At 34.1% G+C, this 72,089-nt stretch overlaps 2 protein-coding genes across 2 annotated transcripts; both read left to right on the top strand.

Annotated features, from left to right (window-relative positions):
* Nucleotides 1–18,479: 18,479 nt before the first annotated feature.
* Nucleotides 18,480–24,307, top strand: LOC18447961 (uncharacterized). Its single transcript, XM_020675962.2, has 3 exons — nucleotides 18,480–18,525; nucleotides 19,392–19,447; nucleotides 23,522–24,307. Exons 1-3 carry the CDS (start codon nucleotides 18,480–18,482, stop codon nucleotides 24,086–24,088), a joined length of 669 nt encoding a protein of 222 aa, XP_020531621.2. The 3' UTR covers nucleotides 24,089–24,307.
* On the top strand, nucleotides 20,466–49,069 carry LOC18447960 (proteasome subunit alpha type-7). The gene is made up of 4 exons (XM_006858043.4): nucleotides 20,466–20,629; nucleotides 27,603–27,806; nucleotides 43,872–44,286; nucleotides 48,647–49,069. The coding sequence occupies exons 2-4, from the start codon at nucleotides 27,634–27,636 to the stop codon at nucleotides 48,803–48,805; spliced, it is 747 nt and encodes a 248-aa protein (XP_006858105.1). The 5' UTR covers nucleotides 20,466–20,629; nucleotides 27,603–27,633; the 3' UTR covers nucleotides 48,806–49,069.
* Nucleotides 49,070–72,089: the final 23,020 nt, after the last annotated feature.

Genomic DNA, 72,089 nt, shown 5'->3' with positions numbered 1-72,089 from the left:
ACAATCTAAAGCAGTGTTTAAAATAACATATCGATGACTTGGATCGGTCACACCCACACCCGTGTTAAATTGGAGGAATTGGTGGATCAAATCTGAAGAATCGGCAGAATTGATAATTTTTGTCCTAAATTTGTTTTAAAAATAATTCAAGAAAAAATTATTCATCCTTTTTTTTTTGCTTTACTCAATGAAGAATTGTTGGAATCAATGAAGAATTGGTCAAACTCGGTAAAGAATTATCGGAATCAGCAATTCCACAAAAGAATCCCCCAATCTACTCTTCTGAATCGATCGAATCCTAGTGTTTTACCGGATTTGAGACGCGCATACATGTTCGAAAAAATAACCGTCATATAGAATATTTGCCAAAAAAAAAAGAGAACCTTCACATGAAGATAGTGGCCTTTCTTCACTGATGAATACCGCCGGCGAGTTTTATAAAGGCCAATATCTTCATGTACTGGCTGGAATTTTGGGCTTCGAATTTAATGCGAGTGCTAAAATCCCAAATAGCCGTTATTATTTAAAAAAACAATGGTTATAAGCTCTTCTTTTTTTTTTTTTACCACTTGTGGTAATAAGCTTTTTAAAATGATTCCTAGTGACTTTTTTTTTTCCCCTTACCATCTCTTAATATTTCTCCCATTTTTCCTCAACATTTTTTTATTTTTCCGCAATAATTTCTCAGCATTTATTCTCTAAAGGAAAAATATTATATGAGGTTGTGACATTAAAAAGTAGAATTAAAGTGCACCTAAAAATCCATCATAAAAAGTTTTGATATTGGAAAACCTTATAATTGATCATCTTGACATTGATATGTAATATGGAAAGAAAAACTATATTTTTAGTCCTAAAAATAGTGTATTTGCAACACTGTCAATTTCTAAGATTGTCAAGTGTTTATAGATTTGTTTAATTTGAATCATTTTTGAAGTTTAAGATTTATAATTAGAGATGAAAATAAAATCTCAAGACATCCTAAAAATTTTTGACACAAAAATTACAGTTATGATAAAATTTGGAGGTACACTTTAATTTGATTGTTTGAAATTTCAACCTTATATAAAACACAATTTTTTCTAAAGTACTGGTTGTCTAGTATAAGATTGTTATCATTATAAGGGGAGTTATTTCATGTAACGGTTGTATAGTAATATAATGCAACAATCTTAAAAAATCATGTTAGGACCATTTGTTTGATCCAAATTATATTCTAAAGAACAATTACAAAAAAAGAAATTTTGAAAAAGCAACTTAGAAACTATTTTTTTATCCCAATTAACATAAATACCATTTTGGTGAGATGCTTAGATCTATGACTTAAATGATCTTTTTCCTTTCCAAATTTTATAGATAACTTTATTTTCATTAGATTAACAATATTAAAAATAATAATAATTTTAATTCATAATAGCCTACATCTTGAAATTCATCAAATTGATGATCTAGATTCATTATTGAAAGGGACTCATTTTGACTATATAGGATGTAAATTAATTAATATTTTTTTAGATTGATTATTAAGAAGAAAAGAGTGTTGTGCACGATTTTGAGTCATATAAATATTATAAACATGATTTTCTAGAAATAACCTTTATTTTGTTATATTCAATTTCTAAAATATGTACCCTCTATTTGTGAGAACATACCTAGATTGTTTATCCTGTTTCGAAGGGACGGGTGCAGGTGTCTTGTGCATGTTGAATTCGAAAACTAAGCAACCAAGTATATGACATGCGTGTGCCTCTATAGCTTACGATGTGTCAATACATTAAAGATACGACTTGGGATTTGAGGCTTCGGACACCTCGTTCTAACTATTATTATTATTGAAGGGTAAGCTTTCTATATTTCTTCTATTACATAAAACTTATATACTTCCCTTTATTCAACCCTTCATTCTGAATGGAGGGTCAAAATTGCTCTAATCACAACATCACGTCTCTACATTATATTTTTAATTTTTTTTTATAAACTTTTTGACATTAAATCTTGGACGTCCAATCATCTATTAAACTCGCACTAGCGAAAAATATTAAAAAAATATTTCCAATAAAATAAAATGATCCAAATACCTTTGAAATATTCAAGAGGTATTTCGGTCATTATATTTTATTAAACAATTATTTTTAATACTTTTTATAAGTGCGTCTCAATGAGAAGATGGTATGTACCAAATTTCATATTCATAAAATTTGTATAAAAAAATAAAAATAAAATACTTTGAGATGTCGGATCTAAGATCAAATAGTGAGTGGCTCTCTTGATCAAAATTGGAGAGCAGGATGGTAGGGGAAGCAGATCTTCTATGCTGTAGGGGAAGTATAGAAACCTTTCCCATTATTGAAATCTCAATATAAGATTACATTAGAATTAGATTTCTCATGTTTTTTTTCTCATGTTTGGTAATAATGTTAGATTTATATGAAATTGTTTTCCTTCATTTGGTAAACTATTTAGGAATCTACCATTCTGAAATCTGGAATGTAAGCTATTTTGAACTTTTAATTGTTATTACAAATATTATGGAGAAGGCACTGATAACTACCTAATGAATAGGGAATGGGGTTGAAGCCATGATGGTAGCACCATTTGAGCCTCAGCTACCGGTCTAGGTTGCATTTGAAAGCTGCCAATTATTTTTAAAAATGGGAAAGAGCATGTATTCTCTCCTCTGATCTACTTGAAAAAAATATATCCTCTAATCTACCAAAAAAAAACTATCTAATGAAATATGATATCTTAAAAATTGCCCATTATAAAATGATTACTAAGAAACTCAATCTCTTTAAAAATCCAATCACTCTCTCTCTCTAAAAATCCAATCTCTCTTTCTCTATCTAAAAACGCATTTTTTTTCTAAAAACCCAATCTCTCTTTCTCTTTTTAAAAACTTATTCTCTCTCTCTAAAAACCCATTCTCTCTACCAAAAAACATAATATCAATTTCTCTCTCTAAAAACTCATTTTTTCTCTAGAAATCCAATGTTTCTTTCTCTCTCTAAAACAAATTCCCTTTCTAAAAACCCAAAATCTTTCTCTCTCAAACCCATTCTCTCTCTCTCTCTAAAAACCCATTCTCTCTTTCTCTCTCTAAAAACCAAGTCTATCTCTAGAAACTCAATCTCTCTTTCTCTTTCTAAAAAAGCCATTCTATTTTTATCTCTAAAAACCCATTCTCTCTCTATAAAATCCTATTATTTCTCTCTCTAAAATCCCATTGTCTCTCTCTCTAGAAACTCAATCTCTGTCTCTCTAGAAACCCATTCTCTTGCTCCATAAATCCAATCTCTTTTTTTTTCTCTAACAACTCAATCTCTCTTTCTCTCTTTAAAAAAAAACCATTCTATGTCTCTAGAAACTCGATCTCTCTCTCTCTCTCTGTGGAACCCAATCTCTTTTTCTCTTTCTAAAAACCCATTATCTCATTATCTCTCTTTCTCTTTCTAAAAACTCATTCTCTTTATCTAGAAGCCCAATCTCTCTCTTTATAAACTTATTCTCTCTAGAAACTTAATCTATCTTTCTCTCTCTAAAAACCCAACCTCTCTCTAAAAAACTCTCTCTTTCTCTCTGAAAACCCATTTACTTACTCTTTCTAGAAACCTAATTTCTCTTTATAGAAATCCATTCTCTTTTTTTCTCTAAAACCTTATTATCTCACTTTAAAACCTATTTTTTCTCTCTAAAATCCAATCTCTCTTTTTTCCTAAAAACACATTCTCTCTCTAGAAATTCAATCTTTTTTTTTCTGTTTAAAAACCCATATTTTCTCTCTATAACTCAACATCTTTCTCTCTCTCAAAACTCAATCTCTCTTTCTCTTCATAAAAACCCCTTCTCACTAAAAAATCAAACTCTCTCTCTCTCTCTCTAAAAACTCACTCGCTAGAAACCCAATCTCTCTTTTTCTCTTAAAATCCATTCTCTCTAAAAAACCAATCTCTCTTTCTCTTTCTAAAAACATATTCTCTCTTTGAAAGTCAATCTATCTTTCTAGAAATCCAATCTTTCTTGCTCTCTCTAAAAACCTATTTCATCTATCTGGAAAACCAGTCTCTCTCTCTAAATATCTATTCTCTCACTAGAAACCCAATATCTCTATCTCTCCCTCTAAAAATACATTCTCCTTAGAAACCCAATCTCTTTTGTTCTCTCCAAAACCTATTCTCTCTATAAATCCAATATCTCTTTCTCTCTCTAGAAACCCAATATCTCTTTCTCTCTGTACTCAATCCCTCTTTCTCTCTTTAGAAACCTAATCTTTCTTTCTCTCGCTAAAAATCTAGCCTTTATTTCACCTTAGAAACCCATGCTCTCTTTCTCTCTAAAAAATCAATCTTTGTTTTCTATCTAAAAACACTTTCTCTCTCTAAAAATACATTCTCTCTAGAAGTCCAATATCTCTTTCTCCCTCTAAAAATTCAATCTCTCTCTTGAGAGAGACCCAATATTTTTTAAATTTTGTCTTAAATTTTTTTAATGGGCCACAGGCTTTAATATTACATATTCGTGCAAGGCGGGCTTTTCAGGTACATTTTTTTGCCAGGCCTTACGTGGCCGAGCCAAAGTATTTTAGGGCTCTGCCGAGCCTTGGGCCAGCCCAGTCCGATGGCAGTCCCCCCACCCCTGATTATATAGAAATTGGTATGATTCTAATTTTTTTAGATTTTTGACACTTTTTATGAAAATTAATTTCCCAAATAAAAATATTTCATCTTTTTGTTACGAATCAAAAAGAAATTATTTATTTTCTAAAAAGTCATTTTCATTCGAACCAAACGTCAGCTATTATGCCTTTTTGGCGCTTGTAATCTTGTCAAATTATGATACATTTATTTGTGTAGTTATAACATAAAAGTGAAGAAAAACAAAATTTGCCTTGAAGTTGTGATGTGAAACGTTGCCTACCAAGATACGCGATATACAATTAATAAAAGGGCCCGGTTTCTATACGTCCAAGCCCGCATATGTAGAAATGCTGGCTTATTAATAAATCTATTACTAATAGGCCATGTAATATCTAACATGGAAATCATGAATATGAAAAAATAAGTAAATTATAAAAACTATAAATAATAATTCTAGTAAGAAAATATTTGGATCATTAGTTTCTATTGTTTGTAATATCTAACATGGAAATCATGAATATGAAAAAATAAGTAAATTTTAAAAACTATAAATAATAATTCTAGTAAGAAAATATGTGAACTATTAGTTTCTATTGTTTTTTATAAAACATCTACTTGCATTCATCTTTAAGATGAATGCTTTACACTTTTTGAATCACTTATGTAGTCACTTAATAAAAAGTTATTGTTAACATTAATAATAAAAAAAAGAGAGAGGAAAGAAGCAAGGGCTCTTTTGTTTGGGTCCTCTCAAGTAAAAAACTAGTCAAGGGATATCTGTTTTCTTGGAAACAAGTCCTTGAGAAAGTTTTTTCTTGCGAGAATATCTCTTGCTCATGTTTGACTCATGGGTAAGAGAACTAGAAAGTGCTTTCCCAGCCTTTCCAGTGTAATTCCGTGGGAAAGCCTCGTCATGCCTAGTAAAGCACTTTATCCGGTTATGGGAAAATCCCTACGGGAGCGAACTCTCTTATAGATATGAAAAAGTGCAATGTGCCGCTGTTGGGAAAATGAATTCATGACCTTTGTCATCTACTATCAAATTACGAGAAGTAAGCTTTATACCTGTATAGGTATGAAACCACTTTCACGGCGATCGATTGCCCTCCAACCAAACAAATATGCATCCTAAAAATGCAAAAATCTCCTTTTTAAACTTTTTGGAACAAATATTCAGGCCATTGATTAAAAAATCGGCGAGTTGCAACGGACTCATCTGAGTCGGCACGGGAATCGGTCCGCACGTGTTGACTCTTTCTCGTGCCGACTCGAGAATCGGTCTGTTCGTGTTGATTCCACGGGCCAGTGATTAAAAAATCGACGAGTCGCAACGGTTTGTCGCCCGAGTCGACACGGGAATCGGTCCGCTCGTGTCAATTCTGCTAGAACACGTTAAATCGCCCTGTGATTCTACACAATAAACTAGCTATATGATGTCATTTCATCACCCACCATAATCCGTTGCATGACGTGTATGGGAGGTTCTACCACAGTAATCCATTGTGTTAAAAAAGGATCTAAGATCCTACGGTCCAGAAAACCTCAACCACATGTCAATGTCAACAAAAGAAAGGCTTTTGTCAAAAAATAAAAGTTAATAGAAATTCTTCTAAAAAAAAAAAAGGTTCTTATAAAGAAAAAAAGGTAATACAATAAGTATTTCTTGTCCCAAAAAAAAAACGTTCTGGCTACAAAAAAAAAAAGGTAATCCGATAAACATTTCTCGTCAAAAAGTTATTGTCAAAAAAAAAAAAAAAGGTTCTTGTTAAAAATAAATAAAAGGTAATACAACAAGTATTTATCGTCAAAAAAATAAAAGATAATACAACAAGTATTTCTTGTAAAAAATAAAAAATAAAAGGTTCTTGTCAGAAAAATAGAAAAAAGAATAAAAATAAAAAGGTAATACAACAAGTATTTTTTATCAAAAAAATAAATTAAAAGATAAAACAACAAGTATCATGCTTTTCAAGCATGCATTTAAACTACGATTATTAAAAGCTTAAATTAGATATGTAAAGGTAACACAATATAGCCTTGGAGCATGTTATTTCTTTTTCTCTCTCTCATCTATGAATACCTATTGTTAGATTATTATTTTTTACATAGGAATAAATGGTCTAATTATATTTTTTATTTTATAACATGGTGGTCTTTAACATATCTTTAGGAATATTAATTTAAAGATAGAGTTCATAAAATGGGGACATTTCGAAAATTAGTACGCATTTTAATAATTTCTACATTGATAACCAAGTCTTTTATTTTGTTTATTAATTTATTTTGCATTATAAATTATATAATATACTATTTTTCTTACAGTTGTCACTAGCATATTTTGAAAGAAGGACCTATGTAATCTTTTGCCGGGGAAATACAATTTTTTTTTTTTAATAATAATCACCTCTTATAATTTTGGCAACAAGATCACTCACAGATGGTCTTATTACAAACAATAGGAATTCAAAAAATAAATGACACATCAATAAAATAAATTTCAACTACTTGATGTCATTCATACAACATAATACTGTGCTTGATAATATAAAAAAAATTAAAAGAAAAAATGCTGGAGATTACCTCATCCGGGCTTTTTATACTCCACACCGAGTCACCACATCCAATGGCGCGGGATCAGCGGTCCAACTTCAATCTCGAAATGGGAAAGCTAATTTCGGCCAAACTAAATAACCACCCTTGAATCTCTACAAAACCCTAACTCAAAAATAATTAAGCTCAAACCCTAATTTTTCCAACCCTTAGATTAGGAGAGATAGATAGTCTCTATGTTGGGGCGTGCCCTCTAAGGTATTTTTAAGAGAGAGAGAGTAGAGAGAGAAAATTAAAGAGTAGAGAGCGAGGGGCGTGGCCCCTAGGGAAGAGAGAGAGAGTTTATAGGAGAGAAAGAGAGATGTGTAGAGATGGGGGGAGAGTACCTCTATTTATAGTGAAATTTAGGTCTAGGATTTCTTTAAGGTTTCTCATAGTTTGCCTCTTTCTTGAGATTAAATATGGATCGTTGATCAATGTGACTTGTGGGGTGAGAGATCTGAGCCATCTATTTCATAGAAAGGCCATCAACATTATGGAAAGTGCATGAACCATTATCCCCCTTTCGTTAAACCATTTTTCCATCAGTATATTTAAATAAATTAAATCCATTAAAGATATAATGCATACCATAAATTGCATATTCCATCTCATATTTCCATAAGAATATTTCAATAATATCAAGTCAAGATATTCCTTCAAGATAAGATATTGTCAATATTTCCTAATCAATATTTGACCATATGCTACAAGATATAGTTACCATATTTAACAAACTTGAAGACAAAGAAACAAGAGAAGGTATCTAAGGGTGGGGCGTGCCACCCATGTATGGTATGTGGGGCTCCACCTAATACCCACATGGTGGGCCCATGTGTACTATGGGCCCCCATGTATTTCTTTTAATAAATATTTTAAAATTAAACAAAATGAATTTTAAAACATTATAACCTTGTAAATTAATAACTTCATTTTTATAAGTCTAAAAATAAGAAATAAAATATCAAATGACTTATAAAAATTCAAATAATAAATCTAAAATAATTTAATAATAAAATGAACACAATTAAATTAATATGATAGGAAGTGGATCCATATGGTTCAGGAATTCAATCAACGATAACGAGGTACTCCACCTTCAATTGTGGACTACATACCGCACTTGTTTTATCGAACAGACCCAGTGTTTCCCATGACCCACAGTCCACGCAGTGGCTCATTAACGGGTCACCAAAATCTGATCGATGAGCCAAAGAATCGTAATCCCAGTATGTGGATTACAGGTTCTCCCCTAAAGACAAGTCAATGTCACCATGACCTGATGCGACCACAGCTCTATGGCGCATAGAGGTATCTCTCGCACATGTATATTCCCGAACGATCTATCTATATACATGCCGCGTGATGGAACATGGATGAGGTTTTGCCCCTATCTCTGTAGGCTTACCATCACACACAAGGGTCACACAGTCCCTCGGCTCACTCATCTAGGCATAGGCTTCGACCTCATTAACGACTAACTCAAAAACCCTTTTCGGTTTATTTTTTATGCCCAGGTACCTTGGGTTTTCCAACGGACTGGCTTAGATAGTTAAGCACAATCCAGTATCCGCAAATATTATTTGCTTAGTATGGTCTTCGAGGGACCACACTTCCACTATAATAAATATTTTTCATTACACACTCATAGGGCCTTTAAAGGCTACATAAACCTAACATATTTTACATTAGATGATTTTATAAGATATTTTGAATTTGTTATTATTGTTATAATAAAATAATTATAAAATATAAACCAACAACTTCAATTTCAATATATAATATTATAGTTAGTTAAATTGTAATAATTTTGATTTTTAATTAAAGGATTAGGGTTCTCCACCAATTCGAGATTGGTTGGCCATGTTTTCATCAATTCAAACAATTCTTTATTGTAGTCCATGCATGATTATATAATTCATCCATGATAATTTCATGATTTTTTTTTTGTGTGATATAAATTTAATGGTTAAAATAAATTCATACAGGGAAAGAACATCTCAATATTCGTATTTTGATAAAAAAAAAATGAAAGTTAATAATGCAGTACCCCGATTTCTTATTGGAATACTAAAAAACATTTATAATGAATTTTAATACTTTTTTAATATTTTTTGTAAAGTTTAATTCGACCGATTCGGCCAATTTCCGATCTGAATCGTTGATTCACCGATTCGGATGGGTTTTTGGGGTGCTCAATCCAGGGCACCAATCCGTTTTTTAAACACCTGATTCACGCCAATGGTCAAATATTAAGTGAATTTTGCCTCACATGACGTGTGCTCTTTATATCACATATGCTGCTTGATGCCATGGTAATAATAAGTTAATAAATAAGGATAAGGCCGAAAGTGGTTGCTCCATTTCTCATTCATTTCCACCTGGCAGAGTGGTGATCTTTTATGACCATATCCATATATGATCAAGGAATGGATTTGGGCTTGAGTGTTTAATAGTAGTTTATAATTATTATATTTTAAGTTCGATTCCTGCGGCTGAACTACCGAAAAACATATAAATCTCGGTCAATCTAATGGAAAACTGAAGTTAGCCCACGAGCTAACGTTATTATGTTAGTCCAATAGCTGAGATTAAACATTGATCAATCTAATGGTCACAATTGCATTTCATGTTTGAATTTTAATTTTTTTTATACAATTTCAATTTACTTGAAAATTTGAGCATATATTTTTTAAAAATAAAAGAATCTATAAATATATCAAAATTTGTTTTTTGGAAGAGCATGGCCTTTTGGGGGGAGAGAGAGAGAGGAGAAGGCAGGGCCAGGGTTTTGGTTAGAGAGAGAGAGAAAGAGGGGGAGCGTACCTAGTTCAACAGTATTGTGCGCAACAGGGTGCAGCAGTCATGACCCTGGCTTTGCTCTGGTTGTGCTTTGATTGGAGGAGGAAGAGCATGGCTTTGATGGGGGGAGAGAGAGAGAGAGAGAGAGAGAGAGAGAGAGAGAGAGGAGAGGCAGGGCCAGGGTTTCTTTACCTTGGGTACAGAGAGAGAATGAGCCTCGTGAGCAACGTGCAAGAGAGAGAGCACATGTATTTAATGTGCAGGTTGGAAATTTATGGTTTTATCACTCACCGTCCATTCCATGACTTGTGCCTCATCACTGTTGGTGTATTGTCCTTAAATACACGATGTTGCTTACCCTATCTTTTTTCTATATATATATATATAATTTCAAGGGGGGTGTCTATAAAAAGTTTATAAAAGTGTTTACTTCGATCTGCGCTAATCTCTGGGATGAGATCTGCTCAAATCTTAGCAAAAACTGAGTTTTAGGAGTTCCCTCAGCCAGAATTTCGAGGGGGGTATCTATAAAAAGTTGTAAAAATAAGATGTAGAATTAAGGTGCACTTAAAAATCTACCGTAAAAGGATGTTTTGATCATCTCTCCATCGAGATGTATGAATATGGAGGGGGGACCAAAAATAGTGCATCTTGTAACACATTATTTGAACCATCCCTTTTCAAGATTTTCATGTGTTTACAGATCTACTTGATTAAAACCATTTTGGAATCTAAAATTTTAGAATTAGAGATAAAATTGGATTCTCGAGCCATCGTGCCGAATTTTTTACACCAAAATTAGATCTTATGATAACATGTGGTGGTGCAACTTAGTTTGGTTGTTTAAGGTTGCAATCTTATGCAAACCACACCTTTTTAATATTTTTCTACAAATCTGATTTATCTAAAGTTTGGGGCATATACACCTAACCATCTCACAGAAAAATAAAATCTAAAAATCAAATGGCAAAAATACCCTTGAAATATTCATAGGGATTATTTTTATTTTTAAATTGAATTATTTTTATATTTTACTTAGGTATGCCTCACTAAGAGACACAAACCCACAAAATTTGAGGTTAATCCGATTTGTAAAGTATCAGATCATCATGGCCGTCTAATGGACTTTAGACAGTGACGAGCAATGAGTGAGACTAGAGAAGTTCACTCGTGAGTGTTTTTTAAGTATTATATATATAGAACTTGTATTACAAATTATAATTGGTATCATTATCAAAAAATGGCAACCTACAAGTCTAGTTGCTCAATACATGCATACTCAAAGACATGGACTATATATATGATGCAGTTCAAAATACTACTCTTGAGTATCTAGATAAAACAGACAAGCTTAAAGCTTACAAGAGAGACCACAGATGGATAAAATAGTCATTGAGTACGTCTTTTTGCCTTTTATTTATTTCTTAAGCCATTTTATTCACTTAGGAGCATAAGTAGTATGTCTTTGGATTCACTATAAGTCTTTTATAATGAATGGTCATGATTAGATTAAATGGATGGCCATGATTAAGTCTTGTTTAGGGTTTTCTTATATGAGGAATGTACTCAAGCATAATGAAGCACTTGTTATCGACTCTATTCAAAACCCTCGAGCAACTAGAACTCCTTTTATCTTTGTGTTTTGCATATTTTTCTAATTTTAGATCTCCCTATCTCAGTCTAAGAAGGGTGAGGACCTTAAACTTTCCCTTAACCCATCTCAAGCCTGAGTTAAAAAAGTGGGTTGCGTGAAGTAGGCAGCCAACATAAAACTTCGTCAGAACTTCTTATGAATTCGAAATATAAGATGTCTCCCTTAATAGAGCAGAAAGGTGGAGCAGGAGTCATGTAGCCAACCCCAATTAGTTGGGAAAAAGCTTTGACGATCATGATAATGATGTTGGATCTTCCCTATCGTCTTCTTTGCTAAACTCTAGCTCCAAGCTACTAGATTGTGCTAACTTGGCAATGGACTAGGTGCGTCCCCCCCCCCCCCCCCCCCCCCCCCTCCCCCTCCCCCTCAGCTGGCTTGGCTCAGAAAAACTAGGGCCCGGACCACAAAATGTGCAAGCACCAGGCTACCAGAGCTAGAGGGCTGGCTAAGGCCAGGACAAGGACCAAGACCAGGGTGGGCCCTATCCGACATGACTTGGGCCTATTTTTTCCCTCATTTTTATTTTATTTTCATTTATCTAGTAGGCCCGAACCGGATAAGACTAAGGCCGGGTCTAGGCAAGGGCCCCTTTGGCCTGGTTTGGGCAAGGCTAAGCCCTAGTTGACTCTATAGACAACTGGACCGGGCTTGGGCTTGTGCTTGGGCTTGGACCAGGGCTAGGTCAGCCCACGCCTGACTTGTTGCTAGCCCTAACTTTAGAATGGATGTCAATATAATAAACAAAATGGAAATTTATCAAAATACCAATAGGAAAGAAACTATCCAACATTTTACCCATGTGCAAATTATTCCAGCTCATAATCATGTGTTTTCTATTGATATTTTGAAATTCAAGAAAAAGAAATAGTTAGAATGTTAAATAGTTTGTCTCTCATGGGTATTTGGATAAATTTCCATAAACAAAAAGATGGGATGTACAAGGCGGAAAATAAATTCTCAAGATGCTCTATCATATTTCAATGTTCAAGATGCCTATGGCGGTATTTGTTGGACTTTGTGAATAGATAACAAATTCCATGGAGACTATGCATGACTGCTATTTGTTGGACTTTGTGAACAGATATAAACAAAAGGAAAATTGCGAACAGATAGAAACAAAAGGAAAATTGAAGGCAGTACCTCAAATACCTCTAAGATCGTAGAATGTACAACAGCTCAAACCATAGCATGGACACTCACTAGAAAGGAATCATGAGCTATCTCAACATCACACCTTACAAACCGGTGGCATTCCTTGATTTGAATTATAAGGCAAGACGAACTAGAGCAAGCGATTGGGTACCTTTTCAAAAAGCTATCACCAGACTGAATTCTGGTGGTAGCTCAACAAGAAACTTAGGCCATCCTAGTATTGGTAGGATATTTTGAAAGCATATGGGAGAGTCTACAATCACATGTTAAGAGTTACTGAATCGACTGACTCCAATGAAGGTAACATCATCATATTGCTCTTATCCAAGGTGACAAGAAATCATTGGGGAAGTTGACAGCCGATGTTATCTCATGGGAAGGGAAGAAACACCGATCTTGTTAGGATGGCTCACTACTATGATGAATAGTTTGATAGATGTATAAGCTTACAAGCAACCTTCGAGCATAGTTGCAGAGAAGTAAAAGAGGGAATCTATAGGCTAGAAATGTTTGAAACGCATTTTCCCTTGTAGTTTCAGTTTTCTATTGATCATGTTGCTCCGAGCTTTGTCTTGATAATGACAATATTTTTGTACATGTCGGTTTTTTATTTTGCAATAGAGTTAAACTATCAATTAAAAATATGCAATAGCACTGCCTTCCCTCTCTATATCATACCCCCACTTTCTCTCAAAATCTCCCCCATCTCCTCTCTCTACATCATATAAAACCCCACTTTCTCTCATAATCTCCCCTTACCTCTCTACATCATATAACCCCACTTTCTCTCACAATCTCACAACTAACAAAGCTTGTGAGAAATTTCCTAACTGCAAATAGTTGTTTTATATCATTCTAAAGAAATTCTTGACCTTTTTTAACTGCCCAAATATTGATATTATTATTAGCTGTCACGTATTTTACATGTTTGCATACACCAATAGGTTCCTTCAGATATTCACTATCACAATTTAGAATAGTGTTGGGATGGTTTACTACTTTGATGAATGTTTTGATAGATCTATACACTTACAAGATAGCTTTGAGCGTAACAAGAGAGAAACAAAAGAGGGAATCTATATGCTAGAATTGTTCACAATGCATTTTCCCTTATAGTGTCGTTTTTTTCATACATTATGTTGTTCCAATCTTGGTTTTGACAATGTCAGTTTTTTATTTTGCAATAAAGTTAAAATTTCAATTAAGAATATGCAAGAGCCCTACCTTCTCTCTAATTATATCATATAAAACCCCACTTTGTTTCCCAATCTCACCCTACCTTCTCTCTCTATATTATATAAAACCTCACTTTCTCCTACAATCTCCCCCTACCTTTTCTCTCTATCTCATATAAAAGCCCTCTATCTCCGACAATCTAAAAAATAACAAAGCTTGTGAGAAATTTACTTACTACACATAGTTGTTTTACGTCATTCTAAACAAATCCTTAACCGTTTTGAACTGGCCACATGCTGATATTGTTACTAGCTATCATGCATTTTACATGTTTACGTTCCTTCAGATATTCACTATCACAATTTAGAGAAGCAAGTTGAAGGCTATTTGCTATTATTTGAAATTCATGGAAATAGGAAATTTACCTCTCCATGATGCATTTTAGCAACATCAAACAATTGAATCAATACATTCATTTATTTCTTTAATGTTGCAGACATCCGGTACACAATATACAGTAGAATCCCATATATCTCATCAAATTCCAAAGAAAAAAAAAAAAAAGTTCCATAATCTGTAAATCCATCAAAGAACTTAATTTGATAGTGGAATCTAATAGTACACCAAAAAAAAAATTTAAACATCCTATATTCATACATGAAAAATATAATTAATTCCTAAAACTCTTATACAAACACCCATGCACTTCAAAAGGTAAAACTTGAGGAAGGAAATTACTCCTAACTGAATACATTAGAAACAATGCAGCACAAAAGAAGAAGATGACGAAGAAGAGAACCATAATAATAAGAAATCAAAATCAAAGCAATGGAATCCAACAATCAAGTAGAAGTCAATTGATGCATAATAAATTCCTATAAAATGGTTGAAAAATCCTCAACAATCAAGTAAAAAGTAAGAGAGAGATGAAAATCATGACAAAGCAGGGAGATTCGAAATATGGTGCAATTCAATAGGCAAAAGAAAGAAATACACGTACATGAGCAAAGCAAAAGAGACAAAACAAGAACGAAAAAGATATCAGATAACCTACCGAGAGTCTTGTAGCTTAGCGGTGGAATTTTTCTCGACGCCAAGGATAATGGTGTTAGTGCCCCTAACACCTACCATAATGTTTCCCTTGCAGACATCTTTTAGGGCACACTCCACCTAAAACAGATGCCCATCCGGGGAGAATACAGTGATTGCATGGTCATATCTAGCCATACTTCCTCTTTCTTTCTCTCTCTGTCACTTTCTAGAGAATCCTTCCTAGCTGTTTATTTATCTCTCTACAGGGGAACAACCGGTGGTGAAAGCAGCAAGAAGAACAAGAGAGAAACTCGAAACGCAGAAGAAGTTGGGAAACAAGTTTTTACTTGCTTTTTTAGGAGAACAGAGTGAACCCTTTTTAATGGATAGGCAACCGGGTCCTGGAAAGAATAAAGCATAGCGTCACGTATTTAGTATCATACGTGAGAACGAGCTGCCGAAATGGAAAGTTTCATGTGATCCTGCATGAGCAGCAGAAAACTTCATGTCAATTTACGAGTCGCAATGGGACTGAACTATCTAATGCTTGTCCTGATACGAGACTAAAAATTTGGACCGGGAGGGTTGGTCCGGCCCCAAAACTTGGACCCAACGAGGTCCGAGTTAGGCCCAAATAATAATATTATTTAAATACTACTTAACATATAATTTTTCAATAATATTTAAATGAATATAATTATATAGTTTAGTTATTATATCTATACTATATTATTAAGCCAGGGTTAAAGGGTGAACACGTGTCGTAAGAATAAAACGGTACCGTATATTTAAAGAGGATGCAAGGTATGTGACATTGAAATGAAGAGATTGTAGAGTTTTGATTTAATTTCTATTATTTGTCCAAAAAAAATAGATGAGGTAGAGACTCTCTTGCTAATGATAATGTCTGTAGTGGACTCAAAAAAGGGAAATATAAATAGGTAAGAGAATTTCTAATTAGATATATCTTTATCTAATTAGAAGTTCTCTCAACATTAAACTTTAAGGATTTTGATGGAAGTATAAAGATATTCAAATTTGAAAGATTTGTACTTGCTTAGCAAGAAAGAAAAGGGCATGAAGAAAATTTCCACATTTACCATTCCATGAATAAAGATATTTGTTTATCGACTATTTATTTATACATATTTTAAGAAAGAAGGGTCATAATGAAAATTTTCCATTATCCCTAAGCATGTCACATGATTGAGAGAGACCAGTGTTTTAGAAAAGAAGATAGAAAAATTATCAGAAATATACTTTAATTTTGTCTAATTGGAAAAAAAAAAACCGACTTTGTTAAACCGCGTCTACATTTTTTTTCCTCTTTTTAGCTTTTCTTGACGAAAATAACCTTCGGTAGTTGTTTTACTGTAATACATATTATGCGGTAATTCAGATACCGTAATAACTTGAAGTAATATTACAGTACTTTAAGTACCAATACTTAAAGTTATTTTTACGGTATTCTTTTAACTTTAAGAAATTGAATTTTTATTATGGCACTCGAAATGCCGTAATACTTTGCACGCTATATACCCTACCCAAAGCCATTTTTGCCTTTACGGTTCTGATTTTACCGTAATAGGCCTCTCAAACTTTAACGGTCTCAACCTCAATATTTGTACCGCTCAATCTCTCACAGGTCTCTATCTCTCTCTCTCTCTCTCTCATTTCTGTCAACTCATCAAATCTTCGAGGTAAGAAATCTTATCCAAATATATAAATGATGTTGTATGTTTATTTTTTGATTCCACATTTGTAAATGGTCGATTATCGATTATCGATTATGAATGATTATCGCTTATCAATTATAAATGATTATCAATTATCAATGATTATATCGATTATCAATGATTGTTTCAATTATCAATGATTATAAATGATTATATCAATGATTATATCGTTTAGCAATCATTATCGATTATGTCGATTATTGATTATATCGATTATTGATTACATCGATAATATCAATTATTGATTATCGATAATATTGATAATATCGATATTGATTAGATTGATTATATCGATTATCTCGATATATTGTTATAACGATATATATTGATTTTCTCGATATATCGGTTATAACGTTATATCGATTATAATTGTTATATCGATAATCGTTATATCGATTTATCTCGATTATATTATTCATTATCGATTGAGTAATGATCCTATGAGACCCTCCAACACCCATGTGTGTAGGACCTCAAATGATCACTATTGAATATGACACAGATTTTTATAAAAGTTATCACCTGGGTGTGGAACTTGATTTTTCTAGAGATCTGTGCCATATTTAATGGTGATCATTTAGGGTCTTATACACATGGGCGTGAGAGGGTCTCATAGGATCATTACTCTTATCGATTATATTGATTATATCGATTATTGATTATTTATTATATCGATTATATTATTGACTATCTTAGTGATTATATTATTGATTATCTCGATTATATTATTGATTGTTATTAATTATCTCGATTATCATTATAATGATAATCTCGATTATAATAATAATTTCGATTATTGATTATCGTTATATTATTGATAATCGATTATATTGATTATCGTTATAACGATAATATCGATTATTGATTATTGATTATATCGATAATATCGATTATATAGATAATATCGATTATCCATGATTATCAATTATTGATTATATCGTTATCGATTATTGATTATAAATAATTATTGATTATATCTATTATAAATGATTATCGATTATCATTTATAAATGGTTGATAATCGATTATAAATGATGTTGTAAATGGTTGATTATCGATTATCGATTATAAATGATGTTGTAAATGATTGATTATCGATTATAAATGGTTGATTATCGATTATAAATGGTGGATTATCGATTATAAATAGTTGATTCAGTGTCTATGTGTCTGTCTCTCGCTCTCTAATATGTAGACAGAGACAAATGCGTTCTTCTTAAAAGAGAGAGACAGAGAAGACAAAAAGAGCTTTGTCAGAGAGAGATAGAGTTGAGAAAATGGGGGTCTATGGCGGTTGGGGAGAGGAAGCGATTAGGGTTGTCGAGAGGAAGCGGCTATAGCTAGGTTTTTCTCCGAAAGGGGTTTTCTTTTCATGCGGGTGGGATGGCCTTTTCATCGGAATGAACTTCCCCTCAAATCTTCTATTTTCAAGTTCTGTAGATTTAGTCAGAAGTTTTTTTTAAGCTTGAGAGGGGAAGTTCCACAGTAAGAGTAACTTTCTATTTTAAAATTACCAATTTTAGCAAACACAAAAGAGTTATAGTAACAGGTAAGTTTCTACTTCTAGGAAGTAACTTCCTGTTATCAAACACGACCCTAATTTACAATTATTCAGGAACTTCCAATTTACAGTTTATGAACTTGTTTTCGGTCATCAAACAGGCCTAGGCCGTGTTTGATAACACAACGTTACTTCATAGAAGCATGAACTTACCTGTTATTGTAGCTCTTTTGTGTTTAGTAAAAACTGGTAAGTTTAAAATAGAAAATTACTGTTGCTGTGGAACTTCCCCTCTCAAGCTTAAAAAAAACTTCCAACTAAATCTACAAAACTTGAAAATGGAAGATTTGAGGGGAAGTTCATCCCGATGAAAATGCCATCCCACCCGTGTGAAAAAGCGCCATTTCGGAGAAAAACCTAACCATAGCCGCTTCCTCTTGACAACCCTAGTCGCTTCCTCTCTCCAACCAAATAGCCCCCCAACTTTCTCAACTCTATCTCTCTTTGACAAACTCTCTTTGTTTTCTCTGTCTCTCTCTCTTAAGAAGAGCACATTTGTCTCTGTGTCTGTCTCTCGCTCTCTCATATGTAGTAGAAGAGGAAGAAAGAAGCAGGTGCCCCCCCCCAGGTATGATCTCTCTCTCTCTCTCTCTCTTTATTTCTCTCTAGAAATTCAATTACAATCGTTTGTATTCACTCTTATTGATTGCAGACTTCATTCTAGAGAGAGAGGAAAAAAGATTACAGAGAGAGAAGACATGTTGGGTCTGGTTTTGATATATATAGTAACAACGACGATCATTTGGCTCTTCTTCAAGTTTGCTAAGGCTGATGGTACCCTACTGTTTCTTTTTTTTTAAATGTTTTTATGTTTCTTTTTTATTCTATATATATATATATATATATATATATATATATATTTTAAACTTTTTATGTTTTTAAGTCCTCTGAGAGTGCAAGATATTCTTGGCGTTTTTGAGATATTTGCGATTTCCAAGTCTTTTGTATAAATAAGAGATTTTTTCTTGTCTAATTCATTTGAATTGAATTTTTTTTTCTTGAAAATAGTGATTTTATATGGTTGAAAAATGAGTTTTCATTGAGGTGATTTGCAGGGAATTTAACACTATTAGAAAAAAGAGCAGCTAAGCGTGAGGAAGTTAAAGATAAGGTGTGCTTTTTTTTTCTTTTCTCTTTTTCCATTTCTCTGTGTGTGTGAGAGAGAGAGAGAGAGAGAGAGAGAGAGAGAGAGAGAGAGAGAGAGAGAGAGAGAGAGAGGACAGTTTTTAATACTTGGATTTTCTTCTATTGATTAGGTTCTCTGGATTACAAGCACAAGTGGTGGTATCGGTGAGTAAAAGAAAAATCTGTTATCAGTTGAGTGAATGTGTTGTTATGATATGGATTTTACTATTAAATTTCTTGAGTATCTTAAATTAAACTCCCAATCGACCGTCCATAAAAATTTGCTATGTTTAATTCATACGATTTGATTGTACTTGTGTTGCTTAATATATATATATATAATTTTTATTTCTTACAAGAATTTATTCCTTTGTACAAATATATGGATTACTTAGTTTTATTCGTCATTTGATTTTTTTTTTTTTTTAATCAAAACCCCTGTGACCCACAAATATAAGACCATTCTATAACCGAAAATGGCTTCGTCCCGGAAACTATGGGCTTTTAGTTCAATAAAGAAATGCTAAAACATGATTAGAATTTTGATTATAATGTTGTAGTGTTGGGTTGGCATTGGTTTATATGATTATCATTAGGTATTTTTGACTTCATAAACAAGGAATTTCTTAAGTTCTAAGGAATTTTTTAAGTTCTAAGGAGGTTATGAAATATATAATCAGAAACTTTTTAACTTCTCAAGGAGGTTATCATAAACCAAAAACTTCTAAAGTAACTTTTATAAAGCGTGTTTGATAATAAGAAGTTACTTTTTGAAAGGTAGTACTTATGTATTATTGATCATCTTACGTGTTTGATAAAAAACGGTAAAGTAAATTAGGAAAAAAAAAGAAAGAAAGATAAGGTAAATAAAAAACTTACCTATCCGAGCATAATATGTAAAGCAAGTGCCGGCCCAGCTTATGATGTAAAAAAAGTACCGACGAAAAGGTCGAAACTTGAAAACGAAGTTTATATCAAAACTTCCCCCGATAAAATTGTGCCCCGTGGTTTCTTTACTTAGCCGCTCACCATCCCTGTCTTCGCAATTAGCCGCTCAGCAAAACAGCAGCTCCACTGCGAACGTTATCTCGCTCTCTCTTCCCAGTAAAGACAGCCTCTCGCCCAGTACTATTCGCGGCCTTGCAGCCTCAACAAGTACCTCCATTCAGTGAGTTCTCTGTTGATTTTGCATTTTTTTTTTCTTTTTGTCTTGCTAATTTCGGATTTCTCTGTTAACAACATTGTTCTGAGGGTGTTTTTGGAGGAAACCATATAAAAGCATTTCTAGGGTTAAATCTACTTATTTTTGTATAATTTCCTATGTTGAATGTTTTATTAAATTGGTTTAATAGTTTTCTATGTTGTAAATCGAGTTCGAAGGTAATGCAAAAGCTTTATTTCGTGATTTTTCTATGTTGTAAATCTAGATTCAGGGTTAACTGATTGTTTTGAGTGCTTGACATCAAGTTCCCTGACAATCTATCCGTATTAGAGTGCTTGTTGGTTGTGTGCATGATAAGATATTAGAGAGCTTGTTGGTTGTCTGCATGATAAGAATATGGATGGACAATCATTTGATAGTTTGAGTTCTTGTTGGAATCTGTATACTTCATTCCAGACTGCTGTAATTTTGATTAGCTTGATTCACTGTGAGATTGCTACATTCGCATCACCCTAGTTCATGCAAACCTTAAAATTTGTTATATTGTTTTTATTATGGAAACAATCCCATAAAAAATTGAAAAAATTGAATTAGAGCTCCAAGAATGCTCAACCCTCAAACTCAATTTGGGACAAATGCAAAAGATTTAAATCTTTTGGAGCTCCAAATCAAATATTATTTAGAGAAGCCACTCCAAAAATAGTTTATTGAAAAAGAGGATTAGAAAAAAAAAAGACTTACTGGGTTCAGATTTTCAGATTACCACGGGTAGTCCGTCAAAAAAGTAGTTTTGATTAGCTTGGGTAATTCATATTTTCCTGTATCTCTCTCCTCTACCTCTTCTCCTACTTGCTTGGTTCAAATCTCCACAAAAAACCATATTCTCTTCTCCTAAACTCATTCTCCAATTCAACTGCAGATTGTTTTGGTAATGGGGTAAAGTTGGATCTCCTTACTCTTCACCAATCTGGACCCTTTATGGACTTTGAACACCACCACTCTGATCCTTCATTCCCAAACATATCAGACTATGAGACCACCATCCCCAACTTCTTCGAGTGCTGTGATACCAAGCACAGGGACTATTGTCCATGCCATGACACCAAGAGAGAGAAGAAATTTGACACCCATATGCTATTTTTCAGAGATTATTCGCATCAAATGAGTGTTAGTGGTTTTAGTTTTGTAGGACTTCTGTCGAGAAACTTTAGTTTCTGGGAATAGTCATAGTCCAATTTGGAAATTGGAAGGTGGTTTCGGTTTCATAATAAATGAGGATTTTGTTTCAGTGCTCTTATTGAACACTGATTTCTGAAGTGATCAACTTTACTGTCATGGCTAATTAAAATGTTGTTTGTCATTTTTTTCTGTATTTCATTTTAACTAATCCATGTCACATCCTTATTTGAGAAATTGCTCGAATGTTGTTTGGATGACAATTCAATTTATCCATTAACCTTTTCAATGCCCTTTAGAAAATTATTGCTGAGTTATTGAGAATATTATGCTCTCTTTTGTTATGCTTTATTTATGGTTCAATAGTACAGGGTGGTTATATTTCTGGTTGAGCATGTACATTTCCAACATTGTCTTTTTTGCATCCTTGGGAACCTTTTGTATGCTAAATGCTAAACAGTTCAGCATGTTGAATTGTGGTCAATGCATTCTCATTTTGATCTTTGAATTGTGGTCAAATGCTAAACAGTTTTGCATTCTCGTTGTTGTAGAACTTGGTTACTAGATTGTACTTTGAGCTTCCAATGATTACTTAAATTCATTGTGGTACTTTGTTCACAATTATCGATTCTCTCCCATAGTTATCTTTTGATTCTCATTAGTCACAATTCATGATTCTCATTAGTCACAATTCATGATTTTCTGAAAACCTGTGAAGTTTAGTTGCTATTGCTTACTAGCTTGCTTGTTTTCAGTCTTGAATGTGTTCTTCACTCAATGGTTTCGTTTGTTCCAAGTATTTATTGAAGTTGCTTTGCTATATTTTTTTTGAAATTGCTTTGATATACAGCTACGATGTGGGTTCATGAACTCTGATATATTTTTTCTATGAAACACAACTATGATGTGGGTTTGAGAATAAAATGCTGAATTTTACTGGAATTGAGAATAATCTTACTTACCTTTTTTTTATTTTTTATTTTTGGGTTTGTTCAGTTTTACTTAGCTCCAATTATGAATGCTGTAGCTATCATGCTCTTTTTGTTACCTTTCTATTTTTAATGAATAGTGCTTATGGGTTCATGAATATAATTGGTTGGGACCAAACCAGAAACTTCTTAACTTCCCAGGAGGTTATCAAACACAGAAGCCAGGAACTTCTTAACTTCCCAGGGAGGTTATCAAACACAGAAACCAGGAGCTTCTTAAGTAACTTCTAATTTACAGTTCTTCAAGAACTTCCAATTTACAGTTCATGAACTTGCTTCCAGTTATCAAATGGGCCCCTAATTTACGGTTATTCAGAAACTTCCAATTTACAGTTCATGAACTTGCTTTCGGTTATCAAACATGCCCTTAGAGATGAAGTGACCGGTTCGGCATATTCATACTTAATAGTTGTAGACTGGTACGCACCTGTCCGAGTTTTTAAAACGGATTCGTCCGAACTTTGGGTATTCCTCGTGGTTTTCCTGGTTTGTATTTCTCCGTATCGCTGTGTGCTCGAACCAGTTGGGCCAAACCCTAGCCCTGCATCGACTGCTGTTTTTTAACTTGTCTAGCCTTCTCCTCCTCCTTTTTAGTGTTCTCAAGCCAACTCTGGCATTCCTCCACTGCATTTGCATGCCATTTCATCCCTTCTCATCACTCTCTAATCCCATCCCTTTTAATTGGAATCATTTGCCCTATCTCCACCATGAGGCTCCAATTGCTCCACTCTAGGGTTTCCTTTGCAACTTTCTCTCGCCATTTTCTAGAGCAGAGGCCAGGCCAAAGCCCAATCATCGGAGATCCCCTCTCTCTACAATAGGGCCTATTTCCAAGCCAAAGCCGAAGAAATACAAGCTTCCCCCTTTCTACGATCCCTTTGGGCCTAGACCTCCTCCCTCCGATAAAGTCATCAGTTTAGCTGATCGAATCGCTAGTTTCTCTCCTGACGAGCTCAGGCAAGTTGGCCCTTATCGTAGGGAGAAGCTTAGGGCACCTAAAATTCAAGAGCTTTCTTATGATGCCATGGTTTCAAGTCCTGCTGCTTCTGGTTCAGCTGCAAAGGTGGAGGAGAAGAAGGTTGAGAAGACTGCACTTGATGTTAAGCTTGGAAAATTTGATGCTTCATCCAAGATAAAGGTGATCAAGGAGGTTAGGGCTTTTACTAATTTAGGCTTAAAGGAGGCCAGGGAAATAGTTGAGAAGGCTCCTGTTCTTCTGAAACAAGGGTGTACGAAGGAGGAGGCAAATGATATGATAGAGAAGATTAAGGCTGTGGGAGAGATGGAAATGATGGAGTGATGGGGTTTTTCTTTTCCCTTGTTTTCCTTTCCGACTGCTGATAGGCATTCAGGTTGGTGAAACTTTTAGCTTTGTATCAAAAAAAAAAAAAAAAAAAAAAAAAAAAATCTCATGATGAAGCTTTTTGAGCTTTTAGTTTGATTCTTAACATTGTCTGTCTCTGTTTCTGAATGTAGTGCACTGGAAATTTTTTTTTTTTTAATTTCCTCCTATTTCACATGCGTTGAGAGTTGTATGGTTTGAATGGTTATCTGTTTAGGAGTTACTGGGGATGGTTTCGGAGTTGACATTGGATTCTTTGGCATTGGTCCGAATGCTCTATGAATATTGCTACTTCCAAAAATTTCGCTACTATACGCATGCTTCTGTGCAATGTGCACCCTTGAATTTTGCTACTATACGCATGCTTGTGTGCAATGTGCACCCTTGAAGCTTCCTTTTCTGCTATCCTCAGGCCTATATTGACAATTCTTGCACACTCAGTCGTGCTTAAGCTTTGCTGCTTGTTGCATGGGATTGCTTATCCTTGTTGCCTTATTCACTTCTCTTAATGTTCACCTATCACTGTTATGTTTGTTGCTCTTTCCCTTAACTCTAGGTTGCTACTTTTTGTCAATGTTGCTTTTCTGTTGGTGTATGCTTGTGACTTGTAATGCTAAGAGATTGAACCTCAGTTTGAATCATGTTTTGATCAACATGTGATTGGCATACTAATAGAAGCTGCAAATTTGTGAGGTGGATGCCCATTGTTATTGTTAGTTTTCATCTCAATCACAATTCACAAAGTAGCGGCATTTTGTGGGTGGGTGGACACCTACTTGGGTTATTAAATGGCCCCCCAAAGGTACTGCTCCAACAATGAATGTGCCATGACCCAAATGCGGTCTTGATAGTGTCAATGCATGGTTTGGGGAGCGTATAGACGAGCCTAAAAGTTTTGACTGAGTTGTCTTTTCGCTTGATTCTAAGTCACTACGGTTGTCTGGTTTGAATAGGAAATGAAGGTCCAATATTAGTTCTTCGTTTCTATGCTTCTTTGCTTGATTCTGCTTTTTTTAATTTTTTGTATGTAATGCTAAAAAATGTCACTTGGTCTTAATTTGGTTCTTTTTTGAAAGAGTATTCCAATTTTCTGAAAAGTTTTTGATGGCATACATAAAAACCCTTATTTCAAAGCCATCGTCTGAAAGTTACACCTATTGGAAATTGTTCATCATCTTAGCTATTCAATAGCTGATTTGATCTGGTTCAGTGTCTTTCCAAATCAGTATGTAACTTCCAGATTTGATCATTACTTCTTCTGTGCTAGTGGCATAGTAGTTGAGCATTTCTATTAGTTCTTGCTGCTTCTATTGCAAGCCCTAATTCTTATCTGGTTACTGAGGTTCCCTTTTTCTTCTTACGTCTTTGAGCAAGGTTCCTCGAATGCATCAAATACATATGCTATAAATAGCAGAATCTACTCGGATGGAATAGTCCGGATTCACTGCAGATCTCATCATTGTTTTTACCTTCTAAATTTAGGATATGGCTTTTCTCCATACTGTTTCTGTTAGGGTAGACTAGAATAAACCAGTACAGTACAGCATAGATGTTGCAATTTTAACCAAATGGGGCTTTGGTTTTTTGAGCACTCTACAATACCAAAAATTAGGGGTATCTATAATTTTCCCAATATTAATCCATTGAGGCATATTCAAAAAGCATTAACCTTATTATAAATAAAAGAGTGATACAAATTTATATATATTGATCAAAACCTAATTTCAAGAATAAGAGAGGGAAAGATTTAAGGAAAAAGGGATTGCGGGAGATAGGAAAGAGTGAGTGAAGCAGAGATTTAGGGGTGAGATTAGCACATATTCCTTTCCTTAACTCACATATTTCCCATTACAACTAGAAATGGGAATAGTAATTTGAGTGAGAGGGATAAATTATCATCAATATAATTATATGTGTATGTTTTTTTATTGGGTTGGTGGCTCAGATCCCTATCTACCAGGCTATTAAATTTTAATAAAAATTCAGGGCGTTCCTTTGAATTATTATAGTAAAAAATTAAGGATTTTTCTTTCATTTATTATGATATTTCTATTATTTGCTAATGTGAATTGTAGATGAAACATCAAGTATAACTCTTGTTTTTTTTTTTAAGTCTCATTTTTGTAAATTCACATGTAAGTATTTACTATTTATTTCTTTTATTTAATTTAACCCATCAAATTATGAATTCAATAGTTATTTTGGATTTTATTTATTTTTGATGGAATTTTTTATGTATAACATAAATTTCGTTTTGATATTAATGGTAAAACTATTATTACATATAACCTGTTTGTTTCTTTTTTTTTGGAACGGACTTTTATCGCTATCATAAATGTGCAGTATGTTTTTCTTATTCTAATTTATTATAGTTATATAATCATCATCATCATCATTTAAGCTTTTTCTCAACTCAGTTGGGGTCGGCTACACGAATCCTGGTCATCATGTAAGCCTTTTCTCAATTAATTGGTAGTATCACTCATCAATAATAATAAACTATTCAAGATAATTATATAAATCAATTAATTATCAATATTTCAAGTAAATATTGCTTATTCTATTATAATAGTATGTGATAAATATATAAATCTAGTGATAAATAATGGAATTTTTATTTTTTATATCAATTAATAATATTTGTCAAAAATAGTTAACAAAATAATAATTAATCATTTTGATTATATTAAAAACAATTAATAATCGAATGATGCCTTCTTGAAAATGTGATTTCAAAATGAAAAATTATTCAATTATAAGTATATCAGATCACGTGCATAACACTAGTATTGCTAGTACAAGTAGGTCACAACCCATTCGGTCTGTCAAATTTTAAAATGGTTGGCCATAAGTGTGTCATTAATTAGACTCAAAGTTTTAAAAAACTGAGAATGGGGTTGGGTTGCGTTGGGTTGGTGGTAGCACCACTTGTGCCCCAGCTAAGATTTAGGCTTCCATTCTCACCTAACGCATTAAAAAATATATAACGATTTCAAAAAACGGGTAGGGGCTCGTCATCCCCACTAAAGTATAAAAAAAAGAAGTTTTAGAAAAAGTATTGGACTTTGTGACATATCTCAAGCCATCCAATTTGACAATGGCTAGTAGTAATTATGACCTTGAAACAAAGATAAATGGTCGTACAATCCCATTTTAAAAATAGAGATGATCTACAAGGAGATCATTTATTTTTATTACAAGGTCACACCTATTCCCACTTATTAGGTGTCAAATTGGGTGGATTGGGGCAAGCTATGAAGTCTAAGAATTTTTTGGGAACTTTGTGCCTGTTCACTGACACTCTTACAATCACCTATTTTGAAATTTAAGGGTTAAGAATGATTGTGACCTTCTTGTACAAAAGATAAATGCCTATTTGTATACTTTTCCTTACAAAATAATATTGGGTATTTTTTTTTTCTTGAAAAAAGAAATTTAAGGGTTAATAATTTTTTTTTTTTAATTTCTCCAGAGAGTGATAGAGAGAGAAAGAAAGAGGAAGTATGGCTAGATATGATCGTGCGATCACTGTATTCTCCCCGGATGGGCATCTGTTTCAGGTGGAGTATGCCCTAGAAGCTGTCCGCAAGGGAAACGCTGTGGTAGGTGTTAGGGGCACCGACAACATTGTCCTTGGCGTCGAGAAAAAGTCCACTGCTAAGCTACAAGACTCTCGGTAGGTTATCTGATCTCTTTTTCGTTCTTGTTTTCTCTCTTTGCTTTGCTCGTATAAGTTTATTTCTTTCTTTTGCCTATTGAATTGCACCATGTTTCGAATCTCCCTGCTTTGTCATGATTTTCATCTCTCTCTTGCTTTTTACTTGATTGTTGGGGATTTTTTCAGTCATTCTATAGGAATTTATTATGCATCAATTGACTTCTACTTGATTGTTGGATTTCATTGATTTGATTTAGATTTCTTATTATTATGGTTTTCTTCTTCATCACCTTCTTCTTTTGTGCATTGTTTCTAATGTATTCACTTGGGAGTAATTTTCTTCCTGAAGTTTTACCTTTTGAAGTGCATGCGTGTTTGTGTAAGAGTTTTAGGAATTCATTATATTTTTTATGCATGAATAAAGGATGTTTAAATATTTTTTGTGGTGTAAGATTAGATTCCACTATCAAATTAAGTTCTTTGATGGATTTGCAGATTATGGAACTTATGTTTTTTTTTTTTCTTTGGAATTTGATGAGATCTATGAGATTCTACTTTATATTGTGTACTGGGTGTCTGCAACATTAAATAAATAAAGGAATGTATTGGTTCACCTGTTTGATGTTGCTAAAATGCAACAAGGAGAGGTAAATTTCTAATTTCCTTGAATTTCAAAGAATAACAAATAGCCTTCAACTTGTTTCTCTAAATTGTGATAGTGAATATCTGAAGGAACGTAAACATGTAAAATGCATGACAACTAGTAAGAATATCAGCATGTGGTCAGTTCAAAACGGTCAAGGATTTGTTTAGACTGACGTAGAACGACTATGTGCAGTAAGTAAATTTCTCAGAAGCTTTGTTATTTGTCAGATTGTCAGAGATAGTGGTTTATATGAGATAGACAGAGAAGGTAGGGGGAGATTGTGGGACAAAGTGGGGTTCTATATGATATAGAGAGAGGAGGTAAGGGGAGATTGGGAAACAAAATGGGGTTTTATATGATATATTTAGAGAGAAGGTAGAGCTCTTGCATATTTTTAATTGATATTTTAACTCTATTGCAAAATAAAAAATTGACATGTACAAAAATGTTGTCATTGTCAAAACCAAGATCGGAACAACATAATGTATGAAAAAATCGAAACTATAATGGGCCATTTGGGTATGTGGAAATCTATTACGTGACAATAGATTATAAAGAAATGTGACATTTACACTGTTCGGGTACACTTTAATAGTAAGGAAATGAAAAGACATTACGCGAGATTACCCGAGATTTAGAAAATCCTTTGCGCGCGGTAAGGAGTGAAAAATCTATTACGAGGTTGATGGATAATCTTTGGAAATCTTTCGCGTGCGTCTCTTTGCCCTATCCCTACTTAAAATAACATTTCTCTCTCTCAAGTATACGTTGTATTGTATAATTATTAAAGTAAGTAGAAAGTGAAAGTAGGGGATATGAAAAGGGGAATCTAAATTGATTTGAACATATGTACGAGGACAATTTTCTACTGCAATCATAATAAAAAATTTCTGCATCCCTCTATCCCCAATTTGGGTTGTTGCCCTCATCTGACTCTCATATGAAAACAAAATTTTTTAATATTTGGTAAGTGAAACTTAGGCGAAATCTAAATTGATTTGAATAGTTGTAGACTTTGATGAGGGACAATTTTCTACTGCAATCATAATAAAATTTTTTCTAGGTCCCTCTATCCCAAATTTGGGTTGTAGCCCACCATCAGCTCTCGTATAAAAAAAAAAAAAAATTTGTAATCGATGAGAAATTACGCAACACAATCATAATAAAAAATTTCACACAACATAATCCTCATAAGAGATTAGTAAAAGCTCAATTGAAATAAGATAACCTCTTTAGTCTCCTCCAATGCTTCAAAATTTTATACTGCAATTACCAAAACTTCTAGTTTACTAATCAAACTTCTTCCCATTTTTTAACTTGTGTCATAAAGATTTTGATTTTGGTATCATAAATTTATTGTTTATTTGAAATTATATATAGAGGCATTTGAAAGGCTTCTATACAAAATAAATAAAAATAAGGTTTATCACAATAAAATCATGTTATTCCAATCATATTATTCCAATGACTTATCATGTTGAAACTAAAGTCTAATCATGTTAGATATTTCTTTCAGATAGCCAGACAATAGCAATGTATTTCTCAAGTTGCATCTAAATACTGCTCAAACAGTGACAATCCATTTGTAGGTAATGTATTACCCACGTAATATATTTCACAGACTATATTTCCAGGTATCCAAACCGCACCTAAGGGAAAATGCGTTGCGAACAATTCTAGCCTATAGATTCCCTCTTTTGTTTCTCTCCTGTTACGCTCAAAGGTTTCTTGTAAGCGTATAGATCTGTCAAAACATTCATCAAAGTAGTGAACCTCGCAACAATATTCTAAATTGTGATAGTGAATATCTGAAGGAACCTATGGGTGTATGCAAACATGTAAAATGCATGACAGCTAATAGCAATATCATCATTTGGGCAGTTAAAAAAGTTCAAGGATTTGTTTAGAATGACGTAAAACAACTATTTGCAGTTAGGAAATTTCTCACAAGCTTTGCTAGTTGTGAGATTGTGAGAGAAAGTGGGGTTTTATATGATATAGAGAGAGAAGGTAGGGGGAGATTGTGAGAGAAAGTGGGGTTTTATATGATGTAAAGAGAGGAGGTAGGGGAGATTGTGAGAGAAAGTGGGGTTTTGTATGATATAGAGAGAGAAGGTAGTGCTATTGCATATTTTTGATTGATAGTTTAACTCTATTGCAAAATAAAAAACTGACATGTACAAAAATGTTGTCATTGTCAAGACAAAGCTCGGAGCAACATGATCAATAAAAACCCTGAAACTATAAGGGCAAATGCGTTTTAAACATTTCTAGCCTATAGATTCTCTCTTTTACTTCTCTCCAGTTATGCTAGAACGTTGCTTGTAAGCTTATACATCTGTCAAACTATTCCTCAAAGTAGTGAGCCATCCCAACAAGATCGGTGTTTCTTCCCTTGCCATGAGATAACATTGGCTGTCAACCTCCCCAATGATTTCTTGTCACCTTGGATAAGAGCAATATGATGATGTTACTTTCATTGGAGTCAGTCGATTCAGTAATCCTTAGCATGTGATTGTAGACTCTCCCATATGGTTTCAAAATACTCTACCAATACTAGGATGGCCTGGGTTTCTTGTTGAGCGACCATCAAAATTAAGTCTGGTGATAGCTTTTTGAGAGGGTACCCAATCGCTTGTTCTAGTTTGTCTTGTTCTTATAATTCAAATCAGGGAGTGCCACTGGTTTGTAAGGTATGATGTTGAGATACCTCATGATTCCTTTCTGGTGAGTGTCCATGTTATGCGTTGAGCTGTTGTACATTCTACGATCTTAGAGGTGTTGAGGTACTACTTTCAATTTTCCTTTTGTTTCTATCTGTTCACAAAGTCCAACAAATAGCAGCCATGCATAGTCTCCATGGAATTTGTTATCTTAAAGGAAAGGGTTGGAAAACCCATTCTTTGAATAGGGCATCTACAGTATCCAGTGTTATCCAAGAGAGCGCAAAGAGTTCCAAAAATTGTGCCTTAACCTCCCTTACAGTATCATAAAGTAGGAGGAGGTGATCAACCATTTCTTTGTGGGTTTGGCACATGATACATGTTCTAGGGATTTGTAAACCCCTATGTTGCATATGATCTATGGTAAGCTGCATGTCAAGAATGGCAAGCGGAGCAAAGGCTTAGGCACGAGGTGGCGCCTTTAAAAGCCCATGACACAATGTTTTGCTGTATGTTTGGATCCCAAATACTGTTAAAACTCCTTTACTGTGAGGGTACCAAATGATGTGATTTTTAGTAGTTTTGGGCCGCATGGTCTTTGAGATTCCTTGGAAGCCCCTTCATACATATTAGTAATATAGGATTTGGGTTCTTCTTCGATGGCAAAAAGTTTTGGAGAAGAGTTTGCTAGAAGGACCTACCCAATCAGAAAAAGATCTTTCGAACATCTAATATACGTTCCTTTTCTGACATAGGATCTCATTAAGGGTATATTTGGGTTGTGTGAAAGCAGAAGCGTGTGTTTGGTTTGTGTGAAAGCAGTCACCATGTAACTGTTTTCAGATGAAGCCTACATTACACATGTTTGGTTTGCACAAAATACCCAAAAACACATCACATATGAAAAGTTTTAGCACAGAGTAGCATGTTCCATATGAATACAACTCCTCGCCACAATAGTTGTGGCAACTTTTTGTGAAACCAATTCGTAGCAGACCCAATTTTTGACATTAATATCCCCTCAAATATTTGACAGGTCTGCCTGAACATGACCCTCGCCTCTCTCTCTCACCTTCACATAAGTAGTGCTAGCAATGGGCTGGCTTGGGCCTGGGTTCGTATAGGGCTGGCCCCCACTTGGCCGAAGGGACCTTGGCCTAGGCTCAGCCCGGCCCAGCTCTCGGGTCACTTTTTTTGGCTCAGATCCTTGTTTTTAAATGCCAGGACAACTAGGCTGGGCCGGGCCTTACATGCAAACAATGTCTCTCTCTCTCTCTGATCTCTAAACCCTTGCTCAACGCTCCCCTAGAACTAGTAATGAACCAGTAGGCTTGAGCCAGACCGACCTTGAAAAGTTAGGGCTAGGAGCACAAAATTTGGCCCGAGGGTGGGCTGATTTGGACCTAGGCCATGGCCATGATAGGCCGGTGAAGTTCGGTCCATCCATGCCCCTTGTCCTTATTCGATTCTTTTGGTTTTTCTTTTGTTATAGTTACCTAGGGCTAGGTCGGGCTTGTATGACTTAGGCTGGCCCTATGGAGGCTAGGGTCGGGCCTGACCAGTTGCCAGCCATACACTCTCCCATGTATCTCTCTTCTCTTCTCTCTCGCAGTCAAACGTACGAAATTGATTACACAAAGTTTTCCGCACATGTTGACCAAATGTGGGATACAATAGGCTTGAGAAACTCCTTCGTGTGAACTGTTTGCATATGTAAATAGTTTTCCATTAGCAATCTGTTTCACGCGAAGAAAACACCCAAGTTCGAAAATTTGTCTAGAGTGGGGAGAATTCCTTTACATGGACCTAAAACCTTGCTCCAACAGTGTTCAATGCCTAAGCCTTGTTGTACTTCTCCAACCTTCAAGCCTTCTAAGACCGACTGAGGGCCGTGCAACGAAATGGTATTTATGCTTGTTTGATCTTCTCTAAAGAATCTACCCCTGTCATGCAATTCATTTTGTCTTGGACCGCCATAGGCATCTTGAACATTGAAATATGATAGAGCATCTGGAGAATTTATTTTCCGCCTTGTACATCCCATCTTTTTGTTTAGGGAAAATTTTCCAAATACCCATGAGAGACAAACCATTTAACATTCTACCTATTTCTTTTTCTTTAATTTCAAAATATCCATAGAAAAACACATGATTATGAGCTGGAATAGTTTGCAAATGGGTAAAATGTTCGATAGTTTCTTTCCTATTGGTATTTTGATAAATTTCCCTTTTGTTTATTATATTGACATCCATTCTAAAGTTAGGGCTTGCAACAGGCCAGGCGTGCGCTGACCTAGCCCTGGCCCAAGCCCGAGCACAAGCCCGGTCCAGTTGTTTATAGAGTCAGCTAGGGCTTAGCTTAGCCCAAACTGGGCCAAAGGGGTCCTTGCCCAGATCCGGCCTTGGACTTATCCGGTTCGAGCCTACTAGAGAGTCGAATGAAAATAAAATAAAAATAAGGGAAAAAATAGGGCCAAGTCATGTTGGATGAGGCCCACCCTGGTCCTGGTCCTGGCCCTGGCCAGCCCTCTGGCTCTGGTGGCTTGGCGCTTGGGCCACATTTTGTAGTCTAGGCCCTAGTTTTTTTTTGAGCCAAGCCAAATTGGGGGGGGGGGGGGGCACACCTAGTCCATTGCCAACCTAGCGCAAACCTAGTAGCTTGGAGCTAGGGTTTAGCAAAGAAGACGATAGGGAAGATCCAACATCATCATCATCATTGTCAAAGCTTTTTCCCAACTAATTGGGGTCGGCTACATGACTCCTGCTCCACCTTTCTGCCCTATTAAAAGAGACATCTTATATTCCGAATTCATGAGAAGTTCTGACGAAGTATTATGTTGGCTGCCTACTTAACACAACCCACCCCCTTTACCCGGGCTTGGGATGGGTTAAGGGAAAGTTTAAGGTCCTCACCCTTCTTAGACCAAGATAGGGAAGATCCAAAATTAGAAAGAGATGCAAAACACAAAGATAAAAGGAGCACTAGTTGCTCGAGGGTTTTGAATAAAGTCGATAACAAGATGCTTCATTATGCTTGAGTACATCCCTCACATAAGAAAACCCTAAACAAGACTTAATCATAGCCATCCATTTAATCTAATCAAGGGCATTCGTTATAAAAGGCTTTAAGTGAATCCAAAGACGTACTACTTATGTGGCTTAAGAAATAAATAAAAGACAAAAGGATAAACTCAGTGACTATTTTACCCATATATGATCTCTCTTGTAAACTTTAAGCTTGTCTGTTTTATCTAGATACTCAAGAGTAGTATTTTGAACTGCATCACAACCCTATATATGGTCCCTATTTTGGGTATGCATGTATTGAGCAACTAGCCTTGTAGGTTGCCATTTTTTGATAATGATTCCAATTATAATTTGTAATACAAGTTCTATACATATATATATATATATATATATATATATATATATATAAAATACTTAAAAACACTCATGAGTGAACTTCTCTAGTCTCACTCATTGCTCATCACTGTCTAAAGTCCATTAGACGGTCATGATGATCTGATAGGTTACGAATCGGGTTAACCTTAAATTTTTGTGTGTCTTAGTGAGGCATACCTAAGTAAAATATAATAAATAATTCAATTTAAAAATAAAACTGATCCCTATGAATATTTCAGGGGTATTTTTGCCATTTGATTTTAATAGTTTATTTTTGTGTGAGATGGTTAGATGTATATGCCCCAAATTTTAGATAAATCGGATTTGTAGAAAAATATTAAAAAGGTGTGGTTTGCATAAGGTTGCAACCTTAAACAGCCAAACTAAGGTGCCCCACCAAATTTTATCATAAGATCTAATTTTGGTGTAAAAATTCGTACGATGGCTCGAGAATCCAATTTTATCTCTAATTCTAAAATTTTAGATTCCAAAAATGGTTTTAATCAAGTAGATCTATAAACACATGAAAATCTTGAAAAGGGATGGTTCAAATATTGTGTTACAAGATGCATTATTTTTGGGAATCGAAGTCTTCTAACCCCTTCCCCCCCCAAATTGTGTGAAATGGTTAGATGTATATGCCCCAAATTTTAGATAAATCGGATTTGTAGAAAAATATTAAAAGGTGTGGTTTGCATAAGGTTGCAACCTTAAACAACTAAACTAAGGTGCACCACCAAATTTTATCATAAGATCTAATTTTGGTGTAAAAATTTGAACGATGGCTCGAGAATCCATTTTTATCTCTAATTCTAAAATTTTAGATTCCAAAAATGGTTTTAATCAAGTGGATCTATAAACACATGAAAATCTTGAAAAGGGATGGTTCAAATAATGTGTTACAAGTTGCATTATTTTTGGGAATCGAAGTCTTCCACCCCCACCCCCCTGCCCCCCCCCCCTTCCATGTTCATGCATCTCAATGGAGAGATGATCAAAACAGCCTTTTACGATAGATTTTTAAGTGCACCTTATTTCTACATCTTATGGTTGCAACCTTTTTGTAGACACCCCCCTCGCAATTATGGCTAAGGGAACTCTTAAAACTCAGTTTTTGCTAAGATTTGAGCAGATCTTATCCCAGAGATCTACGCAGATCGGAGTAAACACTTGTATAAACTTTTTCCATATTAAAATTCAAATACTAGTGGATGGTCATGGTTGTCTAGACTTTGGTTGGTGATAAGTCATGAGTACAAATTCACTCATAAGTGTTTGTAAGTGCTATCCATATATATATATATATATATATATATATATATATATATATATATATATATATATATATATATATATATATATGTGTGTGTGTGTGTGTGTGTGTGTGCGTGTGTGTGTGTGTGTGATATGTTAGGGTGCTTACACTTCAGAGCATTTTGTAATTGTACTCAACAAATTTTCGACACTTATATACCCTTATTTTATAATACAATATTATTTTAGTAAGGGTATTTTTTAAGTAAGGGTATTTTTTTTAAAATACATTAATGTTTTTTAGTAAGAGTGATGTCACACTCGATGTGGTTGACATGACGTCGCACCCCTCCTAATGACAAAAAATACCTTTATGAGTTACAGAGAGAGAGAGAGATAGAGAGAGTAGATTTGGGTTTTTGAGCTAGAGAAAGAGAGTAGTTTTATGAGTTAGAGAGACAGAGTAAATTTCGGGTTTATGAGGTTTCACGGTGTGGGTTGTTGGGTCACATGGTGGGGTTTGTACGGGGTGAGAGAACCGCACTTTCATACAAAAAAAACTCAAGTCCGACTTGAATTTTTTTTTACAGTAACTTTTACCTTGAGACTGCAGAAATTTTTATTTCAATAAAAAAATATAGTAAAATCTTGTGGTTGTCTAAACGATACAAATCTATTTCACATGATTTTTGGATTGCAATCCAAAAATATTGCAATTTTGGGTACATCCAAACTAGCACTTGAATTTTATAATTAAAATTGAAAATATATTTTAAGTCTATCACAAAGATTCCAGTATTGAAACGACATTTCTCGATACTATTTGAAGGTGCGCTTTATTTTGATTGTTTAGAGCTCGGCTCTATACAATAGGGCTTAGGAATCTTGTAAGAGTTGGCATGATTGCTGCACATGGAGCATTTGGTTGTTCATTGTTGATTTTTTTTTTCTTGTGTGTTGGGTTGGGGGGGGGGTGTTGGTTGGGGGGTGTGGCAGTATTGGAGTCTGGAAAATGGGCGTTATTCCCTTGACAAAAGGCAGCTGAAAGTCTTGGCGCTCTTTGCAAGGGCTGCCTCTAATCTACATTGGATTGGTAGGGCTTAATGAATGTACTGGAAATGGCATCACCGTTGGAGATAGTTACTGTTCTTATAATAGGGGAGGTTACAGTTTTGTCACTTTCTTGGTTAAGGTTTTCTATGTCAGTATGTTGCCCTTGACATCGTTCTTTTGTTGAATGAGGTAAATTTCATTGCTGACCTCCTTGAGGGCTTTTTCCTATAATTGCTCGTAGGGTTCTTGTCTTGAGACACATTGAGAGGCCAGCTAGCTTGCGCAAAGCTGTTGAATGTGCAGTGGGTATTGGGATTGCAACTTGATTTGTGGCTTTGATTTCCTCTCAGAAATATTATCTGATAAAGGTGTGGGAAAGGTAGAATCTACACTGAACTATATAGAAAATGGTAGCAAAGCTGTCCCATTGTGATTGCTCTTGATAATTACAATCTTGCTCTAACTGCTTAAACTATTTTCTGGAGTTCTCTTATTGAGCATTTCTATATGATAAGCAGAAAGGAAATCTGGTATCATTTATTCCTCGTCTCCTTGATGGCTTCCATTTTATTGGCATTGTTTGTGACTTATGTATGCATGTCAGCTTGTATAGAGGCCTAGCCATTTTTAAAAATGTAAATGCATGGAATGCATTGTTCGAAAAAGTTGACCGCCCAGTGCTTAGGCGGTCTAGAAGGCCTGGGTGCATTGCCCAGTCCTAGGCGGCCAAACTATGCGCCCAGTCCTAGGCGGCCAAACTATGCACCCACGCGTTGGAGGCCAAACTTGGAGGCAGTCCCTGGGCGGCCGCCTAGGCGGTACATAACCTGCCTAGGTGGGAATTTGGTTTTGGATTTCATTTTGGATTTTTTAATCCTATCAGATGATGTTTTTGATTGTTTTAGCACCAGAAAACATCTCAGAGGTGGGAATTTGGAGTTTAAACAATCAAAGTAAGTGCAAAACTTTAATTTTTAGATGGGTGCAGTTGACATACGGATGCATTCGTAGGTGTAGAGGTAAGGTGCACCTTCAAATTCTATCATGGTATATAATTTTGATGTAAAATGTTCTTAGGATTATCTCAAAATCTATTTTTATATCTAATTACAAAATTTTAAATTTTAAAAATGGTTAAAATCATGTAGATTTATAAACATACAAAAATCGTGAAAATGGACGTGTAGATAATATGTTGTAAAATGCAATATTTTTGGGACTTAAAATCTTTTTATTTTTCATATTCATACATCTCGATGTCGAGATGATCAATAAAAGGGTTTTTCAACATTAAAATTACATTTTTTGCTGGATTTTGAAGGGCATCCGTAGTTCTACATTATAAGGTTGCGTCCTTATATATACTTTTTCCTTTTTAGATTGCTTGTCTTATTTTGAGATGTCTTCTTCAGGATCTAATCGAAGTGGATATTCGGGTTGGGAATACGGATATAATCTGAGTCCAAATGACAAAAATTGCATTAGATGCAATGATTGTGAAAAAGATACAAATAGGGCATAAATCGGTTTAGGAAACATCTTTTCGGTATTAAGGGGGATGTTGCGCTTGTAAAAATGTTCCTGAAGCTATCAGATAGGAGATTAAGTAGTATATGAGTCATTTGAATGGATCTATTTCTGGTTCTTCTATAAGAAGTGATCCGGGTTTGATGTATAGTCATAACCAATGGTTTAAAAATTGTCGAGTCAGCATGGACTCGGGCGTTCGACACGGGAATCGATCACCCTGTGTCGATCCTAGCTCAAAGCAGGAAACTGCCTGTGTTTAGAAAGGATCTGGGCGAGTTGGCGATTTTGACGTCACGAAACGGTTTATGATGTCACAGAACGAGCGAGTCAAGCAATTTCTCTAAAAAACCGGTCATTGTACAATCGTTGCCACGTGTGATAGACCGTGAGCCTTTTTCACGCATGCAATAGAAGGTGGTATCAAGAATTCTTTTTTGGACTTCAAACTGTTTTAGGTTTCCGATGTGGGATTTTAGTAAGGTACTTAGGCTTGAAAACATAATATAATAGATCTTTTTATTATAAAAAGTAAGACAACTACTGGTGCATGGTGCAGTCGGTTATCATGTCCTTTTCCTTCTCAAGAGGTTCCTAGTTCGAACCTCGGCAACCACTATCTTAATTTTTTGTCAAAAAAAAAAGGTTACCATGACAAAAAAATAAAAGTTTCCTTGATAAAAAAAATAAAAGTAATGACAAAAAAATAAAAATTACCTTGACAAAAAAATAAATTTTTCTCAAAAATAAAATAAAAGTTCCGTTGAAAACAAAAAGTTACCTTGACAAAAAAATAAAAGTTATGACAAAAAAATAAAAGTTACCTTGACAAAAAAATAACAGTTATGACAAAAAAATATAAGTTACCTTGACAACAAAATTATTTTTTGTCAAAAAATAAAAATAAAACTTACCTTGACAAAAACAAAGTTATGACAAAAAAATAAAATTTACCTTGACAAAAAAATAAAAGTTATGACCAAAAAAATTAAAATTGCCTTGACAAAAATAATAACAAAAATAATAAAAAAAAATAAAGGTAACTTTTATTTTTTTGTCAAGATAAGTTTTATTTTATTTTTTTTAAAAAAAAGTATTTTTTTTGCCTAGGTAACTTTTTTTTTTTTGTCATAACTTTTATTTTTTTGTCTAGGTAAGTTGTATTTTGTTTTTGAGAAAAAATTATTTTTTTGTCAAGGTTAGTTTTATTGTTTTTTGTCATACTTTTTATTTTTTTTCTAGATAAATTCTATGTTTTTTTGTCATAACTTTTGTTTTTTTTGTCAGGGTAACTTTTATTTTTTTTTGACAAAAAATTATTTTTTGTCAAGGTAACTTTTATTTATTTTTGTCAAAGTAATTTTTATTTTTTTCTAAAAATTTATTTTTTTCTGAAGATAATTTTTTTTTTTTGTTGTCATGACTCTTATTTTATTTTCAAGGTATCTTTTGTTTTATTTTTTGACAAAAAAATAACCTTGTTTTTTTTTGACAAAAAACTAAAAAGATGGTGGCTGCCCAGGTTCGAACTAGGATCATCTTGAAAGTGTTCTTCTAGAAGTGGTGATTTGGGTTAGAAGTATGGTTATAAACTGAATCCGAATGAAAAATATCGTATTAAATGTAATTATTGTAGAAATGATACTAATTGGGGCATTTACTGGATTAAAAAACACCTTGTCGGTATTAAGGGGGATGTTGCCCTATGTAAAAATATTCTCGAGGCTACCAGGGAGGAGTTTATACAATATTTGAATTAAGGGAAACACAAAAAGATAGACAATGGTAGAGTAACCAAGACTCCTAAGGCCTAATTTGTGCATACTAGTAAGAGAGAGGTAGAAGAAGAGGAGGAGGAAGATGCAAATTCAGAATAAATCGAGGAAGACGAGCATCATATTGAAGAGGGAGATGACTCTGATGATGATGGCCTCAAATCTTATGCATATGATGGGGCTTACCCTATTCCTTCTGATGATGATGATGATGATTTCTGAAGACTCTTGGTGTTAACTGTTGAGTGTTGACTATTGTGTCTTAGTCTGTATATTTCTGAATTTCTGTATATTTTATGTTTCTTATTTTTAGTGTCTGCTTTATAGTTTCTAGTTCAACTATGTAACTTTTATGTGTACAATCTACAATTTATTATTAGACTATCAATGTATGCTTGTATGGTTTACTGTTTTAGCGTTGTATGAAAATATGGATTCTGGTCTTATGGATTATCAAAGTTCACGACTTCTATCTTTTTTTTTTTGGATTGGGCCACCCAGGTTTTGGGTGCCCGCCCAGGCGCTGGACGGTGCGAACCGGCACGGTCGCTTGGGTGCCTCCTTGCGCTTTTTTAAAGACTGATGTTATGTATCTGTATTTGCATATATTTGTGTATGTCTATGTCTTTTGCCCTGTAGATTTTTGTTAACTTTGAAACTAGATGTTTCATGGTCAGGTTGAACTTATTTGTACACTGAATCAAACAAATTAGGTCATTTAGTTATTCACTAAGGGTGTGTTTGAATGGATCATGTATGCCACAACATTGTACTGTGGGTGTTTGGTGTGGCCCCGGATATATGGTAATCACTATTTTTTGGCATGAGCGCGAAACTACTGTAAGGTGTTTTATGCGGATGCCCTGTGGAGCGGCTTGGTCCAAGGACTAGTGGTCCAGTCACAAAATTGCTCTAACATGTATTTTGTATGTTCAATTAGCTAGGTCTTCTCTCTGAAGAGCTTCTGCTGTTGGTGGCTCCGTGGAGTAGGCAAACATGGTTCACACTCTTTAGAAGCAAATACCCCTTCTCAGACCTTACCATTGGATGTGTAAATGACAACATGGAACATTTGGTATAAATCATGTTATGTTTATTGATGGAGCGCATAAGATGTGTGGCATGCAGTGTTCAAATATTCAGTCGCTCAGCCGCCTAGGCGGCCAATTGCCTAAAACGCCTAGGTGGAACCTAGATAGAGCATCTACACTGCTTATGTCTAGGCACCGGCAAGGCACTACAGTCCAAGCGGCTGCCTAGGTGCTGACTCATTGCAAGTTGTTGAGGGTGGAAAAATTCCCTCGGTTATGGTTAAAATAGTAACACCCCCCCCACCAAAAGGGGGGAAAAGGGTTTTGGGCATAGTTATCGGGAGCGCCCATGTAGGGGTTTGCTTCTGCCCTGGAATCTCGATCCCGCGCTCCAAGTGACCGGATCTCGATTTCAAGCGCTTCCTTGCTTATTCGGATCTCATATCTGGAGTTATGGAAATTTGATTCCTATTATTTGGGAACAAGGTCCCTAGTAAGCGGGATCCAGATCCACATGCCCAAGATCATGGCCACAATATCATTCGGAACCACGATTCCATCATACCAAGAATCAAGTATCCTATACCATGGGAGTGAGGTGCACCTATAAAGTTTTTTTTATTCGTGTATAGTATTCTATTGTCCTCAATTTTTCTACGACGCATGCATTTTGCAATGACATTTTTGTCCAATTTTAAAGAAAGGCAACTAGAGTAGGGGCACGATTGGAAGGAGGTTGAAAAGTTAGCCTTACAATTTTATTGTGAAGTGGGGTCACGATCAACACACTTCATTACGGTAAAAGGATGTGTTACACAATCTGTTAATGTGTTGCACAAGCTGTTAATGGTGCATTTCTAACGAAATAATGTAATATTATGTAGAAGTCTCCAAGTACAGTCGGAATGGATTACACATTGTAAACCATAATTGTATATTTTAATACTGAACTGATCATGTTGTGTTTGTGTACCATCCTTACGTGGACGTTTATCAGCTTAGGTGAGATATGAAAGGGTGATAGTGGGTGGATGGCCATTGGTTGCGGCATGTATACTGTTTGTGTGTAAAGAAAATGAATCCAAATAATGTTAAAGGACCTGCAGCCCCGAATGCTAAATACTCACACCATCTTAAACACTCAATTACTTTTCTCACCAATCTTCTAAAGTTAATCAAAGAAGGGAAAACAAAAAAAAAATGCAACCACATCCTTCATATTCATGTTTGGGATCACATTCTTGGGCATTAGGGTTAATTAGAGCACAACGTTGGTAGAAAAGATGCATAACTTATAGCACTCCACTCCTCTATCCGTTCCCCCCGCTTTCTTGCTCAGTCCCTCTATCCACCCAAGAGCCCATTATTAGCATACCAAAAAATCGAACTTGCTCCAAGTTTAATGAACTCCGGAAACCCTGATCTTAGGAACGACACATCCCTTATGGTATGGAACCCACTCCCTGCTATATAGAATTGCACCCCTTATAAGTCATGGAACTTGTTCCCTTCCCCAGACCATGTACGATGCTCGCTTTGTTGTCTAGTGAACTTAGAGATAGACTCGCTCCGCGCTCCCGTTCCCGTTCTCGTTCCCGTTCCTAGAACTCCTCACTTTTCCGTTCCAGGTAACTATGGTTTTGGGGGACATTCTAAGCCCCCAAAACCAAATCCGTGCCATCTAGAGAGATAAAAACTCCTAAAAAACCTCGATTTTGTGATTTATCGAAAGGTCGATAAATTTTGATTTTTTCGACTTCCTCCGAAATCAAAGGCAATGCTTTGTGGTGGTTTTCGGAGCTTGTAGTGGTCAATAGTGAAGACGTTTGGTGATATATAGATGAGGTTTGGGCCGACATTGTTTTCATTTTGATATTTTTAGAGCATTATTCCATTATGATACTTGAAGAAGCGTTTTGATTTTTTTTACTATAACGTATAATGTTTTGAATTATTTGATTTTTTAACTTTTGTTTCCTTTTATGATGTTTTTACGTATTTGTAGTTGAAAGATTGATTTTTTTTTTGTGATTAATTGATTATTAACTTGTTTGGAAGATGAAATTGGTCCTATATCGAACTCTCTTATGAATAATTGGTTCTTATTTTCAACAATATGTGATGTTTTGATATCCTATTAGTTTTGTTTTACTTTTTGATATTTTTACATATTTGTAGATGAAACATTTACCAATTTGGACTTATATTTTGCGAATAGTCATAAACTTTGGATGAAATTGATATTTTGTGAATATTTGATATCCAAAACCAAATCTTATGGATATTAATTAATAAATTTATTATTATAACTTATTTCTTAATTCTTATGTGAATAGTCCCTACCCGTCCCTGTTCTTAGACGTGGGCACGAGGCCATCTAGGCAGCCAGGCCCCTAAAATGCCTAGGCTTAGGTTTGGGCATTGGTGGCATGCATGTAAATAACTGCTAGGTACATAGGTATGTTAAGCAGGTGGATGCATACACACCTATGGATGTGTGTACACTATTTTTGATTTGTGCATAATTCACATTGTTTGATGTTTGAGTTCTGCCAAATTTGTTGTTCTGTGGTTCTTGTCTTTTCTCATGTGCGAAGCTACCATAATGAGTTCTTGTTGAATAATATTTTAGAGTAAAATTGCGATTCTAGACTCCAATATATCTTTATTTTTGGGCACAGGGAATGATAGAAGTCTTGTGCACTGATGACTTTTAGCTTTGCGTTTGTACAGATCTGTTCGGAAGATAGTGAGTCTTGATAACCACATTGCATTGGCCTGTGCTGGACTGAAAGCAGATGCACGGGTTTTGATCAATAGGGCACGCATTGAATGCCAAAGTCACAGGCTTACTGTTGAGGATCCTGTAACTGTTGAACACATAACACGTTATATTGCCGGTCTTCAGCAGAAGTATACTCAAAGTGGTGGTGTGAGACCATTTGGACTTTCAACTTTAATTGTGGGTTTTGACCCGCATACTGGTATTCCTTCGCTATATCAGACAGATCCTTCAGGAACATTTTCTGCCTGGAAAGCTAATGCAACTGGGAGAAACTCAAATTCAATGAGAGAGTTTCTGGAGAAAAATTACAAGGAAACTTCAAAACAAGCAACTATCAAACTGGCCATTCGTGCGCTTCTTGAAGTAAGCTGCTGTCTTTACCTTTTGATATTTTGAACAAGTCCTTATCATATTTTGCATACGTTTTTGGAAGTAAGACATCTATATGTGAATGGCATTCATGTCTGGGCTGCATCACTTGTTCACCAGAAACATGATTTCCAGGGACCAATTGTGAACACTTTGTATTATAGATTTGTTTGATAATATTGTGATCAGCTTCAGAAACTCATTAATTCGAGTTGAACCATACTTTTCTTTTTGCGAAATTCATGACTGATCTTCAACATTGTCAGGAAACTCTATTTCATAGACATGTCCTAATTAATAATACCATGTGCTGGGCAAGCATGTGGCATTTCATGGTATTCCTTGTATTTTGCTGCGCTTGTTTGGGGGTTATATAATGATACATATTTTGTTCAATTTAACAGGTGGATGCTGTGTTTGTTATTGTTTATCATTGGCATTTGATTTTCTGATTTTCTGTCATTTGATGGTGATGTTGAATGCCTTAATAAAAATTGATTTTTATGGAGAAATGCATCTTCTTCAGAAATCAAGGTATTACTATTTGTCCTGGCAAAAAATGCCGAGTCCACAAAACAATTTTCCAAGTGATATAAAACAACATTCATATATTTATGTAAGTTTTTGATTAGGCATATCTTTATGCAAGTTGTTTCTTTTGATTGCTTCTGTAGATGTTTTTGACAAGGCATATCTTTATGTAAGTTGTTTCTTTTCATTGCTTTAGTAGATGTTGTAAAGATGATTGGACTTTTGTTTGTGTAATTATTGTTACTTGTTGCTTATGCTTGATCATCATCATCGTCTGAGCTTTATCCCAATTATTTAAGGTTAGCTACACAAATCTAGTTCTGCGATTCACCATATTTTGTCTTACTACTTATATACAATGTTCTTTGGGGCCTTCCCCTTCCCTTTTAGAGCCTTCTATTTGAACCAAATCACCCCTCATAACTGATGCTATTCTAGGTCGACGCTGCACATGACTGCACCACCTAAGTTTACTTTTCTTCATTTTATCACCTATTGGAGTTATCCCTAAGTTCCCTTGAATGTATTTATTCTGAATTCTATCATTCCTTCTTTTGCTACTCATCTATGTCAACATCCTCATCGCAACTGCACTCATTCTATAGATATGTTGTTTCTTTAATGTCCAGCATTCTGTACCATAATGCATGGTAGTAGTATTTTATGGAAGTTCACATTCAATTTCATAGTATGAGATGATCACATAGGGCTCCAGAAACACATCTCCAGGGTGTTCATCCAACATTAATTCTATAAGTAATCTCTTCCTCAATCTTTCTCATGGATTATTGACCCATGATATAGAAAATAATCTCTTTTAGGTACTTTCCAGCCATCAATCTTAATTAATTCCTCATTTCTACTTCTATTATTATTAAACTTGTATTTTATATATTTAATCTTAATCCGGTTAATTTTAAAACCTTTATATTCTAAAGCATCGCTCCAGAGTTTTGAACTTTGCGTTTATGTCTTTTCTAATCTCAACAATCAAAATTATGTCATTCACAAACAAAATACACCTCGGGACCTCATCCTGTAGATGCCTAGTTAACTTGTCCATAACTAAAGCAAAGCAATATGAGCTCAACATTGACCCCTGATGTAGGCCTATTGCCACTTATAGCTTACTTGTCTCTCTACTAGTTTTCCTCATATTAGTTGGCTCCCCACCATGTAAATATATCCTTTTGAGATTCTTTCCTTTCCCAACACTCACAAAATATCGCTCTAGGTATCCTTTTCGTGTGTTTTCTCTGAATCAATAATAACCATGTGAGGTCTTTTCTCCTCTTCTTAAACATCTGAATCAATTGCCTAAGTAGGAAAATAGTCTCAATGATTGATTTCCCTATAATAAATTCAAACTGATTCTCTGATGTGCTTGTTTCATATCTTTGTCATTGCTTAGTCGCTCTGTCTTATAGTTTAGAGTGTGCCTCATAAGTTTTATCCCTCGATAGTTTGTACATTTCTGTATATCCCATTTGTTCTTGTAAATAGGTACTACAATACTTTTCTTCCATTCATCTGACATTTTCTTTATTCTTAAAATCTTGTTATAACAATTTGGTCAACCAGAAATGCCAATCTCTCCCATACACTTCCAAACATCTATTAGTCTACCTTATGGTCCTAAAGCCTGTCCTATCTTCATCTTTCGTAAAGCCTCTTGTGCTTCAGATATCTTAATCCTATGAAAGTATTTATGACCTCTGGCCTCTTTTATGTCAATGGTTTCTCATAACGCTGAGCTCCTAGAGTAGTTGTCATTTAAGAACTTCTGAAAATAGATTCTCCAGCTTTCATTGACCTCGTCATCTTCACCAACAGCATTTGATTACACATTTAACATGATTTATGTCCCTACACTTCTTCTCATTTTAACTTATGTTGTCCCCAATTTATTGTATATATCATCATATGCCATAAGCTAGCTTTATTATTTTTTTAGCATTCCTCTTGGCATTTCTATATTCTTGTAAATAATTTCTATTCCCTTGCCAAGCTTTGTAATATGGTTGCTTTTCACCAATAGCCTTTTGAACCTCATTATTCTACCACCAAGTTTACTTATATGAAATTCTTTTCCCTCTAGGTTCTCGTAAAACTTGTTTTGCCACTTTCTTAATACAATCACCCATCTCATTTCTCGGAACATTAATTTCAATCCTCAAAATTTTATTTTTAGTCTTTCATCAATTTATTCTTAAATAAGTATTTTTCTCCCTTTTTAAGTTCCACCACCTAGTTCTTATATACTCATTAATGTCACTCCTCTTCCATGTCTTAATGCAAACATCCATAACCATGAACCTATGTTGCGTGATCAAACTCTCTCGTTGGATACTTACAATCTTTGCATGATGCTTGTTCTGCCTTTTTAACTAGAAAAAAAGTCTATTAATTTTTATATGATCCGCTTTTATAAGTTATTAAATTTTCGTTCAACTTTTTAAAACAGGTGTTTGCTATTATTTGATCGTAAGCCATAGAAAAATCAAGAATAGCATAACCTCTCTCATTTCTTTCTCCAAATCCACAGCCACCATGCACACTTTCATATTCTTTGCTATTTTTTCCTACTTGACCATGTAATTCCCCTCCTAAAAGAGTTCTCTCTCCATTTGGTATTCCTTGGACTAATCCATCCATGCTTTCCTTGAATTGCATTTTCATTCTATCATCTAATTCTACCTGTGCTGCATAAGCACTAAGTTCATTAATTTCTCTCCTAAGTTTAATTAATAAGAGCCTATCACCTACTCTTTTAGCGTCTACTACTTTATCCTTTAAATCTTTGTCTATCATTATAGCTATTATTATCTTTTCCTATATACCAAAGTTGATATTCATCAATTTCTTTAGTTTTTGCTCTTTTCCACTTGAGTTCTATAATAAACAAGTTTTGTTAATGCTCATTCATTTCATTGTATCCACTAATTCTATACTCTTATCTGATAGAGTTCATACATTCCATGTGGCTAGACGAATCCTATTCTCTTGGACTAGCTTCTTTGCCCATGCTCATCCAAAATGGCATGAGAACCCTTGCATACTTATCATAGCAACCGGGCGGCATTGCGGAATGTCGCTTTTAGGGAACAGCCTAGTTCTGTTTATGCTTGATGTTGCTATAAAAATCATGGACTGGGATGCTCATGGTTGCTAGAGGTATCATGACTCATGAGGAGTGACATGACCATTTACAAGATGTACTACGAGGATTAAAGACGAGAAGTGATTAGCAACATTAAATGAGTGAAAGGGGCGAAGTGGACTTGACAATTGCCATGGCTCTTCTATTTGACACCTTACATGCTACACGTATTTTTTTTTTCTTTTCGGTTTTTTTTTTTTTTGGTACAAGGGTGGCAATGGGCCAGGTGGCCCGGCCGGGTCATACGGGCCCTAAGAAACTAGGGTCTGGGCCACAAAATGTGGCTTGAGGTCCGGGTAACCATGCTTGACGTTAGGGCCAGGATGGGCCTGTGCCAAGGTAATTTATGGGGGAAAAAACAGTAGGTGCTATTTAGCTTGTGAGTCATTTTTAACTGATATAAGTCCTCTCTCTCTCACATACACTGCATATAGTAGTCATTTTATGTGGATATTAAATTTTGTGTGGTTCTATAAATTTCTGTGTTTCCTTTTCATGTTTGGTTTGTATGTTATTTTTCATATCAAACTTGGTCTCTGAACATGATTGAAATTAATCTTCTGGTATTTTGCTGATTGACTCGTTCCATTGCTATACTAATTTGAAGATGCACCGTATCACGTTAATATTCATAATTTTTGACTGGCATATGTTGATCCTCAGGTTGTTGAAAGTGGGGGTAAAAACATAGAGATTGCAGTGATGACCAAAGAGGGACTGTGCCAACTTGAGGAATCAGAAATTGATGCTATTGTTTCAGAAATTGAAGAGGAGAAAGCAGCTGCTGAGGCTGCCAAGAAGGGCCCCCCAAAAGATACCTAACAGAATTTTGTTCCCTTCGCTTAATACTGTATTGTGGTGATTGCCTTTTTAGGTGTTTTGATTTCGTTTCTAATTAACAATTGCTTTCATTTGCTGGAGCTGGGGTACCTGCAAAGTATAACTGGCGACATTAAGTTACAGTGAGATACTTTGGTATGAATTCATTCCCCCTTCATATTCAACATTCTGTCACAAAACTTCAAAAGTTTGCACTCAGGAATTCTCAACTTGTTGCAAATAATATTACTAGTGCCCTACCCCAAATTATGAGATCTGATACAGGACATCATGGTGTTCTCATGCACCCACTGTGTGCATGCACTTTCTGTACTCGCTTTCTGTGGATCGGTCATATTTGAGGGGGGAGTGCAGAGTCTGATCTGGTTAGATTGGTCTAGATGACATTGCACAATTTAGTGGGACGATTAAGACAGCATGATGATTGCCTTTATGTGAAGGGAAAAGTTTAAATGCTGGTTTATTCAAATGTGGTCTTCTTCCAAAAAATTGGCCTAAAAGAGATGGTTTACGATTTAAAACGCAACTTATTTTAGATGTATTTTTGCTTTGAATCATAATTTTATAGTTCAAAGGAATAGCAGGTCTGATGATTTGCAAAGAATCAAGTCAGTGGTCCAAAAATAAAATATAACATAGTTATTTACATTTTTTTCCTTCGAGATTCGTGATCTTTGTGGCTGAGATTATTGACCCATGAAATTTAAATTCAAAGCATGCCTCCGTGATGAAATTTGGAAATAGTCGTCATTTAAGAAACACAGAAACCCCATCATTTTGTGAGTATTATAACACCAGTCCACAATCAATAAGGACTATATAGTTCGTGTTACGAGCATATCGTATATTTATTTCCTTGCATGGATAGAAGACAAACTTGAACTTGACTCGAATCTGAGCCACCAAGCGTGAATTTAGCTTAGGAAGCTTAACCTAGCCAAGAATACATCATGAACTACGGCAATGTACTCCATAAATATGGAATGGTTTACAATGGGATCATTTACCTGTGATACAAGGTGGTTATAATTATTTACAACCATTTGATGTGAAATTTGAAGGCTTGGATGTGTCACAATGTTCGAGAAAATTTCTTTTAAGTTTTGAGTTGGTCAATAGAATAATTGTAGCTACTCAATTTCACATCTAATAGTTAAGATTAATGTGACTACCATGTACCTAAGGTAAATGGTTTCATTCTATACTTAAATATTTATATCATGAATAAAATGCCTTTACTTTCCTGTTTGAGGTGAGGTTAAAATATTCTGGGCAAGTATATAATGAGATTATTTACTTTTGGTATAAGGTGGTCACAATTGATCTTGACCATTGGATGTGATAATAGGTGGTTGGGGTTATTTTATTGACCAAGCTCGAAGTCCAAAAGAAATTTTTTTGAACATTGTGATACATCCAAGCTATCAGATTTCACATTGAATGATTGTAAGTAATTATGATCTCAATATATGAAAGGGAAATGGTTTCATTGTATACAATCCCATATATTAATTAGTATGTAATATATTATTTTGATATATTAGATGATATAATATATAATGTATAGTGTATAAATAGTTTATTAAACAAGCTCAAGACCTCAGGCTTAGCATGTCAAAAGGGTTGAGCTTGGCATGTTTACTGGCTGGTTCAGGTTGGCGTGGCTTGGTTCATCGAGTTTAACAAATAGTGCTCAAGCTTGGCTAATTACATCCCGGACGAGGTAGCTCATGGGCTAACCCCATTTGAATTTAAATTATGGGGAAGGTGAGTTTTTGTAGTTCTTTGGGTGGGTGTCCTAGAGAGAGAAAAACTATGATTTAGGGCTTGTGAGGGAGAGCTTGTAAACTTTTGCAACGTTTCAAAAAGTGTTAGGCGGAGCCCAGGCGGCTATGGGGGTCCAGTCCACCTAGCACTTAGGCGACCGCCCATAATCTGGATGATCCAGTTAAAAAAAAAAAAAAAAAAAAAAAAAAAAGGGAAGAAGAAGAAGAAGAAGATCATAATCCCACTATTTTAATAATCCATAAGACCATAATCCATATTCATACAATGTTAAAACAGTAAAATCATACAAGCATACACTGATAGTCTGATACATTGTAGACTGTATACATAAAAGTTAGATAGTAGAACTAGAAACTAGAAAGTAGAAACTAAAAATAAGAAAAAGAAAATATACAGAAATTCAGAAAATATACAGACACAATAGTCAACACCCAACACAACAGTCAACAATCAACATTCAACACCAAGAGTCTTCAGTCATCATCAAAAAGATTAGGATCAACTTCATTATATGCATTAGAATCGAGACCATCGTCAGAGTCATCTCACTCTTCAATATAATGCTCGTCTTCCTCTGTTTCTTCTTAATCTACCTCTTTCTCCTCCTCTTTTACCTCTCTCTTACTTGTATGTGCATATGATGCCATAAGAGTCTTGGCTGCTCTACCATTTTTTATCTTTTTGTGTTTCTCTGAACTCAAATATTGTATATTTTCCTCCCTGGTAGCCTCATGAACTTTTTTACACGAGACAACATCTTTCTTAATACCGACAAGGTGTTTTTTAGATCGGTAAATACCCCAATTAGTATCATTTCCACAATAATTACATTTAATACGATTTTTGTCATTTGGATTCGGGTTATAACCATACTTCCGACCCGGATCACTACTTCCAAAAGAACCTCTTTATGTAGAATAAGGCTTATTTTCATCATTTTCTGGTTCTTTTAAATTCATAAATTGTTTAATCTCATCTCGAATAGCTTCAATAACTTTTTTACAATAAGCAACCTTCTCTTTAATACCAACCATATATTTATTGAATCGGTTAATATCCCCATTGATATATTTTTCACAAAAGTTACACCTTATACAATTTTTATTGTTTGGTTTTGGGTTATAACCATATTTCTAACCCGGATCACTTCTTTTAGAAATAGCAGAAATAGATCTATACAAATGACAAGGATTTTGTTTCTGGTTTTGTTTTACAAAGCTCACATATTGCTTAATCTCATATTTGATAGCTTCATGAACATTTTTACCAGAGGCAACATCCCCCTTAATACCAGCAATATATTTCTTAAAACAGTTTATTTCCCCTTTCATATTTTTTTTCACAAAATTGCATCTAATGGAATTTTTGTCTTTTAGATTTGGGTTATATCCATATTTTCAACTCGGATCTCCATTTTGATTAGATCTTGAAAAAGACATCTCAAAATAAAACAAGCAATCTAAAAAATAATTTTTTGTACTTACTGTGATTGTTTAAACTCTAAACTTTCACCTTTGAGATGTTTTTTGGTGCTAAAATAATAAAACACACTCTCTAATAAGATTATAAATCTCCAAAGCTGATTCAAATCTAGCTGGATAATGTTTGGATTTGTTTTCCATAACTTTGAGCAGCACTTTGATATAATGAAAATCACAAATTTTAGTTTTCTTGAGTTTTTCTCTCTAAAATGGGTTATTGTGGGTTTAGGTTTGAAATGAACCTAAACCTTCAAATCCTTTATATTTTTTTTAAAAATCAATACAACTCCAAATTCTTTATATTTGGGGACCTGCCTAGGTGGGTTTCGTACCGCCTAGGCCTGGGCGATGCGCATAGGTCTTCTGGACCGTTTAGGTGACCGCTTAGGCATCTGGCGGTTTACGTTTTGAATCACTGAACCCTTGTATTCTTTATATGCTTCTATGGTATTTTTCTGATGAGTAAAAGAGTGTTCTATGATGTAGCAATTTACTGAACCGTATAAATCTTCTTTCCATTTTATTTTATCCAAACTTTGGTTTTTATCATATATATGAAAATGTTTATAAAAAGTTGATGCGCTAAACATTCCAATTAGGCACACCTCAAAAATTCACTACAGGGATTTGCTTCAATGCCCAAATATCCTCAAATCGATCATCTCGACCTCAAGATGTATGGACATGAGAAAAATGAATTTCTAGTATTGGAAGTAGTGCATCTTGTAATGCATTTTCTAGACGGTGAAGTTTCAAGAGTTTTTAAGTTTTCATAGATCTGCTCGATCTACACTATCTTTGAAGCTATAAATTTTATAATTATAGATGAAAATAAAGTTTAGGGAAAATATCTCTGTATCCCCTATTTTTAAGTTTCATTTCTTGATAAGCCTAAGGTTTCAAAAGGTTTCTTCCCCTTGGCCATTTTAGACCTATTTTTTAACCTAAACAAATGTGAGAAAGACATGCTCTTTCTAAACTCAATATTTTCTCTCTTTTTACTTATATATGCCTTCTCTCTTTCTCTCTCTTCCCGCATCTCTTTCTCCTCCCATGTTTCTTCAAATACCCCTCTCTCTCTTTCTCTCTCTCTCTCTCTCTCTCCCAGTAGCCTCTCACGTCCATGAATCCGTTCTCTCTCTCTCTATAAGTTTGGAAGGATGACCTTTAAAAAAGGTACGTCTTTTTAAACTTGTTTGGCTTCAAAAAATAGGTTTTAATTAGCTCACGGGGTTAGAAAAAATTAAATCTACAATTTTTATGCCTCAAGATATCTTTTAAAACATTAGGTTTATTGTGAAGTGAAACCTAAAAATAGGGAGTATAGAGATCTTTTCTTAAATTTTAAGGGCATTACAAAAATTTCTAGCATTTAAAGCGAAATCTTTTAATACTACTTGAAGGTGGATCTTATATATATATATATATATATATATATATATATATATATATATAGTCGTTTAACCCCTCAAATACAAAGGTTAAAGTTTGAAGGTATTGTGATGGGTGTATTTATAAAAAAGATCGTTACTTTTTATTAAAAAATTATTTTAATAGGTAACTTAACCATTAAGTAAGGGTAAATTTGAAATTTTTATAAAAGTACAATGGCATTTTTGAAGTTAGTGTTCTATATTTTTATTTGTATAATGTTATTATCTTTTAGTAAACATTTCAACTTTATCTTTTATGGAGATGACAAAAGTGCCCCTTATCTTGTAATAATGTTACAAAATTGCACATGATCGTTATTTTTTGTTCAAAAATAATTTTAATAGGTAACTTAACCATTAAGCAAGGGTAAATTTGAAATTTTTACAAAAGTACAATGACATTTTGGAATTTAGTATCTGGGAATTTTATTTGTACAATGACCTTATCTTTTAGTAAAAATTTCAACTTTACCCTTTATGAACACAATAAAAGTGCGCATTGTCTTATAGTAGTGTTTACAAAATTGCCTTTAATGATAAATTTATAACAAAACAGATCTTTTAAAAAAATTAGACTACAAAATTAATAAATTTGCCCTTCACAACTCTCTCTATCTTTAGAGCAATGATCTAAGGCCACAATTGTATCACAATACAATGCAACGAGACTTCTAGGAAACCATATTTGTGGTATTTGTATAACCCTAAATTGTGTATATACACTCTCTTCATCTCAATAATCAATCCCTTGAAAAAAATAAGTTCAATTTGAACCCTAGATATGGTTAAAATGAGTCTCCTCCAAAAAACAAATCTAGACCATTCATTTTTTGAATTTCAAGATCTTAGACTTTATAAACTCAAAATCATTTTTTTATATTTTTTAACATTGTTCATCTAATGATAATAAAGCCATCCAAAAAAATTGGAAATGAAAAAATCATTCTGACGCATAGATCTAAGCATCTCACCAAAATGAACGGCCTACATTAATTGGGCTAAAAAAAACATTTTCTAGGTTATGTTTTTAATTTTTTTATTTTTTGTAATTGTTCATTAAAATAAAAAGAGTGTACATCTCAAAATTTGGATGAAATAAATGGCCATAAGATCGTTTTTTATGGTTGTTGCATCATATTACTATACAACGGTTGCATGAAATCCTTGCTCCTATATTTAACCATTGTAATTTGAAGAGTTGCTCCTATATATGTGTGTGTGTGTATGTGTGTATGTGTGTGTGTGTGTGTGTGTGTGTATACGTGGAAAACTCTTCCCAACTCCTACAGGTGAAAATGAATAATGATGTCACCTAATTTCGTCGCCATCTGAACTTCATCGTATGGTCACAATTGTCTGGTAGTGTTTCAATTTTTATTTTTATTTTATAAATCCAAATTATATAAAATTTGTAGAGTGCGTACATCTTAGTGAGGCGCACTTAATAAAAATATGAAACAAATAACTCGAAAAATATAAAATGACCAAAATACCTCCATAAATTTATGAGGGTATTTTGGTCAATTTATATTTTACAAATTATTTTTTTCATATTTTTATTAGTTGCGCCTCATTGAGATGTACACATTCTAAATTTCAGATCATCTAGATTAGTAAAAAAAAAAATGAAAATTAAAACATTACTAGACAACTATGACCGTGCAAAGACGTTTGAATGATGATGATGGTAGACGAAATCACTCCCCTAGGTGTTTTGTAGTATCTTCATATATATATAATAGAGGCAAAACACCTATAGAGCTAATTCCAGTTGAAACCACTGGATCCCCAATAAGAACCCTTTCACCTTATTCACCCAGTAGTCCAATAATAACCTATCCCGAATATTCAAGCCAGACTCCACCTCAAACACAAACTCCAGTCTTTATGCAATCACCAATTCCTCGGAAAACTTCTGTTGGTAAATCCCAGTACGAAGACACAACTTTTCTTGTAGACTCAATCATTGAAGACATACATGTAATGGAAGACCCAAATAGAGTTGCAAAAATGTACCTACATAATAATATTAGCCCCTCAAATGGAATCAAAACCAGAGAATGGTATGAGGCCATTCTACTAGAAACGGGCTCTATTACAATTGTTCATTATTAACACAAAAATACCAAAATGGTATGATAATCAAAATTGCGAATTAGAAAAATTTTATCTTTCAAAGAATGGAATTCAGATCCAGTCAAAGCAAATAAATTACAAGCCCCTGAATTCCCAAATAAATATTATAGACATTCTGAATATGTGGACGCTTGGCACAAAGTCCTGGCTATTCAAAATAATTACAATTCCCACACATGGTTCCTTCAGTTCAAAATGTCAATAGTTGATCCTTTTCCAAACTGGTTCCGAAACTGGTTTGCAACATGGGGATCATGATCCCAAATATTACTAGAACCTTTACAAGTATCTCAGGCTAGATTTATTGAATTCAATAGGAAAGATCCTAATATAGATTATCATCTATATTTTATGGCTCTTTATCAGATACCTTGGATATTAAAATGGAATTTTGTAATATCTGAAAATAATTCCAATAATTATGAATATATTCCTTGTATAGGAAAGAAAATATCAGTGAAATGGTGGGATATATTTGTCTATAAGAATTTGGAACCTGACCAAATTAAATTTTAAAAAAAATCGTGAAGTATTAGGATCATCCTCCTATGAGCACCCAAATAATCTTTCTGAATATATAAGACAAATGAAGAAAAGAAACCCAAAGGCTACCAAATAAGAACTTGAAAAACAACTTCTCCAGATATTTGAAGAAGAAGCACAAGAAGAAGACAGTGTTGAAATTGGAGAAGACCAGTCAGCACACGGTTGTTCCCAGAAGCAACTGTACTAGGCCAGACCCGCCTGACCCGATTCAAAAGATAAACCCAAATAAATCCAGATAAGCACCAGCCGACAAGGAATAATCCACCTGTCCCTACTACAGGAAAAAGCAAGCACCATCCGACAAGGAATAATCCACTTGTCCCTGCTACATGGAAAAATATTCGACCATCGACCTAAACGACAACTCACCGACAGTCAAAGAAGATTCCCTCTCCACTTTCCATCTCTACCATCCATCTGTTTTCCACTTCTTCACCGACAGCTGCAGGAGCGCTATCCACCATCCATCTGTAAGCATCCAGAGTCATCTGCAAAAAGTAATAAACTGATTCAGAGAAGATTTTAAAGTCCAGGCCTATAAAAAGAGAACTCCTCCTCTCGGAGAAGATGGATTGAACTGGAACAGACCAGCAGCTCTAGCTCTCTCTCTCTCTCTCTCTCTCTCTCTCTCTCTCTCTCTCTCTCCTATTTCGCTTTGAGTGTTTCCTTGTAAAAAGGTCTGAGTGTTTGAGTGCTTACTTATGTGTGAATGTAACTTCGACACTCTTCCAAGCTACTATCCATCAGAGTGGAAGTTATTCTGTAGTTATTGCGTCTGTAAATTATGAGTATATTTTTTTTATTTTCCAGTTTAGTTTGTATGAGTTGTTGTTATGTATGAGATATTAGTCTGTATGAGTTGTTATGAAATGCAAATAAAAGCTATTTTTAGCATTAAAATTCGCCAAGCTGTTTATACTACCTGGATCATTCTTGATATAGCTCCCTTTTCTATTTGTATGATTTTATGTGTATTGATATATTTTGGATATGTTAGAATGTTTGTATAATTTGTTTTAAATAAGTTTCTAGGTTTTGCGATCTTGATGATATGGTATCAGAGCCAAAAACCAGAATTAGAAACTTTATTCAGTAAATTATTACTTCATTGAAAGTAATATCTGACTAAGAAGAAACCTAATTAAATTCTTCATTAATTAAGTTTGGATCGAGAGTTGAGGCTGTTGACACCCAGTCTAAGAGACCGTTAAGGCTAGGAGAGCCGCTGAGGTCAAAAAAGACGTAAGAGGTTGATCTAAAGGCACTCATCCGCAACTTATTAATGGAAAATTTCATCAGGAATCTGTCTAGTAAGGTATTACCTCAGTCAAGTAGTATTTGACAAATAAAAAATAAAGACGAAATTTTTATAGATAAAATTGAAAACCAAATTCAAAATTGGAACATACCCAATGTCCTAGTAACTGATGTGTATCAAACAAGAGCATTTGAATTGAAAACAGGATATGCAATTAAAACAGTAGAACAAAGTTTATCAGTCACAAATGACCAAGAGAATTTTCAATTATTATCTAATAAAATTATTCAATCACATAAGGATAAAAACTACAAGTACATACATATAGGTTTAATCCAAGTAGCCATAAAACCATTGACTAGATTAGGACTTAATAATTCCATATTAATATGCTTACCGGATAATAGACATAACAAATTTTCAGATTCATTATTAGGTATAGTAGAATCAAGTCTATGTAGTGGACCAGTTTACTTCAACTGTTTTCCTGATTATTCAATATCATTAAGTGACTCCAATATTTTAAAAGTATTAACACTTCATTTAAAAACTCAAGGATTCGATATGAATCCAGGTTCTCAAAATATTGTACTAGTCTATAGGATATGTTATAAGGTAATGAATACCTTATGTCCTAACGTATTACAAGTTGATACCAAGGGAAAAACTATATTTTTCCAAACAAAAGTTGAAAAATCCAATACAATCATACCAAAGACAATTGATTGGTCTCAAGTAGTACTACCAGATACTTGGTCAATATATAATGAAAATCAATAATATAAGACACCTTCTAATAACAACCCTAATCAAATAATCGAACACCCTGATGGAGACATAGAGATTCAATTTGACAATAAAAAGAAAATTAAAATAAATAGTAAAGATGACTCTGATATAAATTCACAATCATATAGACTATCTGAACCATCATATAAACACTCTGAACCTGCTGGACATTCTACTTCTACAAATAATCCTACAATTCACGGATTAATAAGAACAAGAAATAATATTCATATACCTCAATATAAGCCAGCAAGTAATCATCCAGATTTTTCTGATATTGAGATAGATTTCCAAATATTAACTCTATAAACAGAAAAAAAGAAAAATAGATTTAGAATATCTCAAAAAAGATTACTTAGCAGAAGAAAATACTCAAATTAGAGAATGGTACCTTGCTAAATTTGAGAAAAGATTAATAGAATTGTTTCATAAAAAATATAATAAATTTCTGAAAAAGGAAAAATAGAATATAGGATTTTTTATTTGGCTATGAGCTATTCTTACAGAAAAAGGAGTACCAATTCCTAATTTTGAAATACATACTTTATAAAAACAATATCAAACATTTCAGGGAATAGAAAGAAAAAATATAACCAGTATCCATCCACCAGAAAGAAGTCTTATAATTAAGGGATCTCATAAAGATAAAGAGATAGACACAACAATAGTCTCTGGAACTAGAGCAACACCTTATAAAATGACTACTGGAGAATCTACTCACAAATTAGATCTATTACCCCATATAATAGAAAAAAACAATTATACAAATTTGTATATGCAAACCTTAGGAAAACAAACTACAAGACTAGAAAATATATTAAGAATTCCATAAGAGACAGAAAAGAAAGAAGTCCAAAAGAAATCAGTTTTAATAAAACCTCATCTTGAAATGCATAAAGACAGATTTCATGTCAAGGAAGATCATAGAGATCTTCTAGATGAATTGGTTGCAAAATTATCCCATCTAGACCTCAAAGAGAAAATTTTAAAAATAAAGGAAAAGGAATTGTTATTCTTGAACCTGAAGCACTAACCCTCCAAGAGGAACCACTATTAGAAAATACTGTATAAAACATGGAAATTGCATTTACTGAAAGCAGTCCACCCACTAATCAAAATATTCACAGAATATCATGTGGAACAAAATGGAGACCAGTAGCAAATGCCCGAATGTACCATACTAGACCTACCCCTGTAGATATCCAATTCGAAGAAGACTTAGTATCACATACAACTTCTTATTCTGGAAGAACAATAGTTAATTGGAACATAGATGGAATGTCTGAACACCAGATATTAGGCACCATGAAACATATGACGATGTATGCGTCAACTTGCAAAGTGACAGGTAATCATGATCAAGAAGTGGCAAAAGCCATAGTCTGTAGATTCACAGGATGGCTTAGAGGATGGTGGGATTTTTACCTAAATGATAATATGAAAAATCAAATACTTACCAATACTAGACAATAGGTCGTAAAAAATGAACAAAATGAAGATATGCCATATACTGAAAGTGATGCTGTAAATACTCTCATTTATACAATAACTCTTCACTTTGTAGGGAGTACAACATTGTTAGTAGCAAGATCTGAAGATCTGCTCTCCAATTTAAGATGTCCCACTTTATCCCATTATAAGTAGTATAAAGATGTTTTCTTTTCCATATTACTAACCCGTGAAGATAGTCATCTTGATCATTGGAAAGAAAAATTCATTGCTGGGTTACCCTATCTTTTTGCTGAAAAAGTCAAAAATCGCCTTAAAACTAAAAATGGGGGTATCATATCATATTCTTCTTATACTTTAGGAGAACTCTCAGCAGAAATATGCGCCGAAGGATTAGCCTTATGCACAGATTTGAAATTAAAAAGATAATTGGACAAACAAAGAATGACTGGTAAAAAAGAATTAGGTGATTTCTGTGAACAATTTGGATATAGTATCAATACCTCTCCAAATAGACCAGGCAAAAGGAAAAAAGATAAGTCCACAAGAAAAGATAAAAGAACATCCAGGAAATATAAAAGAGAAAAATTTATTAAAAGATTCTCTCCTAAATTTAAATATAAAAAGGGAAAAAAGAAAGTACATGTATGTTATAAATGTGGGAAAGTTGGTCATTACAAAAATGCCTGCAAAATGAAAAAGAAAATTAATACTATAATACTTGATGAAAATATCAGAAATAAAATATATGATATTATACAAATTTATGATGCAGACTCAGAAAACAGTTCATCTGAAGACAATAGTAGTAATTCATTAATAGGAAATATTGAAGATGAAAATCTAGTATGGAGCAGTTCAGAGAATCAATCAGAAAATGAGAAAAATAGAAGAATGCTCCTGTAATACACTAACCAGTGAAGAAAGTCTAATACTAGATCTAATAGAAATAATAAATGATTCTAATGAAAAAAGAGATATAATAACCCAATATATTAAAATAGCCAAGGCAAAAAACAAATCCGCACCATTAATAAAACCTGTAGATGAATATAGTTTCTCAGAAATAATAAAAAGAATAAACAAAAGAGATGCAGTCCAAAAAGAACCAACTATAGTAGAATTAAAAAGAGAAGTTAATGATGCAAAATTCGAATTACAACAATTAAAAAACAGAATAAAAATTCTAGAATTATAGAATGAAGTTTCAGGAGAAATTTCATAAACTGATGAATTAGAATTTGATCAAATAATAGATACTCATAAAGAACAAAAATCATTAACCAAAGATAAACCTGAATCATCAGAAGTTAATTCTGAAAATCTAAGTTTAAATTTAGTAAATAGAATTATTACTAAAAAATGGTTTACTTTAGTCAGAATTGTAGTTAATGAAGAATACAACTTTCAGTCATTAGCCGTAATAGACTCTGGAGAAGACCTAAATTGCATCAATGAAGGTCTAGTTCCTACAAAATATTTTGATAAGACTACCCAAGTTCTAAATACTGCTGATGGAAGTCGACTAATGATCAATTATAAATTATCTGATGCTATTGTATGCAACAATGGAAGTTGTTTCGCTACACATTTCATAATGGTAAAAGGATTAAGTCAGGCTGTCATTTTAGGAACACTATTTTTAAGCCTACTTTATCCAATAACTATAGATACTACTGGAATAGAAACAACAGTAGATGGACATTAAATAAAATTTGAATTTATAGATAAACCAAAAATTAAAGAAATAAATAATGTAAAAAATAACATAGAAAATAAAGAAAAATTTCTCTGTCACCTTAAAACAGAAATAAAATACAAACAAGTAGAAGAGGATCTACTTCTCCCAAAAATAAAAGAAAAACTTCACAAAATCAAAACTCAAATAGAAAATGAATTATGTAGTGAATTGCCCAATGCTTTTTGGGAAAGAAGAAAACACATGGTAAGTTTACCATATGAGCCAGACTTTAATGAACATAAAATTCCTACCAAGGTAAAGACCAATACAAATGAATGCAAGTTTATTAGAATATTGCAAAAAAGAAATAGATGAATTAATAAAGAAAGGATGAATAAGGAAAAGTGCATCCCCTTGGAGCTGTGCTGCATTCTATGTAAATAAAAATGCAGAAAAAGAAAGAGGAGTTTCAAGATTAGTAATAAATTACAAACCATTAAATAAAGTCCTTCAATGGATAAGATATCCCATACCAAATAAGAAAGACCTATTAGATAGGTTAATAAATGCTTGTGTATTTTCAAAATTTGACTTAAAATCTGGGTACTGGCAAATCAAGATAAAAGAAGAAGATAAATACAAAACCACATTTAATGTGCCATTTGGTCAGTATGAATGGAATGTCATGCCATTTGGGCTTAAAAATGCCCCATCAGCATTTCAAAAAATTATGAACGATAAATTTAATCCTTATTTCAAATTCATGATAGTATATATAGATGTTGTGTTAATATTTTCCAAAAATATAGATCAACATTTTAAACATATAAATGTATTTATTAATGCAGTAAAGCATGTAGGACTAGTGATTTCTTCATAGAAAATACAATTGTGTCAAACTAAAATTAGATTTTTAGGACATAATATTTATCAAGGAACAATTATTCCAATAGATAGAGCAATACAATTTGCTAACAAATTTCCTGATGTTATTTTAGACAAAAAAGAATTACAAAGGTTTTTAGGATGTTTAAACTATATAGTTGATTTTTATGAAAACTTAGCAATAGAAGCAAAACCATTATACGATAGATTAAGAAAAAATCCTCCAAAATGGACAGAAGAGCACACTTTAACTGTAAAACGTCTTAAGCTTAAAGCAAAAGAATTACCATGTTTAGCATTACCTGATCCAAATGCATATAAAATTATAGAATGTGATGCATCTGAACTAGGACTCGGAGGAATCCTAAAATAAAAGCTAGATTCCACTGAACAATTACTTAGATTTACTTCCAAAGCTTGGAAACCTACTCAAAAGAATTATTCTATAGTTAAAAAAGAAATTTTAGCTATTATACATTGTGTTACAAAATTTCAAAATGATGTGCTTAATACACCATTCTTAATTAGAACAGATTGTAAAGCTGCTAAGGATATTTTGATAAAAGATGTTCAAAAGTTAGTTGCCAAACAAATTTTTGCTAGGTGGCAAGCTATTCTCTCCGCGTTTGATTTTACTATTGAAAATTTAAAAGGTTCTACTAACCACCTTCTTGACTTCTTAACTCGAGAATTTTGCGAGGGGGGAGAACTGATCAGTTCGATTCTCCAGAACAACCATTAGCTATAATACTTTTCATGTATATATATATATATATATATATATATATATATAAAATGATCATATGAGCCAACGGGCTCATAAGAAAAAATGAGCCCAACGACCCAGATTGAATCTGGGCCGATCTGACAATCACAGATGTCTGGTAGTGTTTGAGTTTTAAATTTTCTTTTTTACAAATCCAAATTACTTGAAATTTTAGGCAAGTATTTTTCTCATCAAGCCGCACATAATAAAAATATAAAAAAATAATTTATAAAACTAAAATTAACCAAAATACCCTCGAAACTTACGGAGGTATTTTGGTCAATATTTTTCATGTAAAATATATTTTTAATATTTTTTGAATAATCACCTATTTTTTATGAACACACGCCTAAAATTTTAAATGAATTGGATTTGTAGAAAAAATTAAAATTCAACTACTATTGGGTGAATTTATTTGCTTTAGTTATGGACAAGTTAACTAGGCATCTACATGATGAGGTCTCGAGGTACATTTTGTTTGTGAATGACATAATTTTGATTGTTGAGATTAGAAACGGCGTAAATGCAAAGTTCAAAACTCTAGAGGGATGCTTTAGAATATAAACGTTTTAAAATTAAATGGCCTAAGATAAAATAAAAAAATGCAAGTTTAATAATAATAGGAGTAGAAATGATGAATTAATTAAGATTGATGGCTGGAAAGTACTTAAAGGAGATTATTTTTTATGTCATGGGTCGATAATCCATGAGAAAGATTGAGGAAGAGGTTTCTTATAGAATTAATGTTGGATGAACACACTGGAGATGTTTTTCTGGAGTCTTACGTGATCTTCTCATACTATGAAATTGAATGTGAACTTCTATAAAATACAACTAGCCATGCTTTATGGGACAAAATGCTGGACATTAAAAAAACAACATATCTATAGAATGAGTGCAATTGTGATGAGGATGTTGACATAGACGAGTAGATAAATTAGGAATGATAGAATTCATAATGAATACATTCAAGGAAACTTAGGGGTAACTCCAATAGGTGATAAAATGAGGAAAAGTAGACTTAGGTGGTCTAGTCATATGCAGCGTCGATCTGTAATAGTACCAGTTATGAGGAGTGATTTGGTTTAAATGGAAGGCTCTAAAATGGAAGAAGAAGGCCCCAAAAATCATTGTATATAAGTAGTAAGAAAAAATATGGTGAATGACAGAAATAGATTCGTGTAGCTAACTTTAAATAGTTGGGATAAAGCTCTAATAATGATGATGATCAAACATAGGCAACAAGTAACAATAATTACACAAACAAAAGTCCAATCATCTTTACAAAATCTACTAAAGCAATGAAAATAAACAACTTACATAAAGATATGCCTTGTCAAAAACATCTACTGAAGCAATCAAAAGAAACAACTTGCATAAAGATATGCCCTATCAAAAACTTGCATAAATATATGAATGTTGTTTTATATTACTTGGAAAATTGTTTTGTGGACTAGGCAATTTTTGCCAAGACCAATAGTAATACCTTGATTTCTGGAGAAGATGCATTTCTCCATAAAAATAAATTTTTATTAAGGCATTCAACATCATCATCAAATGACAGAAAATCAGAAAATCAAATGCCAATGATAAACAATAACAAACACAGCATCCACCTGTTAAATTGAACAAAATATGTATCATTATATAACCCCCAAACAAGCGCAGCAAAATACAAGGAATACCGTGAAATGCCACGTGCTTGCCCAGCACATTGTATTATTAATTAGGACATGTCTATGAAATAGAGTTTCCTGACAATGTTGAAGATCAGTCATGAATTTGGCCAAAAGAAAAGCATGGTTCAACTCGAATTAGTGAGTTTCTGAAGCTGATCACAATATTATTAAACAAATCTATAATACAAAGTGTTCACAAGTGGTCCCTGGAAATCATGTTTCTTGTGAACAAGCGATGCAGCCCAGACATCAATGCCATTCACATAGAGATGTCTAGAGTTTAGACATCAGTTATCCTCCAAAGAATCCATACAAAAAAAGGAAGGACTGACCATTTACCAATAACCCCATGAAGAGTGGCTGGAATACTGCACACTGACAAAGTTTTAACAACAAAAGACTAGTCTGTGTCCTTTATACAAGAATATTCAACAGTTACTTCCAAAAAAATATGCAAAATATGATAAGGACTTGTTAAACATATCAAAAGGTAAAGACAACAGCTTACTTCAAGAAGCGCAGGAATGGCCAGTTTGATAGTTGCTTGCCCTGAAGTTTCCTAGTAATTTTTCTCCGGAAACTCTCTCATTGAATTTGAGTTTCTCCAGGTTGCATTAGCTTTCCAGGCAGAAAATGTTCCCGAAGGATCTGTCTGATATAGCGAAGGAACACCAGTATGCGGCTCAAAACCCACAATTAAAGTTGGAAGTCCAAATGGTCTCACACCATCACTTTGAGTATACTTCTGCTGAAGACCTGCAATATAACGTGTTATGTATTCAACAGTTACAGGATCCTCAACTGTAAGCCTGTGACTTTGGCATTCAATGCGTGCCCTATTGATCAAAACCCGTGCATCTGCTTTCAGTCCAGCACAGGCCAATGCAATGTGGTTATCAAGACTCACTATCCTCCGAACAGACCTGCTCAAACGCAAAGCTAAAATTCATCAGTGCACAAGACTTCTATCATTCCATGCTCCCAAAAATAAAGATATATTGGAGTATAGAATCTCAATTTTACTCTAAAATATTATTCAACAAGAACTCACTATGGTAGCTTCGCACATGAGAAAAAACAAAAACCACAGCACGACAAATTTGGCAGAACTCAAACATCAAACAATGTGAATTATGCACAAATAAAAAATAGTGTACACACATCCATATGTGTGTATGCATCGACCTGCTTAACATACCTATGTACATAGCAGTTATTTACATGCATGCCACCAATGTTCAAACCTAAGCCTACGAATTTTAGGGGCCTGGCTGCCTAAGCGGCTCTGTGCCCACCCGCCCAAGAACAGGAACGGGTAGGGACTATTCACATAAGAATTAAGATATAAGTAATAATAATAAATTTATTAATTAATATCCATGAGATTTGATTTTGGATATCAAATATTCACAAAATATCAATTTCATCCAAAGTTTATGACTATTCACAAAATATAAGTCCAAATTGGTAAATGTTTCATCTACAAATATGTAAAAATATCAAAAAAGTAAAACAAAACTAATAGGATATCAAAATACCACATATTGTAGAAAATAAGAACCAATTATTCATAAAAGAATTCTATGTAGGACCAATTTCATCGTCCAAACAAGTTAATAATAAACTAATCACAAAAGAAATCAATCTTTCAACTACAAATATGTAAATATATTATAAAAGGACACAAAAGTTAAAAAAATCAAATAATTCAAAACATTATACGTTATAGCAAAAAAAATCAAAACGCTTCTTCAAATATCATAATGGAATAATGCTCTAAAAATATGAAAATGAAAACAATGTCGGCCCAAACCTCATATATATATCACCTAACATCCTCACTATTGACCACTACAAGCTCCGAAAACTACCACAAAGCATTGCCTTTGATTTCGGAGGAAGTCGAAAAAATCGAAAATTTATCGACCTATTGATAAAATCACAAAATCGAGGTTTTTTGGGAGTTTTTATCTCTCTAGATGGCACGGATTTGGTTTTGGTGGTTTAGAGTGTCCCCTAGAACCATAGTTACCTGGAACGGGAAAGTGAGGAGTTCTAGGAATTGGAACGAGAACGAGACCACGGAGCGAGTTTATCTCGAAGTTCCATAGACGACCAAGCGAGCACCGTACATGGTATGGGGAAGGGAACGAGTTCCATGACTTATAGGGAGTTCAATTCTTTATGGCCGGGAGCGGGTATCGTACAATAAGGGATGTGACGTTCCTAGGATCAGGGTTTTCGGAGTTCATTATTTCAAGTATATTGTAAACTTGTAGCGAATTCCATTTTTTGGTATGCTAATAATGGGCTCTTGGGTGGATATAGGGATTAGGCCAGAGAGCGGGGGGAATGGATAGAGGAGTGAAGTGCTATAAGTTATGCATCTTTTCTACCAACGTTGTGCTCTAATCCACCCTAATGTCCAAGGATGTGATCTCAAACATGAATATGAAGATATGGTTGCATTTTTTTTTCGTTTTCCCTTCTTTGATGAACTTTAGAAGATTCGCGAGAAAAGTAATTGAGTGTTTAAGATGGTGTGAGTGCTTAGTGTTTGGGGCTGCAAATCCTTTAACATTATTTGGATTCATTTTCTTTACACACAAACAGTATACATGCCACAACCAATGGCCATCCACCCACTATCACCCTTTCATATCTCAACTAAGCTAATAAACGTCCACATAACGATGGTATACAAACACAAAATTATCAGTTCAGTATTACAATACAATTATGGTTTACAATGTGCAACCCATTCCGACTGTCCTTGGTGACTTCTACATAATATTACATTATTTCATTAGAAATGCACCATTAACCGCTTGTGAAACACATTAACAGATTGTGTAACACTCATGACCCCCTTCACAATAACATTGTAAGGCTAGCGTTTTGAACCTCTTTCCAATCGTGTCTCTACTCCCATGGTATAGGATACTCGATTCTTAGTATGATGGAATCGTGGTTCTGAATGATATTGGGACCATGAACATGGGCACATGGATCTAAATCCCGCTGGCTGGGGACCTTGTTCCCAAATAATAGGAATCAAATTTCCATAACTCCAGCTAAGAGATCCAATTAAGCAAGGAAGCGCTTGGAATTGAGATCTGGTGACTCAGAGCACGGGATTGAGATTCCAAGGCAGAAGCAAACCCCTATATGGGCGCTCCCGACAACTATGCCCAAAACCCTTTTCCCCCCCTTGTGGTGGTGGTGGTGGGGGGTGAGGGTTGGGGGTGTTACTGTTTTGACCATAACCGAGGGACTTTTTTCACCCTCAGCAACCTGCATCGAGGCGGCGCCTACGCAGCCGCTTTGACTGTTGCGCCTTGCCGGTGCCTAGACACAAGCTGTGTAGGTGCCCGATCTAGGTTCCACCTAGTCGTTTTAGGCGATTGGTAGCCTAGCCGGCTGGGCGACTGAATATTCGAACACTGCATGCTACACACCTTATGTGGCCCATCAATAAACATAACATGGACATAACATGATTTATACCAAATGTTCCATGTTATCATTTACGGCATCCAATGGTAAGGCCTGGGAAGGGGTATTTGCTTCTAAAGAGTGTGAACCATGTTTGCCTACTCCACGCAGCCACCACCAGCAGTAGCTCTTCAGAGAGAAGACCTAGCTAATTGAACATGCAAAATACATGTTAGAGCAATTTTGTGACTGGACCACCAGTCCTTGCACCAAGCCGCTCTGCAGGGCATCCGCATAAAACACCTTACAGTAGTTTTGCGCTCATGCCAAAATATAGTGATTACCATATATCCGGGGCCACACGAAACACCCACAGTACAATGTTCTGTCATACATGATCCATTCAAACACACCCTTAGTGAATAACGAAATGACCTAATTTGTCTAACTCAGTGTACAAATTGAAGTTCAACCTGGCCATGAAACATCTAGTTTCAATTTTAACAAAAATCTACAGAACAAAAGACATACACATACACAAATATATGCAAATAAAGATACATAACATCAGTGTTTAAAAAAGCACTAGGCTGCACCTAAGCGGCCGTGGGGGTTCGGGCCGTCCAGCGCCTAGGCGGGCAAGAAGAAGAAGAAGAAGAAGAAACAAAAATCTACAGAACAAAAGACCTACACATACACAAATATATGCAAATAAAGATACATAACATCAGTGTTTAAAAAAGCACTAGGCTGCACCCAAGCGGCCGTGGGGGTTTGGGCCGTCCAGCGCCTAGGCGGGAAAGAAGAAGAAGAAGAAGAAGAAACAAAAATCTACAGAACAAAAGACATACACATACACAAATATATGCAAATAAAGATACATAACATCAGTGTTTAAAAAAGCACTAGGCTGCACCCAAGCGGCCGTGGGGGTTCGGGCCGTCCAGCGCCTAGGCGGGCAAGAAGAAGAAGAAGAAGAAGAAGAAGAAGAAGAACGTCCAGAAGAAGAAGATTTTCTAGTTCTTTTCAATTCATAAATTGTCTAGCTTCGGGAATACTGGTAAGGTTCGGGCCGTCCAGAAGAAGAAGATTTTCTAGTTCTTTTCAATTCATAAATTGTCTAGCTTCGAGAATACTGGTAAGGTGTTTATTGAATTGTCTAGCTTCAGAAGATTTTCTAGTTCTTTTCAATTCATAAATTGTCTAGCTTCGGGAATACTGGTAAGGTGTTTATTGAATTGTCTAGCTTCGGGAATACTGGTAAGGTGTTTATTGAATTGGTTAATAATTACACTTCTAGTTCTTTTCAATTCATAAATTGTCTAATCTCATCCCGAATAGCTTCGGGAATACTGGTAAGGTGTTTATTGAATTGGTTAATACTCCTATTGGTATCTTTTTCACAAAAATTACACCTTATACAATTTTTATTGTTTGGTTTTCGGTTATAACCAATGGTTTAAAGATCACAGAGTTTACAATTTTTATTGTTTGGTTTTCGGTTATAACCAATGGTTTAAAGATCACAGAGTCAGCACGGACTTGGGCAATCGACACGGGAAGAAGAAGAAGAAGAAGATTTTCTAGTTCTTTTCAATTCATAAATTGTCTAATCTCATCCCGAATAGCTTCGGGAACTTTTTTACAAAAAGCAACATCCATTTTAATACTGGTAAGGTGTTTATTGAATTGGTTAATACTCCTATTGGTATCTTTTTCACAAAAATTACACCTTATACAATTTTTATTGTTTGGTTTTCGGTTATAACCAATGGTTTAAAGATCACAGAGTCAGCACGGACTTGGGCAATCGACACGGGAATCGATCACCCCATGTCGATTCTAGCTTAGAACAAGAAACCGCCTGTGTTTATAAAGGACTGGACGAGTTAGGCGATTTTGACGTTATGACACACTTAATGACATTGCAGAACGAGCGAGTCGGGCGTCGCCACATGTGGCAGATTGTCGGCCTTCATCAAAGAACGCGATAGAAAGTGGTACCAATGATTCTTTTATTGATGTCAAACTTCTTTAGGCTTTCTGATGTGGGATTTTAGTGATTCAAGCTTGAAAACGTAATACAATACATATTTTTATCATGAAAGGTAAGACAACTATTGGTGCGTGTAGTTGGTTATCACACTCCTTTCCCTTTTAAGAGGATCTTAGTTCAAACTAGGGCAACCACCATCTTTTAGTTTTTTGTCAAAAAAAAACAATGTTAGCTTTTTGTTAAAAAATAAAAAAAAATTTATCTTGACAAAAAAATAGGAGCTATGACAAAAAAATAAAAATTACAATGACAAAAAAAATAATTTTTTGGAAAAAAAATAAAAATTACCGCGACCAAAAAAATAAAAGTTACATTGACAAAAAAAAAGTTACATTGACAAGAAAATAAAAGTTAGGACAAAAATAAAGTTACATCGACAAAAAAAAAAAAAAACAGTTATGACAAAAAATAAAATAAAAGTTAACTTGGAAAAAAAATAATTTTTTGTCAAAAAAAATGAAAGTTACTTCGACAAAAAACCAATAAAAGTTATGACAAGAAATAAAATTTACCTTGACAAAAAAATAAAATTTATGACCAAAAAATAAAAATTACCTTGACGAAAAATAAATTTATGTAAAAACCAAAATGCAAGTCACCTTGACAAAAAAATACAAGTTATGACCAAAAAAATAAAAGTTACATTGGCAAAAAAGTAATTTTTTATTACAAAAATAAAATAAAAGTTACATTGACAAAAAAAATAAAAATTACCTTTTTTTTTGTTATTGTTTTTGTTATTACTTCTTGTTATCAGTTTTATCAAGGCAATTTTTTTTTTTTTGTCATAACTTTTATTTGTTTGTCAAGGTCAATTTTATTTTTTTGGTCATAACTTTTTTTTTGTCAAGGTAAGTTTTATTTTTATTTTTTGAGAAAAAAATATTTTTTTGTCAAAGTAACTTTTATTTTTTTTGTCATAACTGTTATTTTTTTGTCATAACTTTTTTTAATTTTTTCAAGGTAACTTTTTTTTGTCAACGTAACTTTTATTTTATCTTTGACAAAAATTTATTTTTTTGTGAATGTAATTTTAATTTTTTAGTCAAGGTAAATTTTATTTTTATGTCATAACTTTCATTTTTTTGTCAAGGTAACTTTTAGTTTTTGGACAAAAAACCAAAAATGATAGTGGTTGTCAAGGTTCGAATTAGGAACCTCTTGTGAAAGAAAGGAACATGATAACTGACTACACCATGCACCAATAGTTGTCTTACTTTTTATAATAAAAAGATATAATATATTACGTTTTCAAGCTTAAATACCTTACTAAAACCCAACATCGAAAAACCTAAAACAATTTGAAGTCTATAGAATAATACTCGGTACCACCTTCTATGGCGTGCTTGAAAAAAGCTGACGGTCTGTCACACGTGGCGATGATTGTACAATGACCGATTTTTTAGATAAATCGTTCGACTCGCCTGTTTTGTGACGTCATAAACCGTTTCATGATGTCAAAATTGCCAACTCACCCGATTCCTTTCTAAACACGGGCGGTTTCCTGCTTTGAGCTAGAATCGACACAGGGTGACCGATTCCCTTGTCGATTACCCGAGTCCATGTTGACTCGACAATTTTAAACCACTGGTTATAACTATACATCCAACCCGGATCACTTCTTCTAGAAGAACCAAAAATAAATCTATTCAAATGACAAGGATTTTGTCCCTATTTTTATTTTACAGGACTCATATACTACTTAATCTCCTCTCTGATAGCTTCAGGAACATTTTTACAAGGGCAATATCCTCCTGAATGCCGAAAAGATGTTTCTTAAACGGGTTTATGCCCCCTTTTGTATCTTGTACACAATCATTGCATCTGATGCAATTATTGTCATTTGGATTCGGGTTATATCCATATCCCCAACCCGAATTTCCA

This window comes from Amborella trichopoda, chromosome 2 (assembly GCF_054954075.1).
Source record: "Amborella trichopoda isolate Santa Cruz 75 chromosome 2, AtrichopodaSantaCruz75HAP2 v2.0, whole genome shotgun sequence".
In the NCBI taxonomy this organism is placed as follows: domain Eukaryota; kingdom Viridiplantae; phylum Streptophyta; class Magnoliopsida; order Amborellales; family Amborellaceae; genus Amborella; species Amborella trichopoda.
This window is presented reverse-complemented; position numbering and strand designations above follow the sequence as displayed.

Coding starts and splice junctions, on each gene's coding strand:
- LOC18447961 (XM_020675962.2), top strand. CDS start 18,480: ATGAACTTACCTGTTATTGTAGCTCTTTTGTGTTTAGTAAAAACTG. Junction 18,526..19,391: donor TTTGTGTTTAGTAAAAACTG/GTAAGTTTAAAA, acceptor GGTGATTTGCAG/GGAATTTAACACTATTAGAA. Junction 19,448..23,521: donor GTGAGGAAGTTAAAGATAAG/GTGTGCTTTTTT, acceptor GCTCCACTCTAG/GGTTTCCTTTGCAACTTTCT.
- LOC18447960 (XM_006858043.4), top strand. CDS start 27,634: ATGGCTAGATATGATCGTGCGATCACTGTATTCTCCCCGGATGGGCAT. Junction 27,807..43,871: donor GCTAAGCTACAAGACTCTCG/GTAGGTTATCTG, acceptor GCGTTTGTACAG/ATCTGTTCGGAAGATAGTGA. Junction 44,287..48,646: donor CCATTCGTGCGCTTCTTGAA/GTAAGCTGCTGT, acceptor GTTGATCCTCAG/GTTGTTGAAAGTGGGGGTAA.